Raw genomic sequence first — 71886 nt, 5'->3', positions numbered from 1 at the left:
AGCAAACAAATGAATTGGGCATGCAAAGCAAATTAAAAAAAAAACAAGGAAAAGAACAAATCAAAAATCCCTAATTAAACACCACTAGAAATCCTAAAAATTAAAGAAAGGATGAATAAAATTTAAAGTAAAAATATATATTTAAGTAATAAATAAAACTAGGAGCTAGTTTCACAAAACAACAACAACAAAATAGATAAACTATTGGTTAATTTGATTTAAAAAAAAAAACAAATTACCAGTATCAAAAATGAAAAGGGTGAATGCACCACCAGTGAAAATGAAATTAAAACAATTACTAAGTTATTTTGACCAATTATGTGTCAGTAAAACTAAAAAATGAAATGGATAAATATAGACAAAAATATAAATTGCCCAGATTAACAGAATGGGAAATAGAATATTTAAATAACATTATCTTAGAAAAAGAAATCAAACAGGCCATAAATGAGCTCCCTAAGAAAAAAATCACCAGGATCAGATGGATTTAAAAGTGAATCCCAGCAAACATTTAAGGAACAATTAATCCCAATATCATATAAACGATTTGAAAAAATTAGGTAAAGAAGGAGTCCTACCAAATTCCTTTTGTGACCCAAATATAATTTCAATTCCTAGATGAGGGAGAGCAAAAATAGAAAAAGAAAACTATAGACCAATTTCCCTAATGTATATTGATGCAGAAATTTTAAATAAAATACCAGCAAAGGAATTACAGCAAGATATGACAAAGAACATACACTATGACCAGGTGGGATTTATACCAGGAATGCAGAGTTGGTTCAATGTTAGGAAAATAACAGCATAATTGACCATATCAGTAACAAAACCAACAGAAATTATACAATTATCTCAATAGATACAAGAAAGGCTTTTGAGAAAATATCATGCCTCTTTCTATTAAAAACACCAGAAAGCAAAAGAATCAATGGAGCCTTTTTTAAAATGTGAAGTGGTATCAATCTAAAAACAAAAGCAACCGTTATCTGTAATGGGGATAAATGTAAAGCCTCCCCAGTAAGATCAGAGGTGAAGCAAGGATAGCCATTATAACCACTATTATTCAATATCATGTTAGAAATCCTTGCTATAGCAATAAGACAAGAAAAAGAAATTAAAGAAATAAAAATAGACAATGAGGAAACAGAACTATCACTCTTTGCTCATGATATGATGGTACAGTTAGAGAACCATACAGAATCAACTGAAACACTGGTTGAAACAACTTTAGCAAAGTTGTAGGATATAAAATAAACCCACATTAATAATCAACATTTTTTATATATTACCAATAAAACCCAGCAAGAAGAAATGGAGAAATTCCATTTAAAATAACAACAGACAATATAAAATACTTGGGAGTCTACTGAAACCCAGGAACAATAAGAAACAATTACAAAACACTTTTCACAGAAATAATGATAGATCTAAATAACTGGGGAAATATTATTTGCTCGTAGGTAGGCCAAGCCAATACAATAAAAATGACAATTCTACTTAAGTTAATTTACTTCTTCAGTACCATAGTGTATTATGAAGGCAGAATTTATAATTTCAAAGAGAATCATATATATGCCTGAAAGGTTCGGAACCACAGGATATAAGGAATTCTCTACGTAGAAGGCAGAAGAACTAAAGCACGTATTTAAACTCCACAGTAACAGGCCCACAAACCAGCGTCCCCATTTTGATATTTTGATCAAAAGCTTCCAGGCCCAATAAGTCTGCCTCACAAGAGTAACCAGGAGGCCACAGAGAAGCATGATGGTATAAAGCAAAATCATGTACATGCTTCCCCTACGGTAAGAAGATTACCCACTGGCCTCAAGTCCTTGCTCAGCACTCCTCACTCCACACATGGGTCAGCTCTGCTACCAGCAGCTCCTGCGTCAGCTTTGGCTGTAGGCGTCTCTGGCTCCAACAGAAAGGAAAAAAGGGATCTTCAAGCCGTCTTCTCCCCTCTTATAGAGTTTTTGACATCATCAAGCACCACCTGAATGACCAAGGCCGATTGGTTCTTGAGTTGACCCTTTCCCCTAGGTTAACAGCCAACAGGGCGTGGCTCTGGAGTTAACACCTCCCCTCAGCCAGCCCCATGAATCATCACACAAGAAATTCTCTGCTCCCCGGCATGGGTCTCTGGGCTTCCTGCCCCGGAAGAGGAGCAGCAGGCCCAGCACCCAGCAAGGCCCAATGAGATAAACTGAGCCACCCAAAGAAAATAAAGGCCATTCTGGTCACACTCCACCCCTCACAATGTTTTAGGATGCACAATCCAATCATAATTTAAATTAAATTATATATCCTAGAACATTGTGATCCAATTACGCAGGAAACTAAAACATATCATTCACAATAAAGCAAAACATATCATTCAGTGACATTCCCAAACATTGGTTTATGATTCAAATGTGATCCACCCCTAGGTCCCAGCAAGATAATCTCTTCAATCAATCATCCCCAAAATAATTGTTAATAATTCAAATATCCACCCCTAGATCTTTGTATCCATTATATAGGATCAATAATATCATAACAATAAAACAATATAGCAAGGATAACACAAAATAAGTACACAGAACACTATCATCATTCCCCCCCCTTGAACGATTGGGGCTCAAAATCTTGGGGTAGGGGGTGAAGGTCTCATTTTCCATAGCTTCTTCTTGCTGAAATTGGACATAGAGGTGTCCCTGCCTCAAAGAGTCCCATTCCAGAGGTCAGTTCTTTAGCGAGCTTCCAGGAATTCCAAGAATGCTACGTGCTTAGGCAGCCCCTGGAAAGTGCAGGGTGCTTAAGCCTAAAGGAGACAGAATTAGCAACAAGGTTAGCCAAAACAAAGAACAAAAAGAGTAGGCAATATGGGCTATTATCCTTCAAATAAAATCATCTCCAGTTTGGTTGAGATTTCAGTTATGCCAAGATCCATATCAGAGCCAAACTCAGATGGGAAATGTTTCTTTTCAAACGGAACACAATGAGGAAACTAAGCCAAGAGGATCCCATCCTAGATAGAGACTAAGATTGTCCTCCCAGCCTTTCCCCAGATGTACAAGCTTTCATCCGTTAATCACACAAGGTCACCTTCCCTCTGAGTGGCTTGTGGCAATTACCAGCATCAGCCATACCTGTGGGGTCCGTGAATCTATTATTATAGCCCTATTCACGGTAAAATATATGGTTCAGGGGTATGATTTGGTAATTATCTTTGGTAATTATCTTCCCCTGAATAGACAACTGTTACAGTGTTGTCCTCCCCATGGGCTATGACTTCTGCAGCCTTTGGAATATCATCTGGCTTCCGTTTTACCCATACCTTAGCTCCCAACTTTATTCTATCAATGGAGCAAGCCCCTTTTGCCCCTCTAGTAGTTATTTTGGGAGGAGGGTCAGTTTTCACAAAGGGTATTTTTTCACAGGGGATAATAATCACTTGAACTATCCTATCATTTCTACAAAATTGTACAGGTTTTTCACCCAAATTCTGGAGTGTCACAACAATTTCTTTTTGATAATTCAAATCTATCACTCCAGCCAATATATGTACTCCTTGAGCTGCTAATCCTGGTTTAGGTAATATCCATCCAAAATGATTCTTGGGGATTCTCATACATAGTCCAGTAGGGCTTTTTCTTATCTCTTTCCTATTCAACCTAAAATTCTCTATACAATGTAAATCATATCCTGCCGAACCAGGTGTTCCTGGACATGGTAGGGGGACATCTTCCCTCACAGTCCAAAATTCAATATTTTGGATCTCATGTGTTTGCTGTTCTCTAATCTGCAGATTTGGGGTCATCATTCTGGCTAGAGGTATACTCCCCTCTAAGGGCCTATTATTCAAATTACATAAGGCAATAGACAAATTATCCTTCCAATGTTGATATGAATTATTAGAGCTTAATTTTCTCAGCTGTTCTTTCAGCAACCCATTCATTCTTTCAATTAGCCCAGATGCTTGTGGGTAATATGGAATATGATATATCCATTCTATGTCATTCAACACACAATATCTTTTCACTTCTTTGCCCTTGAAATGTGACCCATTGTCACTTTGAATCTGCATTGGGGTTCCATAGTATAAACTTACAATATCTAGGGTTTTACAGGTGTTTTTCTGAGTTGCGTCCTTATAAGGACAAGCCACTAGTACACCTGAATAGGTGTCAACACACGTACATACATATTTACATCCTTTATCCTGGGGTAGTGGGCCAATATAATCTATCTGCCAAATTTGGGCTGGAACTTTTCCCCTCGCTATTTCTCCAGTTACTATCCTAGGAAGAGTTCATTCTTTTTCTAATTGGCATATACAACACCCCTCTGTTATTTGTTTTAACAATGCATGAGAGACACTGATACCTCGATCCTGTGCCCATCGGTGGGTGGCCTGGACCCCTAAATGACCAGCGGTCTGGTGGACCCATCTTGCTAAGGCTGGCTCATCAGTTGGAGTTGGAGTAGGGACAATACATTCAGTAGCAATCTTTGCTAGTCGATCCGCGTGTGCATTGTACTTACGTTCTGGTGTGGTCAGGGTTGCATGAGCATCAACATGAAAAACTGACAAATCCGTAACCAAAGACATGTCCCATATATTTTCCCATAACTCTTTACCCCAAACTTGTTTGCCACGAATCTCCCAATTCTGATTCCTCCATATAGGCATCCAAGTAGCTAATCCATTAGCTACTGCCCATGAGTCAGTAAATATATGACACTGTCCTCCCTTCTCCGTTCTGATGGCCTGATGCACTGCCATCAGTTCAGCATATTGGCTACTTCCCCCTATCCCAGAACTTTCCAGAGTTCGCCTAGTACAGGGGTTATAGGCTACTGCTTTCCAATGTCTCTTCTGTCCTAAATATTTTGCTGTCCCATCAGTAAACCAAGCATGTTTCTCCTGTTCTACATTTAGTCCATCATACCCATTATTCCATTTCACTAAGGATGGCACCATCCATTGCTTAGATTCAAGGGGTTTTTCATTTCTCTCAGTGCCAATGTTCGCCACAGATTCATGTAAAGCAGAAACTCTACTTTTGCCTGCTCTGGACCTATTCTGAATATACCACTTCCATTTGATTATGCTTGCCTCTTGTGCATGTCCAATTCTGTGAGAAGCTGGGGTACTCATTACCCAAGTCATAATTGGAATTCCAGGCCTTAATATCACTTCATGACCCAGAGTTAGTTGCTCAGTTTCTACTAAAGCCCAATATGCAGCTAACAGCTGCTTCTCAAAAGGTGTATACTGCACTCCAGATGAGGGCAGTTTCCTTGACCAAAAGCCTGAAGGTACACTTCGGCTCTGTTGTTTTTGCCACAGACTATAATTTGCATAGTCATTTTGTACAGTCACTTGTAACTCCACTGGCCCATTTTGCATAGGCCATAAGTCCAGAGCTAATTGTATAGCAGCATTTGCTTCCTCAAAAGCTCTACTTTGTTCAAGGCCCCAATCAAATTCATATTTCTTTCTGGTGACTTTGAAAAGGCAGTTTTCAGAAAAAAATCAAAACTATCAATGGTCACATGAAAAAATTATCTAAATCACATGCAAATTAAAACAACTCTAGAATACCACCTCACACCTATCAGGTTAGCTAACATGACAGAAAAGGAAAATGACAAACGCTGGAGAGTATGTGGAAAAATTGGGATACTAATGTGCTCTTGGTGGAGTTGTGAACTGCTCCAACCATTCTGGAAAACAATTTGGAGCTATGCCTAAAGGATTACAAAATTGTGCGTACCTTTTGACATAGCAATACCACTACCTAAGGCTGTATCCCAAAGAGACCAAAAAAAAAAAAAAGGTAAATGGACTTACGTGTACAAAAATATTTGTAGTAGTTCTTTTTCTGGTAGCAAAGAATTGGAAATTGAGCGGTGCTCATCAATTGGGAATAGTTGAACAAGTTCTGGTATTGTGCTATGAAAGATAATGAGGGTTATGGTTTCAGGAAAACCTGGGAAGTCTTATATGAACTGATGCAAAGTGAAGTGAGCAGAACCAGGAAAACATTGTACACAGTGACAGCAATATTGGGAGGATGATCAACTGTGAAAGACTTATCTACTCTGATCAAGACAATGATCTAAGACAATTTCGAAGCACCCATGGTGAAAAAAATGATATCTTCCTCTGGAAAGAGAGACCTCATGGACTCTGACATTTGTTCCAGTATGAATCGGCTTAATACTGGTGGAGGTGTTCCTGATTCTGAAGCTGTCAAGCTTATTGAAGAGACCACAAGTGAAATAAGCAGTGGATAAAACAAAAACTTTTTGGTTTATCAAGCAAAACAATGCCAATCTCCCTACTTTTCATGAACATACTATTTGTGTCAAATGGAATTTTTCTGCTGTAGCTGTTATAAAAAACAAAACATTGGTAGTGATTATTTCTTGGAAAGGAATTAAGAATAGCAGTATCATTAATAACTTCAAATTCTGAGACACTTTGCCCTGAAAAGCATTTATTATTATGGTAGTTATTTTTATATCATTAATTAATGTTATTGCGGCAATTGTTTTCTATGATTAATTATTAGTATCAATATGGTAATTACTTTTACATTATTAATATTATTGTTATGGTAATTGTTTTTATGTTACTGAAAGGGATGAAAAAGGCAACTCCACCTTGGACCATGTTGAATGCAGAACTGACTTTGCTTTGAAACTGGATTCTTGACCGCTACAACATGTGGCAACACACACTCTCACAAAAACGCAAGGATGCTTATGCCTGCAAATGTTTTGGAATGTAGACATAGTGCAAGATGTTGGAACACCCTCGATAGTTTCCCACTTTGGCTTAACGGAGGTGTCCCTACCCCCCAGCCTATTTCTAAAATCTATAATTGAGCTGTGTGTGTACGGGATGAGTGCTTAGGGCGATCCAACTCCCCTTCCTCTTTTTGAACAAGTGAAATAAATCCGTTTGATTTAAATGACTGCTGTCTGGTTTTTGATATCACAATGGGTGATGCTTTTTCAATAAATATGCACCTGTTATTCTAGTTTAAGATTTGTGTTATAAAAGTGTAATGTTATTAATTTTATGTTATAAAGGTGTAATGTTATTTTATTTGAACAAAATACGAACTAAGAAAGTTATGTACTTATGTAGGGAGGGGTCACGCTCCAGGGTTGCCAGCCTGATTACCCGGAAACTTGGGGGCCGCCCCACCATATGTGTAAGGCATGTTCTGGGGCTACAAAATCAAAAATACCATCATCCTCATGAGATCGAGCACGAAATCCATGCTTGAAGGTTAGCAAAGCGCTTTTACAAAGATTATCTCCTATGAGGCTCACAGACACCTTAGGAGGAAGGTGCTATTATTAACCTCACTTTACACATGAGGAAACTGAGGCAGACCACGGGTCACACGGCTGGCAAGTGTCTAAGGTTGCTATTGAACACAGCGCCTCTTCACACGGACGGAGAGAATAGACTTGAAAGATTTGCTGGCCCAATGCCCTTACTTTATAGACGGTGAAACTGAGGCCCACGACCTCAGCTGGAGCAGGCCCCGCCTCCCTCTTCGCCCGGGAGGTACAGCGGGGCGGGGCGGGCGAGGCTGAGGCAGTTGCTATGGAGACGGCCGTTAAGCGGAAGGGGGTAGAAAAGGAGCCAATGGCGGTTGGCTTGCGAGAAGCGGAGAGTTCTGGGAATTGTAGTCTTCGTTTGGTCTTGGCGCAGGCGCACTGCCCATCCGGACGGGCCCATTTCCGGAGGAGACTGCAGCCGCGAGGAGGCGGCTCCCAGGTGCTCAGCCCGGTGCCCTGGCTCTTCGGCCAGGTATTCTCTGACCCCGCCCCTGACCCCGACCCCGACCCCGAGCCGGCCCGGCGCGCGCCCCTGCCCGCCCCTTCCACCCTAGGTCCGTAACGGTGCAGGTGCGGGCTACAAGCGGCCATGGCTGACAAGAAGCCGCCGCTGCCCGCGCCGCAGGTCCCTCCTCCCATCGTGCTCATCCCCAAGGCCATCGCCCACCCCACGCTGCTCTTCAGCCCCGAGGTCACCCCGCGGCCCACCATCTTCAGCAACGAGCCCCCTACCCGGCCCCTCATCTTCTGCCCTCAGACCCGGCCCTTCAGCCCCGCCCTCGCCAGCTGCGTGCCGCGGGCGCAGCCCGCCCGCTACCTCCGGGCCGAGCTCCCCGCGCAGCCCTGGGACATCCGCCGCGGCTCCGGGCCGCAGACCTGGCCCTCCATCGTCCTGGCCGACGGCCGGCTCCAGCCCCCCATAGTGATCCCGGGCGAGCCCCCGCCCCCGCCGCCTAGCACCGTGCCCGCCGACCCCCCGGCCCAGCCTCCCATGGTGGTGGGCCCCGACCCCGTGGTCTGGCCGACCATCATCGAGGTGGAGGAGCCCCCTCCCAGCCTGCCCGCCATGGTGGGCGCTCCGCGTTCCAAGCCCCCCCTTCAACTGCCCAGCCCCGGGGGCGGCAGCCCGGAGCCCTCTCCTCCCCCTGCCCCCGACGGGGGCCCCTCGGAGGCCCCTCCGAGTCCCCAGGTCCCCACCTGTCCGAGGCCTCGGGCCGTCATCACGGCTAGGGGCCAGCTAAGGGCCCCTCCGCAGCCACCAGCCATCTCTTCTGGGGGCCGCCCGGATCCCCCTCGCCGCCCACCGGCTTTTAACCCCTCCAGGGGTAGCTCCCAGCCCCCTCCTTCAACTAAACCACCAACTTTGATGTCCCTCCTCAAGCGGCCCAGCCGAGAGTCTAAGGCTATAGCTGCCGCGGCAGCCCGGCCCTACTGGATCACTGTTTTGACCCCGCCTCCTGCCCCTGTCCCCAGGGTGGAGCCTGTTAATTACCCCTCCATCATCAAGCCTGATCCCCCTCCTCATGTTCCTTCCATCGTCAAGTCCGAGGTCAACCCTCACCCCCTTTTCCTCAAGGCTGAGCCTCATCCTCCCACCCCATCCACAGCCAGTTCATATCTCCCTTCTCACCCCCCCATCATCAGCTTTGAGCCCTCACTTCGCATCCCCCCCATTATCAGGTTTGAGTCCCCCATCCTCAAGCCTACCCCTTCTGACGCCTTCATTAAGGCTAAGCCTTCCCCTCCTGACTCCTCCATCATCTCTGAGCCTCCTCCTGACTCCTCCATCACCAAGGCTGAGCCTCCTCCTGACTCCTCCATCACCAGGGCTGAGCTTCCTCCTGTCACCTCCATCAGCTCTGAGCCTCCTTCTGACTCCTCCATCACCAGGGCTGAGCCTCCTCCTGACTCCTCTGTCTTCAAGGCTAAGCCTCCTTCTCCTGACTCCTCCATCACCAGGGCTGAGCTTCCTCCTGACTCCTCCATCACCTCTGAGCCTCCTTCTGACTCCTCCATTATAAGCTCTAAGCCTCCTTCTGACTCCTCCATCATCAGCTCTGAACCTCCTTCTGATTCCTCCATCATCAGCTCTGAGCCTCTTTCTGACTCCTCCATCATCAGTTCTGAGCCTCTTCCTGATTCCTCCATCACCAGGGCTGAGCCTCCTCCTGACTCTTCCATTATAAGCTCTAAGCCTCCTTCTGACTCCTCCATTATCAGCTCTGAGCCTCCTCCTGATTCCTCCATCACCAGGGCTGAGCCTCTTCCTGACTCTTCCACCATCAGCTCTGAGCCTCCTCCTGATTTTTCCATCACCAGGGCTGAGCCTCCTCCTGACTCCTCCATCAGTTCTGAGCCTCCTCCTGACTCCTCCATCATGGGCTCTGAGCCTCCTCCTGACTCCTCCATCACAAGTGCTGAGCTTCCTTTTGACCCCTCCATCAGCAGCTCTAAGCCCCCTTAACACCATTAGTTTGAACTCTTTTCTTACCCCTCTCCCTCCCTTCCATCATTCCAAACCCCCTCTTCACCCCATCAGCAGCTTTCAACCCCCTCCTCACCCTCCCCATTGCAGCTCTCAGCCCTCTTCTCACCCTCTACCGTCAGCATCTCTCTTCCTCCTTAGCCTCCCGATCATCTGCATTATTAGCTTTGAACTCCTTTCTTATCCTTTTCCCTCCCTCCTATTAACCTCTGACCCCCCCTCTTACCACCACCCCACTATCAGCTCTGGTCCTCCTTTTCTCCTTCCTACACCATTAACTCTGAGCCCCCTATTTCTCCCCAACCATCATTGCCTCCGAGCTCCCTTCTCACCCCTTCACCATAAGCTCTGAGCCCCCATCCCTCCCCAACCAACATTGGCTCCAAGCCCCTTTTTCACCCCTCCATCATTAGCTTTGAGCTCCCTATTTCTCCCCAGTCATCATTGGCTCTGAGCCCACTTCTCACCCCTCCATCATCAGCTCTCAGCCTCTTTCCCATTCTCCATCATCAGATCTGAGCTCCTTCCTCACCATTAGCTTTGAGCCCCCTCATCATCCTCTTTGTTTCTCCTGTACTAAGCTCTGAGCCTGTGCACCCTAGTCCTCTTCTGTTCTGGGCCCCATCTTCCCCGTCTCCGCTCAGAGCCCCTTCCACACCTCTCACCATCAGTTTATCTGACTTTATTCCCCTCAGTTTTGAGCCAGTCCTCAGGACCCTCAAGACCCCCTTAACTCTGAGCTTTGTTTTATCCTTCTCTCAGCTCCAAATTCAGGTTTTCCAGTCTTCTTACACACAGACTGCCCCTACTCTAGCTCTGAGCTCATCCCCCCTTGTCAGATTAGCCTTTCCAGCCCCAATTCCCACACCCTAATTCTTCCCTTTCAACATTATTCCATTCTCCAAGTCTGTTTTACACCTACCCTTGCCTGGCCCTGCTCCACCTGGGCAGAGACGCAGAAGGTCAGTGTCATCCTGTGCAAAGGAGGTAGAGGAGGCTTTAGGGGTTCATAAACTTGCTTCAGTTTTTTTTATAATTTTCAGTGATTGGTACTCTTTTGTATTTTATGCATTAAAAAACAGATAAAGGATCCCTAGGCTTCCCCAGACTACCACAGTGGTCCAGGATACAAACAACTTTAAATACCCCTACGTTAGGGAGACCTGTTCTGGACACGCCTATATCTGTCTACTCTCTGCCTTGGTTCTGAAATAAAAGACATGATAGTAGTTTCAGTGGGCCTGGTAGGACCAAAGGAAGGCCAAAAGCTGAGCATGTCAGCAAGCTGATGGTAAATAGAGAAGAGATTGAAGAGGGTGGAGAGGGTGACAGTGGCAACAAAGTCCTCAACCTGCCCACTTCCTCCCCACTGGTTCATGCATGCACACATACGTGTGTGTGCGCGCGCGCGTGCGCGTGCGTATGTATAGCAGTTCATTTCAGGCTTTGTCCTCCTTGACTCTCCCCCAGTTCCCTTGGGAATTCAAAGTTGCCGCAGTTTCCCTGGCAAAGGAAAAATGTTTGCCAGAAATCACTAATTGACATCTCAATTCAATTTCTGTCATGGACACAATTATTTTATGTGCTTTTTTACCTTTGAAGGAGATTCAGTTTGAAGTTCAGCAAATAAGTGTATTTTTCGAACTTTTGATTCCCAATTTAGCTCGGGTCCTTGTTCATGCCTCCAGTGTCCAACAGACTCGGCTGTGTCTGTTTAATCTTTCCAGGCTGAGGAAGGAGAATGGGAAAAAAGGCAAGAGTATTCATGTATTTCTGTGGACATAAGTATTTCTGTTGGCTGCAACTTGCAGAGTTTCTGTTCGTTCTCCAGAATGGGATTCACCTAGCCGTAGTCTGGGGTTTTGACAGTTTCTGAAGGGTTCTGGGTTGTGTGCTGGGCGCCTCATCTTGACTCTGATATATACCTTGAAATGTGCAGGTATTGAGCTGGAGTGGACAAGACTCACTTCCTGGCGGTGGCATACATTCAGAATCCCCAGTGAAGGTCCCAGTCAGAGAGATGATATCGTTTAATAAGGTAATGGCTGAGACTTGGGAGGGAAAAGGGAAAGTGGACAGCTGGGGTCAGGGGTGTTCTGGAGGGGTGGGCCACAGGTGCTGGCTTCTAAGGTCTGTGAGTGAGCCTGGGTCCCCAGGATGCGCCCTTATATATTGTATTTTAAAATAATAGTTAATATTCATATTGTGCTTACCGTGTGCAAGGCCAACCCTGAGAGGTAGGTGCTATTATGATCACCATTTTACGGATAAGGAAATGAGGCAGGAGTGAAGTGACTTAGGGTACAACAGCTACTGAGTGTCTAAGGCTGGATTTGAACTCAAATCTCCCTGACTTCAGTACCAGGGCTTTCTCCACTGCGCCATTATCATTACCACTTATATTGGCGTAGCACTTTATAATTAGGATTTTCATGTGTATTATCTTATTTACTATTTGCTAGATAATATGTTAATTATGTGGAAGATGAGAAGATGGGGAAGATTTCAGGAATTTAAATTTAGAAGGGGCTTTGGAGAGGGCATTTTTACAGATGAGGAAACAGGCCCAGAGCACCTTAAGTGGTTTGCTCAAAGTCACAAAAAGAGTGAGTGTGATTTGAACCCAGCTCTTCCACCTCCAAACCCTTTGCTTTTACTCTTGTCTTTCTCATGCTGACTTTGGGCTTGTGGGATGGGAGGCAGAGGAAATGGCCAAGGTAAGGATTTAAATTTGGATTGGTCCCTTTTGCCCTTGGTGTTTGTGCTGTGCAGGGGGTTGGGGGAGGCACAGGGGAGTGGCCCATGTGACCTTGGGCACAATCTCTCTGGGTCTCAGTTTCCCTGTTTGTAAAAAAAAAAATGAGGTGTTTGTGCATGATGGCCTTTATGGTCCCTCTCAACTCTGAACCTGTGATCCATCTAAGTCCATCATGCTCTCCAGGGCCTTGTCAGTGCCATCCATGACCTTCCTGCCCATGTTTTTGTCTTTCTGTCTTTGACCCTTGGCTCAGTCTTCTCCATGTGTTCCCTGCCCTTTTCATCATCATTACTGACTTCAGTACATTAATGAGCCACATTAATGACTCCTTGTCCTCACAGTCTGTCTAGTTCCTCTGTTCTAAACTCTTTCTACTCTACATCACACTTAGACTTCACCATCACCCTAAACCACTCTGCTTTTAAGACCCCAAAATTGGAAATGTCCTTTTCTGAAGACAATCTCTTGTCTTTCCACCTCTCCCCTCCCTAACGCCCTCTATGCTTGTTCTTGCCCCTCATCATGGGCAACTTAACTCTCCAGCTTCCTCTCTCTTCTCCCAGTCTCCCTCTTTTTTCCTCCCAGGATTCCAGTTTAGTTGGTCTTGGCCACACAAATCCTGTCCAGTGCATGACATGGAGAAATGGTTATTTTCTGTTTGCTCTTTGTGAAAAATGGTTCCTCCCTGGAAGGATGGGGAGTGGGGAGGGAGAGACTCCAGGCCTGAGAAGGAAACAAAAGAGAAATTTTAGAATGTTTTAAAATTAAAAAAGAAATGTTTGCTAAGCTGACTGGAATGCTCTGGGCAAGTCATTTATTTGATTTCTTACTGCCCCAGGTAATTCCCTGCAGGGGTTCTTGACCTGGGATCCATGAATTTTTAAAAAATTGTTTGATCACTGTATTTCTATATAATTAGTTTCCATTGTAATCTGAAGTGTCTCATTTTATGAATATAACAGTATCATTCTGAGGAGTCCATAGGTTGGATCAGCCTGCCAAAGAGGTCCAGGACACACAAAGTTTAAGAGACCCTGACCAAAGATGAGAGCTGTTTACACCTGGAATGGCCTGCACTGGTGATAAGGCCTTGGGAAGGTTGAGGAGGGTATTCTTGGTCGTCCTGTGGAGGTCCTTCCTGCCTTTTAGGTTCCATTAGTCCGTACATGGGTAATTCTGTGAGAGCCAACCTCTTCTTACGTGGAGCCCCAAGAATGGTCCCTGGCAAGCGGGACAGGTTCCTAGCGCTCAGAGGGAGCTGGGCCTGGGTCATTTGTGTCTTTCATGACCTTCTGATTCTTGGTACAGTGGCCCTGGAGTGAATACAAATGACTTTGGTGTTTCAGAAATCAGTGACATTCAAGGATGTGGCTGTGGATTTCACTGAGGATGAATGGAGACAGTTGAACCCTACTCAGAGACAGCTGTACAGGGACGTGATGCTAGAGAACTACAGAAACCTCATTTTTCTAGGTAAGCCCTTGTGATTCAGTCTCTCTTTTCTGACTTTTTGACTTCCTGTGTTGTCAACCACCCTGGGATAATCCAAGATGATTAGCTGAGCTTCGGATCACGTGTGTGGAGGGGCACCTGATAGTTTTCTTTTCTTTTAGACACCAGGGGATCCTTCCCTTTGTTCCCCAGTGAAAAGTTGTTTTATAAATAGAATTAGAGATGGGTAAATTCGTGATGCGGCTCTTGACCTTCTCTTGTCATTTGCAAATGTCTGACATTGTCGATTCTTTCTTGGTTCCCAGTGTTTCTGTGAGAAGATTCCATCCTCTTAACCAGGAGAGGGATAAGTGAGCCTTCTGAGCTGTGATCCTATTTGTGACTTGTCCCCCTACAGTTTCTGGAAACACAATACTGAAAACCACAGGCAGTCTTTTTATACTTGTTTGCCTTCCTAACATGACCTCTTTTCCTTAATGAAAAGTCTAGAGCTGAATTCTTAGATGCTTTTGACTGCATCTGCTTCAGTCTCTATGAGTAGGGCTTTCAGTTTTCAAACCTGTTGTGATCTCTTGTTTAGAGGGAGGAGAAGAGCCATGGATGGTGGAGAGAGAAATCCCAGGAAGCATCTGTGCAGGTAAGGAAGTAGAAACCAGGCAGCGTTGAGTAATTGCAAACAAAAACCTGGATGGCCACTTGGGAAATGGGAGTCAGCTGATTGGAGCTTGGCTGATATAAGTTCCTGGCATCTGGCTGTCCTGGATCCCTGGCTCAGAAGAAGAGGTTTCTCTTCTCTCTCCAGCAAATCCTTTCACCTTTGCTTTGGGTCAGTGATTGTGTTTCTCCAGCATCCTTAATAGCTCCTTCACAGGCTGTTTCCCTTGTTTCCAGTGCTTAGGGCAACCTCTTTTATTTACTTACTTACTTACCTATTTATTTATTTATTTATTCATTCATTCATTCATTCATTCATTCATTCATTCATTTATTTATTTATTTACTCATTTATTTATTTATTTATCTATTCATTCATTCATTTATCTATCTATCTATTTATTTGTTTGTTTATCTATCCATTCATTCATTTATCTATTTATTTATCTATCTATTTATTGATTCATTTATTTATTTATTTATCTGTCTATCTATTTTAGTAGGGGCAGTGGGGAAATTCTTACTTGCCTCTGCTGCTCTTCCAAGTGCTATCCAGTTTCTCATCATTTTACTGCCAGATTTATAAACATGTTGCCTACATCTACTGTTTCCACTTCCTCAAATAAGATATCTGTAAAGTGCTTAGCAGACTTCCTGGTACACAGCTGATGCTTAATAAATGCTTGTTCCCTCCTTTAACTCTTCTTTTCCCCATTTTATAAAGGAGGAAACTGAGGCAGACAAAAGTGGTTTGTCTAGTGTCACAGTTTCACCAAAAATGAATTATTTGGCCCATTTTCCCACAGCCCCTCTGGGATTTATGACCTGGGATCCTTAGATCTCAGAGAGATCCGTGGCTAGATTTCTGGGGGTCTGTGAACTTAGTTGGGAAGAAACCCACCCCTCTTTATTTTTACTAACTTCTAGCTGAAATTTACCATTTCCTTCAGTTATTTAAAAATCTAGGCTTCACTGTCAGAGCAGGGTAAAAGTTGAAGAACTCGTGTAAGCTCGTCTGTTCTAGTCGTTCCAGCCCATCCTTCCTGCTCTCTGACTTCTTCCTACCACCCTGCTTTTGCACAGGTGGCCCCAAATTCCTGGTGTAATTGCCTTTTCCTCTTTGCCTCCTGGGATCCCCAGCTGCCTTCAGAACACCTTCAGCACCTCCTTCCACAGAGCTTTGGGGAGCCCTTCCCTAGCCCCAATCACATGGACTTGTCTTTGCCTATATTTTCTGTTTGCTTTTAGATGCAGGGGTTGTTTCCCCAGATGGAATCTTCAGTATTTAATCTAGGCACTTTGTAAGTTCCTACTGAATGAATGATTTTAGCAGCAAGCTCAGTCTCCTCCCCTCTTCCATCCAGTCTCATATTCATGTTGATAACCCCTGTGACTGCGTAATGCCAGCAACCATCGCTAACTTCAGCGTGGCCATTTCTTCAAGCTTTTCAATTCATTTAATTGTCATTTCACTTTCTGGCCACAACTTCATTATGGCCACACATTCATTATGACCTGCAGCCCCTTGACTCATTCCTGTTCTTTATCTTCAGGCTGACTTCATTTTCCTTTGCCTTAGCTACTTTTTTTTTTTTTGGAGGGGGAAGGCAGGACATTTGGGGTTAAGTGACTTGCCCAAGGTCACACAGCTAGTCAGTGTGTCAAGTGTCCGAAGCCAGATTTGATCTCAGGTCCTCCTGACTCCAGGGCTGGTGCTGTACTCACTGCGCCACTTAGCTGCCCCTCCAATTGACTACTTTTAAGGATGACTAGCCACTGCCCTAGAACCTTTCCTCTTCCTTCCTCAGTCCTCCCATCCTCAGTCTTCTAAGTGTTCCAGCTTGTTAAAACTTTGACATTTCTAGTTATTTTCTTTTTGCTTCTGTTCTCAGCCTGCCAAGTATCACTGGGATTTACAAAGTTGAGCTGATTTCACTCACTTGATATATAACTTTATATTGAAACCTTACTTTTACTTACCAGGGGTGGGGAACCTGCTGCCTTGAGGCCACATGTGGCCTTCTAGATCATTGGATGCGGTCTTTTGACTGTCCAGATTTTACAGAACAAATCTTTTTATTAGGGGGATTTGTTCCATGAAGTTTGGATTCAGTCAAAGGGCCACACTTGAGGACCTAGGGGGCCACATGTGGCCTTGAGGCTGAAGTAACCTAACAAACCTTTATGCTTACTTTTGTTGACTTCTTTTCAATCCCATTCCCCACAGTGATTCTAAGCCTTTTCTCTCTTTAAACCTCAGAATACACCCTTCTTTGGAATTAAAGCAGATGACTTTACCTACCTCACAGAGATCTGTGCCTTCTGACACTAACTATCTCAGCTTGCCTCCTTTATTTGTCAGCTTTTGACAGCCTCTTCTATTTTTCCTTATCTTTTGTCTTTGAAAAAAATTAATATACATTTATTTTATTGTAGTTTAGGCAGTGTTAAGTAGCTATTTGCAATCTTTAAAACAATGCAATGAAAAGAGTCTTAATTTTAGACTTTTATTGTGTTGTACTGAGGAACACAATGTTTGCTCTTATTTTCTGATCTGAACACCTAAGGTATAGCTTAAAAGCCCTTAAGGATATCCTTTATCAGATTTGAAGAGTTTCAAGCCCGAAGGCATGAGCTGTGCCAAGGCCAGAGTGGATGGGAGTCTTGGGGAAGAGCAAGAAGGGCTGTTGAACTCCTAGTGTCCTTTTTTTTGCCATTAGTTTACTTCATTAAATAAAGAATAAGCAAAAAAAAAGTTTATCACTGGGTTGTAACATTAATTAGAATACCAAATTTCTTACTAAGTAATTTCTACAAATAAAATCATTTAACATAACTTTAAATGCATTCTTTCAAAGATAATTTAGTATATATTGTTAATATATGCTTATGCTTATAACTTATGCTTAACTTATAACTCATGCTTAAGAATAAAGTATATGAATTTTATGAAACCATTATGGTAAATTGTTTGGTCATGCAGTTTATATAGTGCTAATAGTCAAATGTTAAGAAAAAAATCTCACCATCCTTATTTTTGCAAATATATCCATGTAATCTTCTGCATGATATATGAAGAAACATAGGAAACTTCCCACAAGATCACATATACAGAGTTTTCAGTCCTTCTAAAGCATTTAATTTCTACAGCTAATTTATAATTAGTAGGTATTCTAGTAAAACCAAAATAATCTGTTTACAAACTGTTGTAAACAAAAACTTCCAGCAGACTAAGGACAGTTAAGTAATTAATACAATTATTCAGAAAATTATGGCTGTTCCCTAAGGAGTGCACGTTTGAACCTGTCAATACCAGAGGTAATCCTTTTGTATTCATTTATGCATAATTCTTTATTATTTCTTTGTCCAAACATAACATATGAAAACAGTCTTTCCACGAACAAAAAGTGTGGAAATATTTTAAAAATAAGGAGTCTTTTTTAAAAAAAGTAACTAATTATATTCCTTGAGCTTATTTGGGAAACAGGTTTTTGTTGGTAGAATGCTCTATTGCTTTTGCATGCACTCAAATCGACTGAGTCTGTTGTATATCATCTCGAGAGTTCACAGAAACATAAATCATGCCATTTAGGTAGTAAAAAAAAAATAGCTTGTAAAAAGCTAATTTGCACCATCCTTCTTTCTGTTACCTGCTAGGATATCTGTATTCATCATAGCTGTAGGTTCATAAAGTCCTGGTCTGTTCATCTCTGGTCTGCTCTTATACCTCCAAATACGATATGCCAAGAGTGGTGTCTTGAGACCCAGTGTAACCCAGGGCACTGCACAGAGCAACATGATACAGAAGAAAGTATAGATGAAAGATTCTGGAAGTTCAGGAGGATTGAATATATTTCTTTGCTCTATGGTCTTCAGTTCATCAAATGCTATAATGTTCTGGATGGCAAAGAAAAGATGAGCATGGTGGTGAGCAAGAGAACCAGCATGTGGCAGAAAGCAGCGAATGTGACTGTCGTGTCCTAGGGGTAAAAGGAAAATGGTGGTGGCTGAAGTGACTAAGGGAAAGGCTGCCATCCCTTACCTTCTGTCCTAGAAATCTTTACTCAGGCTCATCACTCACGACTCCATCCCCTCCTACCTTATTTCTGCAGTCATCCTACCTCTTCTCTCTTAAGAACCTTCAATCTTTCTCTTTCCGTTGGTTCCTTCTCATAGGCCTAGAATTATGCCCAGTTCTCTCTAATTCTAAAAAAGCCTGTCCTCAGTGCTTCTACCCTGTCCCTCTACTAAACAATCTCCAAGCACACCAACAGCTTCCTAATTGTTCCTTGGCCTGAGAGGTATCATGCTGCCCCAGTACTCTACCTCTCTTTTCTGGCTCTTTCATTGGTTCCGCTACTTCTTCCTGACTCTTCAAGGTGTGTATTAAATTATGGAATCAGTTGAGTTTCTCCATAGATCTAATTTTTTTTTCAGAAGTGAGACATTTGTTCATTTCCAATTTGGCAATTCTGTCCCCTATGATTTACCAGCAGTGGTTCCTCAGTCACATCTGTCGGTTCTTTCATTCCCTGTGGTGGTATTTCTTTGGACCTGGATACTTGACCTAATTTATGAGGGCTATGTCCCCTCATTTTCTCTTCCTCACCAACTTTGAGCTTCAATTTCCTGTTGATGATATCTTAGAGGCAGTGTCATGTAATAGATCACTAGAGTAGGAGTGAGAAGAACGGGGCTCCATGTCTAGCTTTTCTTTGTCAATGATTCTTGGTCAAATCCTTCCTCTATTTTGGGTCTGTTTCTTTACTTATAAAATGTAATGGTTAAAAACTTTCCTTCATTTATTACTGGTTTGTGAGGAGAAAAATGAGGCAACATGACTATCTCTATGAAACTAGAATTTGAAGTGCTCTGTAAATGTGGGATGTTACTGGTTTTTCGACTCTTTCCAGTTTGAAGAGGATTCTACTTTATGAGAGAGACTCCAAAGTTTTTCTTTCTTTCAGAACAATAAACAGTATATGTAATTTTTTTTCTTCCAGATTGGGAGACTAATCCTGAAGCCAAGGAATTGGCTCCAAAGCTAGGCATGCCCATGGAAGAGCTGTCCCTGCAAACCCTCACCAGGATTAGTCCCCAGGGCCACAGGTTAGGAGATGCCTGGGAATACAATGTCAAGTTTGAGGAACAGCAGGACAACCAAGAGAAAGGTTCTATTCAAGTAACAGTCACTCAGAGAAAAGTTCCTAGTAAGCTGAGGGGCCATGAATGTAATAAATTTGGAAGAACCTTCAATCTTGGGTCAATCCTTATTCCACCACAGAAAATTCCTATGAAAAAGAGTCTGCGTAAATATAATACATATGGAAGAAGCCTCAAACAGTATTCCAGCCTGATGAAATGTAATAGAATCTCCTTAGAATCTTGTAAGGGTAATGAATCAGGCAAAGCCTTCTGTTACTATTCAGACTTTCATCAATATCATAGAGTACATATTGGGAAAAAAGCTTATAAATGTAATGAAAGTGGAAAGGCTTTTAGCCAGAACACACACGTTACTCAGAATCAGAGGATCAGTCCTGGACGAAAGTCCCACAAATGTAATGAACCAGATCAGGTCTTCACCCACAACTCATCCTTCACTAAACATCTGAAAGTCCATATTGGAGACAGACCTTATAAATGCAATGACTGTGGGAAAATCTTTGGCTATATTTCATCCCTTATTAATCATCAGAGAATACATACTGAAGAGAAGCCCTATGCATGTAATTCATGTGGAAAGTCTTTCAGAGACAGGTCATACCTTACTCAACACCAGAGAATTCACACTGGAGAGAAACCCTATAAGTGTAATGAATGTGGAAAAGTTTTTATCCGAGGTACACATCTTACTCGACACCAGAGAATTCACACTGGTGAGAAACCTTATCATTGCAATGAATGTGGAAAAGCCTTCAATCAGAGCACACACCTTATTCAGCATCAGAGAATTCATACTGGGGAGAAACCCTACAAGTGTAACGTATGTGGAAAAGCCTTTAGCCAGAGCACATACGTTATTCAACATCAGAGACGTCATACTGGAGAGTACCCCCATAAGTGTGATGAATGTGGAAAAGCTTTCAGCCAAAGGTCATCACTTATTGAGCATCAGAGAATCCATACTGGAGAGAAACCGTGTGTATGTAATGAATGTGGCCGAGCTTTTAGAAGTTACCCATCTCTTACTAAGCATCAAAGAATTCATACTGGAGAGAAGCCCTATTTATGTAATGAATGTGGGAAAGCCTTCAGCCGCAGTGCGTACCTTACTCAACATCAAAGAATTCATACTGGAGAGAAGCCCTTTAATTGTATTGAATGTGGGAAAAGTTTCATCCGGAGTGCACACCTTATTGAACACAAAAGAATTCATACTGGAGAGAAGCCCTATGAATGCAGTGAATGTGGAAAAGCCTTCAGCAATCGCTCTTCTGTTACCAAACATCAAAAAATTCACACTCAAGGAAAACGCTATGAATGCAGTGAGTGTGGGAACACCTTTATTAGGAAATCATTACTTCTTCAACATCGGAAAATCCATATTGGAGAGTAATCGTAAATATGACTATGGGAAAGCTTTAGCCACAGCAACCATTAACTACATGTATTCATGAGAGAATTCATACTGGTGGAAATCTCTATCAACGAAATTAATATTGGACAGCCTTCAGATGCAGATATCATTTGAGACTTCACACTAGAGAATAATCGTGGGATTCGAAAGATTCATGATCTTGTTGATGTGGGTACTTTTTCTTCCTGATGTAGATGATAACTCTCCCTACGTTAGTAGACAGTTTGTGTGGTGAAGAACCTTGTGTGTATAGTCAGGATTTTGTTCAATCATTTTCAGTCATGTCCAGCTTTCATGACCCCATTTGGGGTTTTCTGGGCAAATAGTCAGGATATATGGGTTCAAATCCAGTTCTGCTATTTTCTGCTTTCATGATCTTCAGCGAATCTCTTTCCCTCTCTGGATTTCAGTTTTCCCACATGACGAGGTCGGACTAGATGAACTCTAAGGTCCCCTGAAGGTCTAAATTCTATGATCCTATGAGTTGGTGGGGCCAAAACCAAACCATTACCTGGTGGCAGCTTTCTGGTGATGAACCTTCTCGTGCTTAAACAGGCTGGTCCTTGGATTGCAGACCCAACTTGGATCACATGCATTGGTCCATACTCAAAGGAATTCCAACTTAGTGGGACCTACTAAAGCTTGTGTTCCACTGGCATACCTGTCTAGTATCACTTCCACATCATGCCGAGTCATCAGAGTAGGATGTTTACAGAGTGATGCAGGTATTATTATCCCCATGTATTGGGGAGAGTGGGTGGAAGTGAAATGGTAATAATACTCTGGGAGAAACTTGACTCAGTTTTTTTTTTACTTGTAAGAATATATTGTGAGTTGTTGTCAGGTCTCCCTCCATAATACCTGAGGCTTCTGTCTCCACACATAGTCCCACTATTCTATTTCAGGCTTATATCACCCCTTGCTTGGACTGTCAATCTGGTCTTCCGAACTCCAGTGTCTTCCTTCTCCCTCTCCATTCGGTTGTCAAATCACATAGTTGCCAAAATCATTTTCCCAGAAGCTCAGTAAGCTTCAGTGTCTCCCTATTAGCCCTGAGACAAAACACAAATTTGCCCTGCTCTTTAAAGTCCTCCACAATATGGTTCAGATCTACCTTTCTAGCTTTATATCAGTGCTTATTACACTCCTCATTTCTTTCCTTTACACAGTGCAGGTTCCCCACCCCTGGTAGCCACATGGGATTATCCGGACTTCTTTCTAAACTTTCATTTCTTTCTCTTCACATTCATACTGGTGTCTCCTACACCTGGAGTGTACTATTTTCCTAGCTTCCTTAAAGATAGCTCAGGTGCCACCTCCCCTGGAAAGCCTTCCTTAATCTTCCCAACTGAAAGTGCCTTCTTCTTTCTTAGAATTCTCCAGAGTACTTTATCCTTGGCTTTACTTATATTCATATCTTATTCTTCACCCCATCCCCATCCCTAGGAGGATATAAACTTGGTGAATATGGTGACTTTCAATTTTTTCCCCTTTACTCTCTAGTACCTCAGTCCCTCATAGTGCCCTGTACATAGGTGCTTAATAAAATCTAGTTGAATTGACTCTTGGACATTTAAAAACTGGCCTTATCCCATTTTGCTTCCCTTGTAATATATGTTGTATCCATTATTATAGTAATTTCATCATCGAGGTACTTCTAACCTGAACCATCTGGGAAAGAGTATTGCCCTTGGAAGGAGAAGTCAGAGCAATGCAGATGTTGCTGTGAACATTCAGATCATTGGTCTTCATTAAGCAGTTCAGGGGTCTGCATGCAGACAGAGAAAACTTGATCTTGAGGATACATCAAGGTAACTCCCAAGTGCCTCTTCTAGCTGAGGTACACTGAAGGGTTCAGGTTTGGGATTTAGGATTTTGGGGGTAGGGATTCATAGCAGTGTGTTAGCATTAGGTGCTGTTCATTACACCAAATGGTGCAACCAATTACTCCGTTTACCTGTGAGAGTGACCCTGGTCAACCCTCTTGATATGCTGCTTGAGGTGGATGACATTAGCTTTTCGGGATCTTCAGTCATAAGCCTGTTCCCTCCATTTTACAGATGAGGAAACAAGTCCAGAGGGGAGGCTGATGCGACATAATTGGCAGATGTAGGACAAGGATCATCCTAGTAATGGATGATAGCTGGTATCAATATGGTGCTTTCAGGTTACACAGAGTTCACTTTTTCTGTCCGTTTTACAGATGACGAAACTAAAACTTAGGGGAAGCACCTTCTCTAAGATGACACAGCTATGAAATATCAGAGGTGAGCCTTGAAAAATTGGTCTTCTACCTTTAATACCAGTGCTCATCTCTTGATTTCTAGTGTAGACCTCTTCTTCAGCATCCTCTCCTACCCCATCACATCTAACCGGTGTTTATTCTTCTAGGATATCTAGGGTGAGATTCTGTGGTTTTGTCTGAGTGTTTATATACAGGCCCACAGAAACAGGCCCATTCTTAACACTACAGTGAAAGAAATGGGGAACCGCCTTCATTCATTTCCTGAGGCCCTACTACGTTCAAGGCATTGTGCATGGTGCTGTGGGCAAGACGAAGAAACGCCACGGTCCCTGTCTTCATTGAACATTCGTTCTAGTAGGAGAGAAGGCACACCATAGCTTGTCCTATGTTACATAATTACTGGAAGAGTCATGAGGGAAGCACAAAATACTATAGGAATTTCTGAAGACGAGGTCACTTTGGGAACTTGGGAAGTCTATGGGGGAGGAGGGAGGATTTTTGTTAGGTCTTGACTCTAAATTCGAATTTGCCAAGAGAGAACAAGGGAGGAAGAAGGGAAGACGTAGTTGAAGGGACAGTGACTAAGAGCAGAGTCAGTGGGAAAGAACATGTTGGGGAGTGGTGGGATAATGAGAAGAGTGGATGGTCCTGAATGCCAGGCTTAAGTGGAGGGACTTTTATAGGACAGTAGTGCAGGAGACCTCTGTTTAGATCGTAGCTTCAGAACTTCTAGCTAGCATTTATAGAGTACCTACTGCAGGCACTGGGCCAAGCATTTTACAAATAGTTCATCTGACGCTTTCAACAGTCCTGGGATGTGCTATTATCACCCCCATTTTACTGCTGAGGAAACTGAGGCAGACAGGTAAAGTGACTTGCCAAGGGTCACAGCGGATAGTTGTCTGAGGCAGGATTCAAATTCAGGGCTCTCTGACTCCAAGACTAGTACTTTTTCCATTGCATCACCTAGATAGGCCTTAGTTTCTCCATTCATAGAATGGAGATAATTAGAGCTAACTCTCTTGCAAAGTTATGGAAAAATACTCTCTGTATCTTAAGGCACTGTAGAAATGTGAGTTATTTTATAGACATGAAGAGAGCTACTACTTCCTGTTAAAATTTGTCATAGAAAAGCAGATACAGTATAGTATAGGGGGCACTCACCAGCTCTGTGACCACAGGAAGATCTTCACCTTTCTGACCCTCAGGCTAATCTCTGACTTATGCATCGACCTTGAAGGAGGGCATCCCCAAACTTGACAAAATCACAGATCCTTGACATATTGAGGATTGTTTCAGTTAACAGGTACTTATTAAACACCTACCGTGTGCCAGGAAATGTGCTAGGCATGGAGGATATAAGTACAATAAATGGAATGATCCCTTGGCAATGGGGAACCACTGAAATGGGAATTAACTTGACTAGAGGTGTACGTTAGGAAGGTAATGGGCTGGAGAGGCAGAGACAAGAAAACCAATTAGGAGACTAATAGAGACAATATGATTAGGAGTTGTGGCGATAGAGACGTGTGGAAGGAGTCGAGGTCTAGGAGGTTTGTCCTGGACCAAAGTCCTCTTGGCTGCCAGACCTCATGCGGCAGCATAGAAATGTATTCTGAGGAATGAGGAAGAGTAGGAGCAGTGGACCTGCGCCAGCATCTCCAACATCTGGCCATCAGAGCAGTGGGAAAAGCAGCCAGTATCATCTGCTCCCAAGGAAAAGCCAGGCGCTGATCTGTTAGAATAGTTTATCTTAACTCTCACTTCTACCTGTTAGAAGTGGACATTAACTTTTAGATTGCAGCAGAGACTTCTCTTCCTGTTTCCTGTTGATAAACTGATCAGAAATATGCAAAGTCACACAGTTACAGACTATGTATCCCTTTCCCCTTTGTCGGCCTGTGTTCCTCAACTTCAGAAGGAAGTGTTTCTGCAGTCTTGTTTCTTTGGTGTTCTATGTTCTACTAGATAATAGCATTAAAAAAAAAAACTCACTATGCAGAGGCTTAGTTAGGACACAATCCTTGCTCTTAAGGAGCTTGCCAGTTAGTAGGGGGATGGAGCAGGTAGAAAGCATGTCACCTGGTAGAGGCATTAGGTTTGAACCGAAGTGCCATGTGAGTTCTGAGTGGAGAGAGTCCTGATGAGTCTTCAGGGAGAGCCTCCTGGAGGAGGAGGAGACATTGGAGTGAAAGGATGGGGATAAAATCAGCTGGTGAGGCAGAAATGATGGGAGCAAAGGCACTTGGGTCTGAGCACAGTGCACCTTGAGAAGGCAAGGCTGGAGCACAGAGTACATGGGAGCTAGGAGATAGGGAGTAATAAGAGGTAAGGCTGAGGAGGGTGGGTATGTGGGCAGGGGACCCTGGTTACCTGTAAAGAAGAAGAGTTGGAACTTGACCTAGCTGATAGGAGCCCCATGGGAAACTTTGGAGCAGAGTTAATTACCTTGTCCCTCTGAAAAGGGAACACCCTAGCTGAGTTCCTGAGGCTTAGAAGGGAAAACTTAGCTAATGATGATGAGTCTGTGGACCCCTCAGGACAGACCCTCTTCAGTCTCTACCTCCCCAGCATGAACTGCTGTGTTACCAGGTGCTTTCTGTTAGGTATAGCAGTGGTTAGAGCTCTAGGCCTGGCGTCAGGAAGACCTGTGTTCAAATTCAGCCCCAGACACTTACTAATTTTGTTACCCTGGGCAAGTTGCTCAACCTCAGCTTGCCTCAGTTTCTTCATCTGTAAAATGGGGATAATAATAGATCCTCTCTAAAGAACTAGAAGGTCTTTAACAAAGTCACAGCAATCAGCTGATGACATGGGTTTATGAGGACTTAGTGTGGGAATCAAATAACCCTGGCCACTGAAGTCAGCAGATGCCAATCCTCAAACCACCTCTCCTGTGTTCTTGAGTCCAGAAGCGCCCTTTCACCCTTTCTCTGGATCTTCCCTTCCAAAGGCCTTGCTTCTTTTCAGAGTCTTGTCAGGTCAGCAGCAGCATCCATGACAAGGGTCCCTGTTAGTTCTCTGACATCCCTTTCCATCTGTAAAGAGCAATAGCTCTGTCTTCTTGGGACCAAGAGTGCTTGGACCAAGCCCTTTGCCTTCCCCAGGGGACTGATGATGGCATAAAAAGTCATTGTACTCCATGAAACTCAGATTTAGGACCTTCTGACTGTAAAACGTGGCTACAGCTGACTTAAAGGACCAGAATGTTTTTTGCCCTCAGCCTGCAGGTCTTTATGTGTAAAGCCTGCTTCACACACAGCTCTGTTCTTGCAACATGCTGGTGGTGTTGGGGAGAAGTCTCCTTTCTCCTCCTTTGCTGCTGTTTGGGGCAGCAGTTCTGGGTAGTTAGAAGGACCTGGCCTCCGTGCTCCAGGGAGAGTAGAGTGTGCTTTTTAGCCCCTTCTGATCTGGAGGGAGACGAGGCAAACAGTAATGAGAGGCTGTGTGTCTGTGTGGAATTGGAGACAAAGACTCAGCTGGGAAGTGCAGAAAGGAGGGTGTGTTTAGTCCCTAGGAAACCTTGGGTGTGAGATCAGAAGCTGTGGGCCTGGTGTACAAAAGGCATCTTAATCATGAAAAGGGCCACTTTGGCTCTGAGGTATGTTTGAGTTCTCAGCGTACTCAGAATGTTCTTCCCATTACAGGCCAGTTGCTAGAGAGCTGGTCCCCTAGGAGGGGCATGAGCACCATCTTCTGGAGCCTGAGGAGAACATCGAAAGTAGAGGACAGTACGTGCATGGGGTTGGCAGTGGAGGGACCGCTGGCTGGAAGGTGAGAGGAGCTTTGATGAGTGGTTTGCGGAGGATAGCAAGAGGGCAGGGGATGAGACACCTGCCTTCTGGAAGCTCAGGAGAGCTGCAGAAAGTATCTGCAGAGGCCCGAGGACAGAGCTGGTGATGAAGCATCCGAAGCTTGCTGTGAGCCAGGAAGAACTGCAGAACAGGCCCAGGCAGCAGCGACCACTCTCCTGCTGAGAGCATCAAGAGGGCAGAGGCTGTGTGTGCAGGAGCAAACTCCTTTTTTTTTCCCATTTTCTTTTATTTTTCAGTTAACAAGTATTTTTTCTTTCCTTCCCTCCCCTCGCCCCATTTGAAAGGAAAACAAAATCCTTGTAACAAATATATGTGTCAGACAAAACAGATTCCCAATATCCATGTTCAAAAATGTCTCATTCTGCATATTGAATCCATCACTTCTCTATCACGAGGTGGGTAGTATAGATCATCCTAATTCCTCTGGAATCATGGTTGGTCATTGCATTAATCAGATATTTGAGTCTTCCAGAATTGTTTGTCTTTACAATATTGTTGTTATAGGAATCGTTTGAGGATCATACTCCTAGCTCTTAGCTGATACAAGGAAGTCCTGTAAGTCATTAAGACTTTGTGGACTCATGGGATAGTGGTAGCTCATTGGTGGGTATTTTTTCTTATGGGCTTGGATATTAGTTCTTTAGGTTTCCAGTAACTTATAAATAAGATTGTTCATGTTATGAGACTTGTAGTTCATTGATAGGTATTCTTTCCTATGGGCTTGGATATGAGTTCTATAGGTTTCCAGTAACTTATAAATAAAATTGTTTAGGTTATGAGACTTGTGAGCCTGTGTGCTTGTAAGGGGATCTGGTGATTACTCTTGAGATGATGTTATACTGAATTTCTGAAATTATCAGGAGGCAGTAAGCAAGAGAATTTAGAGGCCCCTAAAGTATACCCAAGCTCTTTAGATCAGGAGGGTGCCTTTGACAGTTTTTACCACATTATCAGTTTCCTTCCCAGAGACACATGGGTGCACTTCCTCATACTGCTATTTTTTCTTCTCTGTTGCACCAGATATCTCTAAATTGCTAGAAATGCTGTCAGTAATCCTTCCCAAAATATTATCAATCACTTTTCCCATCTCTAAAATGGAACTAATAATTTTGACAGCCAACCAAAGTGACTGATCTGTGTCAATGATCTAGATTCAGTAGGACATTTGGGCTGTGGATCTCAAGGGATAGAAACATCTTTCCAATTCAAACCAGATGAGCTATTCTTTTTTTTTTTTAAATCTGAACCAATTCTGAATAAAAATGAACATTTCTATGTTTAAAGTAGAACCACAAAAGAGGCTTATACATGGAACTGTATATCTCACTTTCCCTTTTAAGTGTATAATAAATTCAATATAGGACTTACAAGCTGTCTTTGTATTTCTTTCTGGCCTTCCTTATGCCCACTTCTGTACATTAAAAAGTGGCTTCAAAGACTTTTTCTTTGACAACCTTATCTCTATTTCCCTTCTTCCCACTTGGCTCCCCTCACCCCCTCCCCAACTTAAAAAGAAAAAAAAGAAGCAGAACAAACCCCTCGTAACATATATGCACAGTTAAGGAAAACAAATTCCAATGTTGACCATTTCTGAAAATCTATGATTCATTCTGTACCTTGAGTCCATCACCTCTCCAGATTAGCTGTTAGGATATAAGGCAAACTTGTCCTGCTGCCCAAGAGTAAGACTTTACATTTATCCCTACTGAATTTAATCTTAGATTCATGCCCGGCGCTCTAGCCAAACCCTTCTCTCCCCTCCCCTCAATCCCAGTAAGTACATTCCACTGAATATTTAGAAGCTGGAGATAAATACTCCATTTGTTAGTCTTCCCAGCTTGAGACATGTCTCCAGTGAGGCAAATGTCTTTCTACGTATGTTTCAACAATCTGGCTAGCAGCTGTTATGGGGGTGAAAGACCAACATAAGCCCAACAACAAGAACGCTGCCAGCGTGCTGCAAAAGCCCAGGTTCTTTTGATCTGCTTTAGTAAGAAAACAACGTTAAGAGGTTAACAAGCTTACTTTAGTCCAGCATACAAATACCATTCACTTAGTTCAGGGGAAAAAGCCAGCACCCTGAACTTCGGAGCAAATACAAACAAATTACAAACATCGACAGACAGACCAAATACAATTCATAGTTACTGACATCTAGGTTCAGCCCCGGGAGCTCATAACGTGGGCTGGCCCAGAGTCACTCGCACCACCACTGCTGTGGGTAAGAGCTCCCAAGAATAGAAAGCCAACCCCTGGTTTTATATCTTTTTCAAGGTCAAGGGTGAGTCACACATGCGAGTCACCCACGTGACCTAGAATTGTCACAAAGAGGTGACTTAAACCCACGTGGTCTAAAAGCCTCTGATGTCCCAAACATGTCACTCAAACTCATGTGTAAACTAGGCACTCCCCTGAGGCAAGGAGGTGTTTCAACAATCCGGCTAGCAGCTTCTGTGGGGGTGCAAGATCCACCCACAGCCAGCACCCGGAAAGCTGCCAACAACACAGGTTCTTTTGATCTGCTTTAATAAGGAAAGCAGGGTTAAAGGGGTTGACAAGTTTACTTTAATCCAGGATACAGACAGCATTCACTTAGTTCAGGGGAAAAAGCCAGTACCCTGAACTTCAGAATAAAATACAAACTAATTACAAATATCAACAGACAGACCCAATACAATTCATAGTTACCAACATCTAGGTTCAGCCCGGGAGCTCAGAACAAGAGCTGGCCCAGAGTCAGGCACCACCACTGCTGCGACAGAGAGCTCCAAAGAACAGACATCCAACCCCTGGTTTTATATCTTTTTCAGGGTCAAGGGTGAGTCACACATGCGTGTCACCCACGTGACCTAGAATCGTCACAAAGAGGCGGACTTAAAACCACGTGGTCTAAAAGCCTCTGCTCTCCCATACATGTAAACTAGGCCCTCCCTGGAGTTAGCCCTACCTTGGGCCCCACCTTAGTTGCCAATCCACACTCACTAAGGCTTTACACCTAACAGGGGTTTGGGCCTGGGGCTTAGCACCTAGTAAGGCTCAATGAATTACTCAAAGGGAACAAAAGCCAAACTATTCAAGGGCACTTGTTGAACTAAGTGCTAAGGAGCCCATTTTTGGTTACCAACACAGGAGGTTGGCAAGGACTCCCAAATCTAATCAAGGAAACAAAGGCCAAACTCTTCAAGGGCACTTGGTTGAACTGAGTGCTAAGAGCCCATTTTGTTTACCAACACAGCATATCCCTCTACTTAGAAAGCCTAAATGGTAGGAAAACAGGCTGGATAGACTGATTGCCTCCTTAGCCTTGAAACATTCATTCCTTGAACCCAGCAAAGGCTTCAGGAAAAAAAGCTTTAGAAAACACTATCTTCTAGGGAGTGAGGATGATGATGAACCAGTGAAGGGGACTGCGGAGAGTTCAGACAGTTGGGAAGAGAACCAGGAAAGAGCAGTGCCATGGATGGCAAGGGAGGAGAGATTTCCTAAAATACCAAAAGAAAAGGTGATAAATGAAAAGCTGGAAAAGAAAGGAAGAATGAGGAATGAGCAAAGGCACTGGAATTTAGTAATTAAGAAATGCCAGTCAGCAAGCATTTGCCATGCAACAATTCTTACCTTTTTAAAGGAAAGCCCAGCATAGACTGACATACACCCTCAATTTGGGGAGATCATGTTTCAAATAATTCAGAGAAGTGATAGGCAGAATCTCCTAGCCTAACATTTTACAGGGAGGTTAGCCAAGAGGATTAGGAAACTCAGCTATGAAATTCTGAAGACAAAAACATAATGAAAATTACTTTCATAAGGAAGAAAATAGCAGGTTTGGTTTTTAGAACATTTCAATGCAACTGCAGAATGGATGGGGGTCCACAGAAGAAGAGGAGGAGGAAGCCAGAAAAAAAATGATTTATTAAACACTAACTCATAATGGTGAATGGAGCAGGGGAATGAGCACCGACCTTGGCCCTCTGACCTTGGCTATACTGGAATTACTTTCTCAGTGTATTGAATTGGGCATCAGGAGACCCGGATTCAAATTCTGGCTCTGATCTCACCTGTGTGATTTTGCTTAAGTCATTTCCTTCTGAGTTTTATTCTCATCTCTCAAATGTCTCTCTGAACTCTAGTCTTATGATCTTTTTTATCTGGGAGCTCCCTCAGGTTAGGATAGGACAGAATAATAACCCTCCCTCTCCATCAGGACTCAGGGCTTCTTCCTAGGCTACAGCCATGAGGACAATCTATTCCCCATCCATCTATCTCTCCGCTACTTATAAAGCATCAAGAATGGCCTCCTCGAACACTGTGTGTAGTAACGGCAGCAACGTGCGATGACTCACGTGGATGGACCTGGCTCTTCTCAGCAATACAACGATCTAAGACCGTTCCAAAAGACTCATGACAGAAAATGCCATCCACATCCAGAGAAAGAACCATGGAGTCTGAATGTAGAAAAAAGCAGACGATTTTCTCTCTCTTTTTCTCATGGTTTTCCCCTTTTTCTGGTTCTTCTTTCACAACAAAATACGTTTAATATGATTGTACATCTCTAGCCTATATCAGATTGCATACCATCTTGGAGGTGGGGAGGGAAGGGAGGGAGAGAGAAAAAATATAGAACTCAAAATATTATAAAAGTGAATGTTGAAAACTCATTACCTGTAATTGGAAAAATAAAATACGATTAAGTGGGGGGAAAAAAGAATTGCCTTCTCTCAGGGTGGCTCCCCAGAGAGTCCAGAAATGCTACTGGTCCTGAACGATGCAATGATTTTAGAATCAAAAGTCTAAGATGAATGGACCAGCAATGCCATATGTGGCCAGCAGATGGTGCCATCATCCCATTGGTGAAGCCAATGGACCCTAATTCTACTTGGTAACGAGCCTGGCCCCGGGGAGCTGTTGGTGGTGGCTGGTACATAGCACAAAGCTCAGCAGAAAGCCAGCACAAAGGGGCTCAGCGGAGACAGCCTGCCCAGTCCTAGCGACCGTCAGCCTGGAGGAACCCTGAAAGAAATTCAACTGAATTCTTCGAACCAAGCAGTCATAGAATCATAGACCTAGAGCTGAAAGGGACTCAAGAAGCCGTGTAGAGCCACCATCCACAATGCTCCTGAGCCGGACCCAAATTAGATTAAACTGAAATTGGAAAATATTTAATGAAATGAATTAAATTCAGTCACACATCAATAACATTAGATTTTAAAACTTAAGTCATTATGCAGATTGCCTTTAATTCCACTGCTTTAGAGGATTTCCCTCATTTTGCAGATGAGCAAACTGAGGCCTAGAAAGTTACATCTTAGGTCAGTCAGAGGGATTTGAACCTAGGTCCTATGACTCCAAAACCTTTCCACTTTCCACTTTCCACTCAATTTGTTGCTGTCTTCAGGTTCCCTAGGCTTATGCTAGAGTGGGCCATAGAGAAACAGGAAAAACAAAAGGGGAAGTCCCCACCTTTGGGGGGGGGGCATTGAGTATTTTGATGACGTTGGTACCAGTGGGTCCATGGCACAGAACCAGGGGAACATCTACAAAAACATGGTAGAGAGAGCATCGAGCTGGGAGGACACTCCTATCTCTATCTGTGCTACCTAGCTAAAATTTTTGTTGTTGTTCGGCTGTTTCAGTCACATCCGACTCATCCTGGCCCCATTTGGAGTTTTCTCAGCAAAGAAACTGGAGTTGTTTGTCATAGCCTTCTCCAAAAAATAGGATAACAATTGTGCCATTGTTTTCTTGGCAGAGATGCTGCAGGGGTTTCCCATTTTCTTCTCCAGCTTATTTGACAGATGAGGAAAGTGAGGCAAACAGGGTTAAGTGACTTGCCCAGGGACATACAACTAGTAAGTGTCTGAGGCCTGATTTGAACTCAGGTCTTCTGACTCCAGACCAGGTGTTCTATCCACTGTACCAGCTAGCATTTATATAGCAAAAATAAACTAAAAATAACCACTCTATCGACTGTGCCCCCTAAAAGTAAGGAATTAAACTAGATGAGCTTCGAGTTTCAAGCTACTGATTTTGGCTCACCGATGTTATCATCCTTGAAACACTATGGAGTCAGTGACTAATCATAGCAGTAACGTTTTGGTTTTTCCTTGAGCGTGTCAATGAAACCTTTCCTAAGGTGTGTGATTGTACTTTTCATATGGCCCACCAGAGGGCAGGAAACATTCATGCTAGAAACAATGGCTTCGCTGCTCGCAGGATGTTAGATTTAGAGATGTGAGGAAGCTCAGAAGCCATCTAGTCCCAAGAAACTGAGGTCAAGGTAGTTGGAATGAGTTGCCTAGGGTCGCACAGGTAGTAAGTAGGAGAGTCAGGATTTAAAACTGAGACTTCCAGCTCTCTTCCCGTTGAACTGTGGTACCTCCCTAGGGAGCTACCATAGGGCCATTAGTGCAAGTCCATTTATGTATGTGCTTCTTAATCCCTCAGAAGATAAGAGAGGCCATACGGACAATGCCCCGGGTTCTGACATGGGGTGCGTGCACCTCAGGAGGTGTAGAAGAAACTGGAGGTTTAACCTGGAGGAAGCTGATGATTGGACTTGAGAACTTTCTTCAAGGATTGGAAGGATGATCCAATGGAATGAAAGATTTTTAACTTGAAGAAGAAAAGACTTAAGGGGTACTGTCTTTTAGAATTTGATAAGCTTTCTAGCATAATATTAGAATATTCGGCTCGATCCCCAGAAGCAGACCAGGAGCAATCAATGGGTGATAGCTGCAAAGACACTTAATGTAAGGACAAACATAAATAATGAGCAAGAAGAGTGGGCTGCCTCAGGAGGTGGCGGGCTTCCCATCGTTGAAGGTCTTTAAACATATACCTATATGTTGTAGAGGGGATTTTTGTTCAAGGTAGGTTGGACTAGATAGTTTCTGAGGTCCCCTCCAACTGGAGATTCTGTGAAATGTCCCCAGAATAGGGAGATGCTTTATACCTTGACTCCCCAGATCCTCACCCACTAGGTCACTTGGATTACGCCATGTCTGGGTCAGATCCAAACTTTGACATTGGCATCCGGTAAAAGAAGTCAGTTATCCATTTTATGGATAAGCACATTTTCCCCATTTCCAGTTAAGCCATTAACAGTATGTAAAAGATGAACATGGGCTTATTTTCCAAATCCTATGTACTAGAAAACTTTCAAGGACCTCTTTGGAGCTCAAAAGGAGTACCTACCACAGTGCTTTGAAGTAAGGCATCCTGAAGGAGAGGCAGGAAGGGGCATGCACCAGACAAGTCAAACTACCACCTCGAATCAGACACCAAGTCGGAATAGTCCAGAAAGGATCCGGAACCCAAGAGCCTTGGGAATGGCAGTGCCCTCAAGATTACTGTCCTGTTCCCATTACAGCCAGCACTGAGAGAAACAATCACTGTAGAGAAGGGACCTACCCCCTCCCAACTAACTAACACCAAGTGCTGACCCACTGCTATTATCTTACTTTTCTTTTGGTATCCCCAGGGCTCGGCTATGTACTTTGTACGCAGTAATCGCTTAGGTGCTTTTCTTTTCTTTTTCTTTTTCCTTGTTTTTCTTTCTTTCCTTCTTTCCTTTCTTTTTTCTTTCTCTCTCCTTTCTTCCTCTCTTTCTCTCCCTCTTTTCTTTTTTCTTTCTCTCTCTTCCTCCCTTTCTTTCTCTCACCTTTCTTCTTCCCTTTCTCTCTTCCTCCTTTCCTTCCTTCCTTCTTTTTTCTCCTTCCTTCCTCCATTTCTATTTCTTCCTCCTTTCTCTCTTCCTCTTACTCTATTCCTTTTCTTTCTCTCTTCCTTCCTTCTTTCCTTTCTTTCTCTCTCTCTTTTTATTTTTTCTCTTTCTTTCTCTCTCTTTCTTTCTTTCTTCCTTTCTCTCTTTCTTTCTTTCTCTCTCTTTCTTCCTTTCTTTCTCTCATTCTCTCACTTCCTTCCTTCCTTCCTTCCTTTCTCTCTCTCTTTTTATTTTTTCTCTTTCTTTCTCTCTCTCTTTCATTCTTTCTTTCTTTCTTTCTCTTTCTTCCTTTCTTTCTCTCTTTCTCTCTCTTCCTTCCTTCCTTTCTTTCTCTCTCTCTTTTTATTTTTTCTCTTTCTTTCTCTCTCTCTTTCATTCTTTCTTCCTTTCTCTCTTTCTTTCTTTCTCTCTCTTTCTTCCTTTCTTTCTCTCTTTCTCTCTCTTCCTTCCTTCCTTCCTTCCTTCCTTCCTTCCTTCCTTTCTTTCTTTCTTTCTTTCTTTCTTTCTTTCTTTCTTTCTTTCTTTCTTTCTTTCTTTCTTTTTCCCCTCCCTCCTCTTAGTGCTTCTCTCTGGGCATCTAAGTGGCTCAATGGATAGAACTCAGGGCCTGGAGTCAAGAAGACCCTGAGTTCAAATCTGGCTTCAGACACTTACTAGCTTAGTCACTTCACCTCTGCCTTAATCCACTGCAGAAGGAGATGGCAAAGTACTTTTGTATCTTTGCCAAGAAAAGCCAATGGGCAGCATGGTCCATGAAGTCATGAAGAGTCAGACACAACTGAATGGATGAACAAGACTACCTGCACCTCTCAATCCTCCACATGGCTATCAGCTACTGTGCTTTCTTCTCAGCTATAATCCTCTAGTTGGGGGAAGTGAAGAGAGGGAAGTGAGAAGGGGAGGAAATACCTCAGAAGAAGCTGTCAGCAGAACATGGATTTCATTATCTTCAAATGCATCTTTCTCAAACAGTCTCTCTGACCTCAGCTTCATGTACATACACATATGGATGTCAGTTTTCCTGAACTTTCTTGTACCCTACCCAGGACAAACTCTCTGCTGTTGATCCCTGTAACAGGAAAGGGCAATAAAACAACTGCAGATGGACCCAGGAGGTGATGGAAAGGGCAGAGCTCAGCATCCCCCAAGTCAGAAGAGGGGCATGGCTTTCTAAGCCTTTCTGGAATCCACTGAATAACTATGGTGCCTGTCATAGTGCTGGCCCTCCTGAACAATAGGTCTATCATAACACATCTCCAGGGTTACCAGACTGCTGATGGGGTTCTTTATGCCTTCTATGTATACCCTTTTCTCCCTGGGATGTGGATGTTGGCAATAGATTGTCTTCTACTTGGCATATGCTTATCTGTATTACTGAATATTTATGGCTCCCTACTAAACACAGGATGCCTACTGCAAGGATGATTATCTTAAAAAGAGATCACTTTAAATTTCCTAATGGCTAAAACTACCCTTGACACTGAATATGACCAGTTCTGATTACTTCTATATGTAACAATGGATTTCTGGGACCTTACATTACTCTGTTATCAGTCAGCAATACTGATGCTCTCTCTGTTCCAGGAATTGTATTAGTGCATTGGAAAATACAAAATCGAGACTACACTGGTGGTCTCTGTCCTCAAAGAGGATACCATCTATGGCTGAGGATTGATCACAGTGGTAGAAACAGAGGATTGTTGGGATTGTCAGCAGAGTATATTACATCTCACCTGGATAGAAAGAAGAAATCAATGAAGAGCCCTGGAAATAGAAGCCTGTCCTCGAACCAGTTCATAGTAGTGATGGGACATTTCGCTTATCAGGACATCTGTTAGATGGCCACAACTAGATTGTGAAGTTTTGGAGAGTAGGGACTGTGCTGTTCCAGTCCTTCCTACTTCCATGGCTATGCAAGGCTTTAGCTAAGTTTCTTAGTGTGTTAAAATTGGATTCAATTTACTCAGCTATTTGGGAGCACACCTTTTGCATAAACTTTGAAGATACTTGCATACTCATTTTCCACCCACTTAAATAAATCTTGCACAAGAGATGGATGTTGATCAAGGGCCATGTCTATGTGATGCCAAACATCTGGATGAGAACTGAAAACTGAAATACCTAAGTATTTCCAAACATTCTATCATCTAGTCAAGCATGTATCATGGAAACAAAATCAGTGAATTAAAAAAAATTCCCTTTCTTTGGTGGTCCTTTATTGAGTATAATTTTATTGCTTTGTAGTCAACAAGCAACATATTTAATATTTCTGTTTTCTGTATTTGTTTGTGAGACCCTAATACATGGTCAGTTTTTGTCAAGGCGACATATACATCGGAAGATGTGTATATTCCTTTCTCTTCCTATTCAATAATCAGAGATTCATCATATATAACTTTATAAAGATTCTATACAGGTTATTAACTTCTTTTTTGTTTACTTTTGTTAGATTTATCCAGGTCCAAAAAGGATACATTGAGGTTCTCCACTATTATAGCAAAACTAGTGAATTTTGGAATGAGTGGCTTTGTGTTATTGTTGAAAGAGGCTTGGACATGGAATCAGAAAGGCCTGGGTTTGAATATTACCTCAAATATTTACTGGTTGTGTGACCATAGGGAACCTCTCTTAGCACAGTCTCTACCAGAGTAAACATTTAACAAACCCTTGTTTCTTTCTTTCTTGTTATGTCTCAATTTTCATAAAATGGAGTTCAGTGACCTCTAAGATCCTTTGCAGCCCTAAATTGATGATCCTTCAAGTATTTGTGGTTTTTTTTCCATATGACAAGGGCTGTCAGGCCAGGTGGAAGTCAGTGTGAGATAGACAACAATTTGAATGTGGACATCAAGAGGCCTGTGCTCAAGGTCATTGTATCGGATGTAGCCCCACTGTGACAGAGCCTTAAGGAGAGAAAAAGGTGCCTTCTCTAGCATTGGATGCCCATCATTTATTCTCCTTGGCTAATAGCACCAGAAGGAAGAACAGGCATGTTTCTTGCTCCCCCCACCATGCCACTTCAAAGCCCACCCTCTACCCCATTCACTCAGTGGTCTCCAGTCCAGAGAAGGTTCACTCCATCCAGATAGATCAATCATCCTTTGTACATTGTAAGGGCAAGTCATCCTCCTGCCTTGAGTAATTCAGTACCTGCTGACTCTTAGTCTTCCTTTCTTCACCCACACCTGGTTTAGCTTTGGGGGCTTCAGTTTCCAATTGATGGCCTCTCTTCCTAGTTCTCCTCAATTCTCTTGATCTGTACATTTTCCTCAACTGCTACAGCTGGTGAATTCTTGGGCAAATAAGATGCTGGGGGGGGGGGTGTCTTAATTTACTCTTTCAGTTCCAGTGGGGACTTTTCTTACTGAAGGTAGATAAGTGGGCTGAAAGAGATCTCCTTCCCACCCCGCCTCCTCTCCCAGACACCAAATTACACACTAGAGAGAAAAGAGGGAGAACATGCTTATTCTGTTATTCAGAATTCATGGTGTGTTTCAGTAAGGAGTGAGCAAATCACTTAACCTTTCTCTGCAGTGAGGGGCTTAGACCCGCTGACTCCAAGATTTCTTCTGGCTATAAACCTATGATCATATGAATATTTGTGTTTTCCCTTTATCATTTGACAGAGAGAACCAAAAATTGGAAGAAAACCCAATCTATCAAAAAATCTGAATTTAAAACATTAGAGGTTGTTCTTTCTCATGATTCATTCCATCGGTCATAATTCTTCTCCACAACTTGACTAGTGTATAAATTAATTCAATGTGAAGTTATATGTGGTAGTTATATGAGATACCATGCCATCTTGGGGAGGGAGGGGGGAGGGAGGGGAGAAAATCTGGAACTCAAAATTATGTAGAACTGTGTGTTGTAAACTAAAAATAAAAATAAAAAAATAAATATCTCAATTGCTTTTATGAAAAAAAAACATTAGAGGTTGGCTATTTTGGGTAAAATTTTCTAGTGCTTTAAGTAACAATAATCTGAGACATTAGCATTTTAAGGTTTACGATGAACCTGACATACAATATTTCATTTAGCTAAATCCCTTAATTCACTCGAAAAAGGATTCCACTTGCACAACTATCAGAGAGCATTCTTATTGAATAAAGTAGGGAGGCACCTGCATTTTCCTGTTTTCATTGATTTAAAAAACGTGGCCCCATGGGCCTAGATTTTAAATCTAAGCTTAGATCTCAAGTCATGTCAGCGTAATGCTAACCATCCGGATGAAAACTTTAAAAAGCGGCAAATCTCTGCATATTTGCAAAGTTCTATTATATATCAAACATGTGCCATCCAGATGAAATGTGAATTTTTTTATCAGATGACTGAGGCTGTGTATATACCCATGGCACCTGAAGTCACATACAGACCCGTGGATATGAGAAGCAACAGCTGTAATGACTAGGGCCCTGGACTAGCAGCAAGACTTGGGTTCAAATCTATCCTCCAAAACATACTAGCATTTGACATTGGGCAAATCACTTAACCTCTTTGTGCCTCAGTCTCCTTCTCTGTAAAATGAGGGTGTTGGATTAGATGGGCTCTAAGAAGTCTTCCAGGGCTGAATCTATGATGCTCTGATCTCATACTCTAGCTTTTAAAGTCCTGGTGGCTCATGGGGAAAGAAAACATACCAAAGAAATAGCCTTTTCTTCACTATTGGGCTAATCCTCCAAAGAGGTCAATGAAAGAAACAAAGGTTGTCTCTATAAAAATATTCACAGCAGCTTTTTTGGGGCGGCACAAAACTGAGGCTAAGATAGGTACCTATTGATGGGGATGGCCATGCAAATTGTGATTTATGACTCTAATGGAATATGACCGAACCATAAGAAATAACGAATATGAAGATTTCAGAGAAATACAGGAGGACATGGATAAAGTAATGCAGAGTGAAGAAAGCAGAACCAAGATAAAAGTAGGATGATGATGATGATGACCATAATGACAATAATAAATAATAATTAAATGATAACACTAAAAAGCAGTTGAATTGTGATGGACAATTTTGGTCCTGGAGACCTGATTAACAATGACAGTGACCCTTAGCATTGGTGTAATAGGCTCTAAGTTTTACAAAGAGTCACATACATTGTCTCATTTGATAAGGAAATTCACCTCCCTTCTCTCAATAGAGAGGTGGGGACCACGGGCAGGAAATGGGATCTAGCGTGTGAGACAGAGATGTTGTGTCACTTACCATGGCTTAAATATTTTTCTTTTTGTCAGTGTTTGTTAAGAGAAGAGGTTCGATGTGTAGGAGTTGGTTAATGGGAAATTGCTATGATAGAAAAATGAAAAAATAATATAAACAAAAGGAAGAAAGAAATGCCCCCCACTTCGGAGCATTATTGAGTGCAATATGATCCCTGGTCCTGATGAGCAGCACACTGTGAAAGAGTAGCCAGATAATAGACAGATACTGTCAGGTCTGTTTATCCCATGGGGGCTCAAACAGCAAGATTTGAAAGGCAGAATACCACTGGATATGCTTTTCCTTGTCAGAAATCCTGAGGAAATCTCCAGTGATTTCTTTCTGAGGGCAAAATGCCTCCTTGAGCGTCTGACAAAAGGCTAGGTTTTTTTCCTTTCCTTCCATCCTTTTAAAAAATTTTTAGTAATATTTTATTTTTCCCCAATTATACATAAAAACAATTTTTAAGTTTTAAGTTCCAAATTCTATCCCTCCCTCCCTTCCCCCTCCATGAGAAGGTAAGCAGTCTGATCAAGGTTCTACATGTGCAATCATGAGAAACACTTCCATGTTAATCACTTGCCTTCCATGCTTTCTAAAACTCATGCCATCTTCCCCCAGAAATGGAGCCGCAAACAATCGATGTTCAAAGCTTTTATTCGTACTAATGATGAGTTTAATTGTAGAAATGAGAATATTCAAACATTTTGAACATCGTGAAAAGGCAAAGAATAGACTATCATTCTAGGTGTGTGCTTAGGAATTACCCAGAATTTAAAATATGAGCCGAAGTCAGGTCATCAGGTTTTATACATTTATAGAACACTATCAGCTTCTACTTTAGTGAAGACCTTAGAAAGAGAATTAGTCCAGCAAGTTGACCCTCAGTTTCCTCATCTGTAAAAGATGATTAGACTTCCGGTGTCTAAGGCCTTTCTCAGTCTAGATCCATTATCCAGAGGAGGAGAATCTGCCTCTGTGGAATTTGGCAGGTATGGATAGAAAGAGAAGGTGACTGTATGGAAAGAGGCCAATTCTCTTAAATTGTTTCACCTAATGGGAGAATTAGGAGTGGAGGATGAAGCTATCTTCTCCGAGGGGGAAGTTGTTAGAGCAGGACATTATTCATGGTGGCCCTTGATCACCTATGCCCATTGTGAAGAAGAGAAAACATTTCCTATTAGAAGGAGGCCTCAGAGTGGCCATGGATACCTGTCTTCATCTCTCTACCAATGACTCGACACTCTTGCATTTTAGTGGGGGTTTTTAATGCATTTAAATCTTGATTCCCCTCAACTAAACTGTGAGTTCCCCATGAGACTACAAGACTTCCTTGTCTCTCCTACAACACCCGACACTGGGCTGGGCACCTAGCAAATGCAGGTACCCCCAAAATGTATTGAGTGAATGAATGAGTGAGTGAGTGAATAAGATTCAGTGTCTCAAATTAGGAAATAAAGCCAAACTCTTGTATAATCTAAGATCAGAGTTGTGAAAGTTGGCATTGTCTCAAGGTAGACTCTTGAGTGGATTCTCTGGTGCTCCCCGAGGTCAAGATTGATCAGCATCGTGATAAAGAAGGAAACCACTGAAAATGGAGTCATTAACATTATCTGCGTAGAGGCCATTCTGCTCTCCATCCCCATACACCTGGAGCCAGACTTCCTCCCCACTCTCTAGGTACAATAGTACAGAGCCTGAGGCCTGGTCGACGTTTTTGTCTTGGAATTGGTCATAGGTGAATATGGCTGCCTTGTCCTTCTTGAAGAGGCTGACCTTCACATCCTTCATATATACTGTGATGTGGTAGGAGAAATAATACAAGCCTGGGAAATTACAGCGGAACTTGCCAGTTGTGACATCGTAGTGATCCTGTGCATTGTAGAAAATCTTGGTGAAGCGGATAGGGACATTGGGGACTGGGGCTCGGGTGGCCAGCCCAACACTGAAGGCTGAGCGGTACCTGTAGGCTGCCTCTCCTGGTTCCCCTTTCTTCCCTGGAAGTCCAGGAAATCCCCTGGGACCTTCAACTCCTGGAGCACCCATTTCACCAGCATCACCCTTGGGACCCAGCAGACCTATTATATAAGAGAACATCGGTAGCCATAGTGATCCAAGCTCATTTCCAAATCTCATCCCAACAGAGCTCCTATCATGTGCAAGACTCATTGACCTCTCTGGCCATCATGGCAGAACTAACTGGTGGAAGAAGATCCTTAAGGGAGAGACAACCTATGTCCTCTTCTCTAGTGTCCCTCATAGTGCCAGGCATATAGTAGATGCTCAGTTAACATTTGTTTATTGATAATTTCTCTAGCTTTATATCCTAGGAAAATTCCCAAAGAGGCATCTTTTATTATAGCCAAATTGGTCTCTTTTCCAATCCATTCTATTGATCCAATTCCATTTCACTCAAGTTCAGGCAATAAGTAGTTGCTGTCTAGCCAGCCCAACCCTTCCATTTCCTGTCTTCGTCACATGTATTCTTATCTCATTTCCTCTGCTTAGAATGTTCTTCCTACACCTCTCATTCATTCATTGCCATCTTCCTACACAAATTACATTTTATTTTCTTATGTGGACATGTTGTGTTCCCTAGTAGAATGCAAGCACCCTGAAGGTGGGGACTGTTTCCTTTCTGTCTTTGTATCCCCAGGGCCTAGCATTGTGTTTTGCATATGGTAAAAACAATAAATGCTTGCTATTAAATTTATTAATCCATTCATTCAATCAACAAACATTTGTTAAATACCTACTGTGTGCAGAACACTTGGTACTAGGGATGCAAAGTTTAGATGGCATAGACTGACATTGTTTTCAGTTTGCCATGGTCAAAAAATTCATCCCCAAGCAGGAAGCCTGTTGATGGGGAGCATCTTGGTGTTTAGCTAGGCTGGCCCTCAGAAAGCAGACACACTGCTCAAAGCCTTTCCAGAATGGGGAGATCTGCATAAGTCATGGCTGGGCGAAGTAAACAACAAACACAATGCCCAGAGCAATAAAAACAGCATTAACAGAATTTAGATCAATGAGCAATCCCAGCTCCAAGGGACAAATCGTACACTCCCAGGATGAGCACTGGGCTGGCTAGACAGCATGCTCATTGTCTGGAGTTGAGTGAAGTGGAATTGGATCAATAGAATGGATTGGGAAAGAGACAGAGTTAGAGGATGCGCATGGTTGAGTACAGCCTGTCCCCATTTCCAGGGGAAAATGCCCAGCAATTGTCAAACTTGGGTCCTCTTCCAGACTCTCCACACTTTTCTATTTCCTCACCAGCAGCCTTTTGACGCTAGAGACACCTCCACCCTTAGGATCCCCTCCTCCGATTGGTGAGTTCCTGTCCAAGCCCACCATTTCATGAAGTGCTCAAAACATCCATGCTCACACCTTGTCCTACCTTTTTTCCCCACTTCCTTTTATGTGATGCCTTTCCTTATTAGAATATAAGCTCTTTGAAGTTCAGGAGTGTCTTTTTTGCTTGTATTTGTATCACTAGTACTCAACACAGGACCTGGCGCCTAAGTGCTTTATCTATCTATCTATCTACTATGGGTCACATAAGAAAGACTGAAATTGTCATAACTTTCCCTTTAAGATTTGTTGTTCAGTTGTGTCTGACTCTTCATAACTCCATTTGAGTTTTTTGGCAAAGATACTAGTTTGCTATTTCCTTCTCCATCTCCTTTTACAGATGAGGAAACTGAGGCAAACAGGGTGAAGTAACTTTCCGAGGGTCACACAGCTAGGAAGTGTCTGAGGTCAGATTTGAACTCAGGAAGACTCATGTTCCTGACTCCAGGCCTGATGCTCTGTGAACTATGGTGCCACCTAGCAGCCTCCCTTCAAGATTACCTGCCATCTACTCTTATGTAACTTAGAAGTGTCTTTCTCATTAGAATGTAAACTATTGGAGGGCACAAGCTGTTTTTGCCATCTAGGTTGCAGCACAATGCCTGGTACTCGGTAAGTGCATAAAATGCTTGTTGCTGAATGGAAGCTCCTTGAAGGGAGGGACTATCATTTTTATCTTTATAGCTTAATAAATGTTGATTGATTGATTCGCAGTCTAAACTGTAACTGTATGATTTGCTACAATGTCCCCAGTGATATTCCACTTAACTTTATGCATGACCCTGACACAATCTCTCTAACCCTCTTCATGGAACTACCCAGAGGGACAGATTGAAACCCAGGAAAAGACATGGCCCTTGAGCTCACCTGCATCTCCTTTCTCCCCCTTCTCACCATTGATACCGTCTCTCCCGTCCCGGCCTGGAGACCCATTGTAGCCAGGGTGGCCTGGGGCACCCCCCATCCAGTTGATGCAAGCTCCCTTGGGTGGTAAAGGTTGTACATCCTCTGTGGAGCTGGCAGGCTCCAAGCAGTGGCACAACGCGGCCAGCAGCAGCAAGCCCAACAGTGGACTGGTCCATGGCGCCATCACGAACCCTGGAATTCACACCCACAACATCGGTGTTAAGAGGAGATGGGTGGCAATTAGGAGATTGAGCTCATCTATGCAAGGAGTGTCTGTAGGTCTCTCTACAGCTGGGACAGCTCAGGAATGAGTCCAGATTCTTCCCACCCACCTGCCCAACCCAGATCTCTGTGTTGCTTAGTAAGCCCTCCCAGCTGACCCTGAATCCTTCTCTCTGATCTCCTACAATTTGGACCAACCAAACCATGCAATGTACCACTGGACCATACACTGCCATTTATTGTTCTCTAATTGTCTCAAGTACCTAAGTCTCATTTTCTAAATGAGACTGAATGAACTGTGAGCTCTTATGCTTTTACCTCCTGTAATGCCCATGACACTTAGGCTTAGGAATGTCTAATTAACTGTATTTGTTAGGAAACCATCATATATAAAAACTTCACTTCTCAAATATATAAGAAAGTGAGTCAAATTTAAGAAATAAGAACCATTCCTCAATTGATAAATGGTCAAAGGATATGAGCAGGCAGTTTTCAGACAAAGTAACTGAAGCTATCTATAGACATATAAAAATGCTCTAAATCACTGTTAATTAGAGAAATGCAAATTAAACAACTCTGAGCTACCGCTACACACCTGTCAGATTGATTAATATGACAGAAAAGGAAAATGACGAATGTTGGAGGGGATATGGGAAAATGTAAACACTAATGTACTGTTGGTGAAGTTGTATACTGATCCAACCACTCTGGAGAGCAATTTGGAGCCATACCCAAGGGGCTATAAAACCATTGACCAAGTCATACTAGGTCTCTATCCCGAAGAGATAAGAAACGAAAAGGAAAAGGGCCTATATATACCAAAAATATTTATAGCAGCATTTTTAGTGGTGGCAAAGAATTGGAAACTGAGAGGATGTCCGTCAATCTGGGAATGATTGATGAGCCAGGTGTTCTCAGAAAAACCTGGAAAGACTTATATGAACTGGTGCAAAGTGAAATGAGCATAAGCAGAACTTTGTACACAGTAACAGCAACATTGTATCATGAGCAACTGTAAGTAACTCAACTATTCTCAGAATATGATGATCCAAGATAATTCTGTAGGACTTAGGATGAAAGGTGCTGTCCATCTCCAGAGAAAGAACTGGTGGAGCCAGGGTGCAGATTGGAGACTTTTTCTTTATTTTCCTTAGGGTTTTTTTTGGTCTGTTTTCTTTCACGGCATGACTTACATGGAAATGTGTTTTGCATCACTACCCATGTATAAACTATGTCAAGTTGCTTGCCTTCTCAGTGAGGGGGTGAGAAGAAGGAGGGAGGGAAAGAATTTTAAACTCAAAATTTGAAAAAAGAATGTTGAAATTGTTTTCACATGTAATTGGGGAAAAATAAAGTATTAAGTTTATAAAAACTATCATGTATCAGAGGATCATGGATCCCTGGGGCACTACACTGGAGACCTCCTCCCATGATGATATTGAACCATTAACAACTACTCCTTGAATCTAGCCATCCAATCAGTTCTGAAGCCATCTGAATGTATTACATTTGCTCTCCATCTCTCCATCTTCTCTGCAAGAATGGGATGAGATTGGGTTGAAAGCTTTGCTAAAATCTAGGTCATACATACCCCATAGCATTCACCTCATCTACTACTTTAGCAATACTGTGAAAAAATGTGATTATTCTAGCATGACCTATTCTTGACAAAATAATGCTGGCTTTTTGTAATCACTGCTTCTCCTTCTGTATATTCAGAGCATGTCTGTAATGGTTCATTCGAGAATTTCCCCCAAAATCAAGGTTGGATTCACTCAGCCATACTTTGCTGACTGTTCTCTTTTCTTTTTTTAGACTTTAGGATGATATCTGCCCTTCTCCTATCTTATGGGACCTCTACTATTTTCCATGACCTTTTGGAGATTACCAACAGTGCTTCAGCAATCACATTTTTCCAGCTCTCAGGTTCTTTCAGGACCTGAGAAGGCAGTTCATTGGTCCCACCAAGGGCAGTCAGCAAGGGCAGGGAAATGCTCATTACCTTCTCCTTCCTTATCTTAGATACTGACCCTCCTTGGTTGTTTTTGTTCTGTCATCTCGGTTGAAGGTAATTCTTCTTTGCAGAAAAACAGAACTGAGCAGCACTGCTTTCTCTCTGTTGTTAGTTACCACCTTCCCATTCACCCCCAATAAAGGGCTTTTCCTTTCTTTGATCCTCCCTTTTTGTCCATTATAGATTAGAGAAACCCAAAACAGGTTTTTTGTTTGTTTTGTTTTTGGTTATTCCCTCACAGGCTTCAGATTGGGTTAGAAGCTAAGACTAAGACCTTTCTCTGCTCCTGGTCTGATTCACACTGCTGCTGCTTCTCCTTCCTGTGAATGTGCTCCTATACTCATTGGCCCTCTCCTTCCCTTGTCCATCCTGGATCTGTGACCTATAATTGTGTAATGAACGATAAAACTACCAGTTCATACCTATTCTCATTGAGATGCCTTGGCATGGGTTTGGGGGTACCTGGGACCCTTTCTTGCCCTGGTGTATAATTTCTCCCCGCACTGGAATGTTCTCTACATGCCCCTCTTCTGTCCAGACCCTGTCCCCTGTGTCCACAGACCTCTCCTGTCTCTTGTGTCCATCTGGGCTGGAAAAATAACTCACTGTGACTTTTTCTTGTATTCCCCATCGAGATTCAGTCTGGTTTGTTTTCTAGATCTGTTTGATGGAGTTTTGGAGGGGAGGTCATTGTATTGCATCTTTGTATCACCATCTTGGCTCTTCCCTTTAAGGATCATTTTAATTACTTTTGAGGAAAAAACTTATCTAATTAATGAGGGATAGAGTCTTAGGATTACTTACTTTTATCAACCTTCCCCTTCAATAAATCTGTGGCACCCTTTCCCAGAAGCATATTCACCCTCAGGTACAGTTCACCCATGTATATAATGCAGGTGGTCAGCATACATATGTAGAGGGATACACATATAGGGAATACATATGGAGGGCAACCCAATGCTGCTCATACAGTAGGCTGCCTCTGTTTTGCAGTAGTTTCATTTTTCTGCTCTGCTAACTCAGCTTTCTGCTAGGTAGGACATCTATCTCTATGGTTTCCCCACAGTTCTCTCTGCTGGAGTGTTTTGCTGCTCCCACCTTCTGGGCCCCGGCTCTAACCTGCATCTGAAATGTTACCTATTCCCCATAATAGGAAGAGCTGACTCTGCTGTCTCTCACTTTTGCTGATAATCCAGAGGCTAAGTTTCAGCTCTTAGAAAGCCAGGTTTCTTGGGGTGGAGCCAACATGGCGACTGGAAAGCAGCGACTTGCTTAAGCTCTCCACCAAATCCCTCCAAAAACCTGTAAAAATGGCTCTGAACAAATTCTAGAGCTGCGGAACCCATGAAATAGCAGAGGGAAACAGGTCTCCAGCCCAGGAGAGCCTGGATGGTCACTGGGAAGGGTCTATCACACGGTGCTGAAAGCAGAGGGCAGCTCAGCGTGGGCCATGCCAGGACAGACCAGACCTGGAGTCAGCCAGCAGAACAGGCCCTAGGGCCATGAATCATTGAGCTGTGGCAGTTACCAGACTTCTCAATGCACAAATGCCAAAGAGCAGGTTAGTGGGAAACTGTGGGATCGAGTTCAGAGCGGTCCGGCTACCAGCCCTGGGGGTGGTGGAGGTAGTGCAGTGGTGGTGGTGGCAGCAGCAGGAAGCTCCTGAGGCTGCTTCCAGAGCTCCAGCATCAGCTGCTTCCAGGGTCCCTGGCTCACACGGTGGGAGGAATCTAGCAGCAGATCAGAGCGGGAGTGCAAGGAGCACTTTGTGGGCACAAAGGCAGATTATCTTGCTGTGCCCTGCTTGGATCTGTACTGTGGTCCTGGTTGGCAGTTCTTGGGGGAGGAGGAGTGCCACGGTGACAGAGCCTGGGGTGACAGTGGAGTAGAAGTAGCTATGAAAACAGCAGCCCTTGGACCCTGAAGCTTGGGACAAAGTATTCTCTACTCTACAAGCAGTCATATCCTAACAAAAAGCTCAAGGGTCAAGTAGTTGGCTGGGAACACGAACAGGCAGCGAAAATAAACTCAGACTCAAATTCAGACTCAAACTCAAACTCTAGATTCCTTTTTTGGTGACAAAGAAGATCAAAACATACAGCCAGAAGAAGTCAACAAAGTCAAAGAGCCTACATCAAAAGCCTCCAAGAAAAATATGAATTGGGCTCAGGCCATGGAAGAGCTCAAAAAGGATTTGGAAAAGCAAGTAAGAGAAGTAGAGGAAAAATTGGGATGAGAAATGAGAGTGATTCAAGAAAACCATGAAAAACAAGTCAATGACTTGCTAAAGGAGACCCAAAAAAAATACTGAAGAAAATAGCACCTTAAAAAATAGACTAACCCAAATGTCAAAAGAGCTCCAAAAAGCCAATGAGGAGAAGAATGCCTTGAAAGCCAGAATTAGCCAAATGGAAAAGGAGGTCCAAAAGACCACTGAAGAAAATACCACCTTAAAAATCAGATTGGAGCAAGTAGAAGCTAGTGACTTTATGAGAAATCAAGATATTATAAAACAGAACCAAAGGAATGAAAAAAATGGAAGACAATGTGAAATATCTCACTGGAAAAACCACTGACCTGGAGATTAGATCCAGGAGAGATAATTTAAAAATTATTGGACTACCTGAAAGCTATGATTAAAAAAAGGGCCTAGACATCATCTTTCAAGAAATTATCAAGGAAAACTGCCCTGATATTCTAGAACCAGAAGGTAAAATAGAAATTGAAAGGATCCACTGATTGCCTCTTGAAAAAGATCCTAAAAGAAAACTCCTAGGAATATTGTTGCCAAATCCAGAGTTTCCAGGTCAAGGAGAAAATACTGCAAGCAGCCAGAAAGAAACAATTTGAGTATTGTGGAAACATAATCAGAATAACACAAGATCTAGCAGCTCCTACATTAAGGGATCGAAGGGCTTGGAATATGATATGCCAGAGGTCAATGGAGCTAGGATTAAAACCAAGAACCACCTACCCAGCAAAACTGAGTGTAATGCTCCAAGGCAAAATATGGATTTTCAATAAAATAGAGGACTTTCAAGCTTTCTCAATGAAAAGACCAGAGCTGAATAGAAAATTTGATCTTCAAATACAAGAATCAAGAGAAGCGTGAAAAGGTAAACAAGAAATAGAATTCATAAGGGACTTACTAAAGTTGAACTGTTTTGTTCTAAAGTTGAACTGTTTTGTTTACATTCCTACATGGAAAGATGATGTGTGTAATTCATGCGAGCTTTCTCAGTATTAGGTTAGTTGAAGGGAATATACATATACATACATACATGCATATATATACATACATATATGTGTGTGTGTGTATATATATATATATATATATATATATATGGAGAGAGAGAGAGAGAGAGAGGACACAGGGAGAGTTGAATATGAAGGGATGATATCTAAAAAAATAAATTTAAGGGACGAGAGAGGAATATACTGTGAGAGGGAAAAAGGGAAAGATAGAATGGGGTAAATTATCTCACATAAAAGTGGCAAGAAAAAGCAGTTCTGTGGGAAGGGAAGAGGGGGCAGGTGAGGGGGAATGAGTGAATCTTGCTCTCATCAGATTCAACTTGAGGAGGGAATAACATACACACTCAGTTGGGTATCTTACTCCACAGGAAAGTAAGGGGAAGGGATAAAAAAGGGGGGTTGATAGAAAGGAGAGCAGAAAGGGGAAGAAGTAATCAAAAGCAAACACTTTTGAAAAGGGACAGGGTCAAGGGAGAAAATTGAATAAAAGGGGACAGGACAGGATGGAAGGAAATATAGTTAGCCTTTTACAACATGAGTATTGTGGAAGTGTTTTACATAATGATACATGCATGATCTATGTTGAATTGCTTGCCTTCCTAGGGAGGGTGGGTGGGAAGGGAAGAGGGGAGAGAATTTGGAACGCAAAGTTTTAAAAGCAGATGCTCAAAAAAAGTTGTTTTTGCGTGCAGCTGCGAAACAGGACATATAGGGAATGGGGCATAGAAATCTATCTTGACCTACAAGAAAGTAAGGGGAAAGGGGATGGGGGCAGGGAGTGGGGTGACAGAAGGGAGGGCTGACTGGGGAATGAGGAAATCAGAATATATGCCATCTTGGAATGGGGGGGAGGGTAGAAATGGGGAGAAAATTTGTAACTCAAAATCTGTGGAAATCAATGTTGAAAACTAAGATATTAAATAAAAATGATAAAATTTTTTAAAAAAGAAAGCCAGGTTCTTAACAGTTAAGGTGTGTATGTTATGTAACACAGCCAGAGGACTAAGGAAAAGCCATTTTCTTGTCATAAGGAGACAAGTCTGTTAGCAGTCTCTTAACCCCATAAGCTAAGCTGCTTTAGAGCACAAACCAACCAGGCAGCTAATTAGAGCTTAGAAATTTAGTCTGTCTTTTGTATTCACGTCCTCCTGCTAGCAGCATCAGTATCTCTGACCTGAGCCTCTAAATGATTTAGTGTTAGAAAGTACCTTTTAATGGATTTCAGAAAACCTTGGAAAGGCTTACATGAACTGATGCTGAGTGAAGTGAGCAGAACCAGGAGAACACTGTACACAGTAACAGCCACATTGTGCTATGGTCATCTGTGATAGACTTAGCTCTTCTGAGCAATGCAATGATCCAAGAGAATTCCAAAAGACTCATAATGGAAAATGCCCTCCACTTCCAGAGAGAGAGAACTATGGAGTCTGAATGCAGAGCAAAACACACTATTTTTTCTCTTTTTGTTGTTTTTTCTTTCTTACTGTTCTTCCTTTTTGTTCTGATTCTTCTTTCACAACATGACTAACGTAGAAATATGTTTAACGTGATTGTACATGTATAGCCTATATCAGATTGCTTGTCGTCTTGGGGAGTGGGGAGGGAAAGGAGAGAGGGAGAAAAAAATTTGGAACTCAAAATCTTACAAAAATGAATGTTGAAAACTATCTTTGCATGTATTTGGAAAAAAAAAATAAATACTATTAAGTGAAAAAAGTCCCTTTTAACTTTAGTTGGTTTCTAAATGCCAACCTACATTTCTCTTCAAACTTTTTGGGTTTTTTTTTTTTTTGGTTAAGGGGAGAGGAATTCTATTTCAACAAACTTCCAAAGGTCTGAAGGTCTGGTTCTTCTAAAGCACCATGGTTTCCCTCGGTTCAAGACCACCTGATTCTCTCCTGTATGTGAATTAATGGTGATCGAGTGTGGGCAAAAAGAAATAGTTGCTGCTGCAAACCTGAGGATTCTCAAGCCCGCTCAGATGCTTTTTCTCACTTCTTGCCCTTTGCACACAAATGTGACTAGAGGTAAACCTCCGAGACGGGGAGGTGCCCAGTCTTCTGAGTCAAAATCCAACATCCTTTCCCCTCTGCCGTTCTATCTGCACAGTCGCCCCTTTATTATTATCAAAGAAGGCATATAATAGGGAGACATATAGAATATTATCACGTATTGAGATACAGAGCTGGAAAAGGCCCTCTATTCCAACCCTTTCATTTTACAGATGAGGAAACTGAGGCATAGAGAGGTTAAAGGACGTGCCCAAAGCCATACAGGTAGTGTATGTGTCTTGTGTGTGTGTGTGCATGTGTGCATGTATGTGTATGTGAGTGTGTGTATGTGTGTATGTATGGGTATGTATGTGTATGTGTGCATATGTATGTGTGTGTATGTATGCGAGTGTGTGAGTTTGTGTATGTGTGTATGTATGCGAGTGTGTGTATGTGTGTGTATGTGAGTGTGTGTATGCGAGTGTGTGTATGTGTACATGTATGTGTATGCGAGTGTGTGTGAGTGTGTGCATGTGTGTATATGTATACGAGTGTGTGTGTGAGTGTGCATGCAGGGTTGAGGGTGGGTCTGAGGTCCTCTGACTCCACATTCAATAGTCTTTCTTTCCACAATGTTTCCTCTCTGGAAGAATCCAGGCCTTCCCCTTATCTCCCCTATTCCACCTTTTTAAAAAATGACATCTTGTTTTCACATTGCCTGAATTCTCCCCAAATCGTTCCCTTATTCTTTACCTTATTTCTTGAACACAGCACACAGCCTTTCTTTCGTGTGTGTGCGCGCGCGCATGTGCTACTAATCACTCCGGAGAACCTTACACCAGGTCCTAAAGCAACATAGCTTGAAAATCGCAAGGCGCCTGGCAATTTAGCATTCCTAGGATTGTGTCCCAGGCTTTTTTATCTCCCCTAGCTTTCCCCTTCTCCTACGTGCCTGGGCTCCTTCTTCCTAACACTGTTCTCAGAGTCACCTCTAGCCCAGGGTTTTTATCTAGTGTTCTTTCTCACTGGATGCTTCTGGAGTTTCCTTAGAAAGCCTCCCTCCTGCCCTGGTGCCATCCAAATGTTCTTTCTCCCCCAGCTTCAGGGCTATTTACAACTAGCCCCTAGGCCCCAGAGTGGTTCAAGAAGAATAATTTAGACCCATCCAGCCAGAGGCGGGATGAATTTTCATCTCAGAGGAACTTCTCGGCTGGAGACATCTAAACTAAACATCCCTTTACTTCAGGTGAGAAGGTCATCTGAAGTCATTTTTCTGTTGCCCCACTCTTCTTTTAAGATGAGAAAGCTGGGGCCCAGAAAAGCTAGGCACCTTGCCCAAGGTCACACAGCAAAGCCAGGACTCGGAATGCCTCCAGACTCCAGCCCGGTGCTCTGTCCCCCGCACCTCAATGCTTTGTGCTTCAGAAACTTCCGGTTTCCGGAAATCAGCCAAAGCATTTCTTAGCTAGGATGCCTGTTTTAACACTTTCTGGAATGGAAACTTGTACAAACAGACATTCTGATCAAATGATCACAGTGAGTGTGGATTTCATTCTCCCTGCAGTGGTTGGCTTTGCCTCATCATTAGATTTATTATTAAAATATTGTATTGAGATATATATATGCATGCATACATAAGTATAAACATGTGTATACATGTATGTATATGTACATGTGTATCTGTATATATGTACAGACACACAAACATACATATACGTGTGTGTACATATATATATATACATATACATACATACACACACACACACGCACATATATATATATATAATTTTTTTTCAAGAGTGGGTATCCCCATCTTCCTCAGGCTGGAAGTTCAGAGGTGACTCCTGGACCCAGCATCTGTTTGTTCTCCTTCATCCTTAGGCTGCTCCCCTCCTTTGGCAGCCTGCTGGCCCTCCCCCGCCCCAGGATTCCGCCATAATGATGCGGGTCTCTATGTGCACACCTGAATGGACTAGCCCACTGCAGTGCAAGCACTCATGCTCAGCCTTCCTGGTGGATGGGATTGCAGGTGTGCACCACTACACCTGTTTGATTTTTGCTTTCACATAAGTTCATGAGCTCATAGATCTGGAGCTGGAAGACACCTCAAAGGCCATCTACTTAACCCTCCCCCCTTATTTTAGAGATGAGTAAACTGAGGCCAAGATGGGTGAAGTCCAAAGTAGGGGTACCTCAATAGGTCCCAAGCAGAAAACTACAGTCTTCCTTTCACTTGACCTACTGCTGGGGTTCTTAATCTGTTTTGGGGGCATGATGGTCTGGTGCAGCCTGTAGGCTACCTCTCAGGATCATTAGTTCATATTAGAGGGAAATGCTAAATTTCAGTTAGAGGTTAATGAAAATAATGACATAATTCTTTTTCCTTTTCAAGTTCACAGACCCGCCCTGAAATCTATCCACATATACTGGGTTAATAACCCTTTCCATGTGGTTTCCCATATTGTCATTATTCAGTTCTAGCAAAAGCTGCAGGCTCCAGAAGCCCAGAAATAATCTTACCACCAGCTTGCTTTTGTGTCCGGCTTCCTGGCTGGTCAGATGTATGGAGGAAAGGAGAGTGGGGCCACTGATCTGAGACCTCCAGGGGTGTAGGACCCTGTCTTTTATACTCTTTTCTCATTGGTCCACACATTTGGAATAAGGATCACCAATCAACTCCCACCAGCATCTGGGTAGCTGCCTCAAACCAAAGCTCTTGAGAATCCTGGTGTAATGCCCTGAGAAACAGATGGTGCTGACTTAGCAAGGTTTAAGCCAACTGAAGCGTCTTTCTTGGGAATTCTCGTTGGGATTTTGGTAGGGCTTCTAGACCTCTAGGTTCAGTTGGCAAGGGTTGCAACCTTACAACAGCGCCATGTGGTTGGGAAGAAAAAAACATCTTTTTAGTGTTTAAGGGTGAATTTTGATTTTAAGTGCTCTTTCCAAAAGAACCACAAAACATTCATTGCCTGTGTGTATGTGTGTGTGAGTGTGTGTATGTGTGTATATGTATGTGAGTGTGTATGTATATATGTGCATGTGTGTATGTGAGTGTGTGTATGTATGCAAGTATGTGTGAGTGTATGTATGTGTACATGTATGTGTATGCGAGTGTGTGTGAGTATGTGTATGTGTGTATATGTATTCGAGTGTGTGTGTGAGTATGCATACAGGGTTGAGGGTGGGTCTGAGGTCCTCTGACTCCACATTGAATAGTTTTTCTTTCTACAATGTTTCCTTTCTGGAAGAATCCAGGCCTTCCCTTATCTCTGAGTGTCTCCTACAGAAACACATCGCCCTACAAACAGGCTTCCATGAGCTTAAAAGGAGTAGATTAAAACCCTTGGATTTTCCAGGTTTAAAGGAACCTGAGAGTGGGGGAAGAAAGATGATATATGCGGACCTGAGCTTTCTTCTTATGCTCCATCAAATCATGATTTCAGTATAATACGATATTTCAGAGAGATTAATAATTCACCAAATCTTTTACTGATCCCCCTTGTGTGCCTAGCTTTCTTCTCATCTATTGTTCGGAACAGACAGGAGGGGACATGATCCCAGGTCTTGAGAAATTTTCAGTCTTTTCTTTGTGATGAAGCAAGTTTCTATCGGGCAGGCAGCTGAGAGGGTGGCTATTGGGAAATTAAATGTTTTTGAAATTAAAAAAGTTATTGTGAACTTGGCAGTCATTCAACAAACAAACATTTCAATATATGAAGAAAAAGCAAGCCATTTAGTTCGTTTTTTAATGAGTACACACACATACACACACACATAATTTAACAAAGTAGTAACCAAATTCTCCTATTTGTTTGTGCTCCCTTCTGTACTCATTTTTGTTTTCTTCTATGCATTTAAAAATATTTTATTGGTGCTTTTTTTGGTGTATCTATTACCACTCGCTATCCTACATCCTCCCACCCCCTGAAGATGGGCTTCTCCAAAAAACCCATGGGCTCTGCCCTTTGACTAGGAACGATGTGGGCTATGTTCGTCTTTCTCTAAGAAGCGTGCTGCTGCGGGAAACCCCTTTCCCTCTCCAGAAGGTATCATCTTCGAAGTCCCAAATTTGGGAGCCCTTGTACTTGGAAACTCTTAAGTTAGGTATCATTTTTGAGGCTCTGTCCAGAAAATTTCTTTCCTTTGGAAAATTTTGAATCATTCTCCCTAGGGAATTTGGACTCTTTCTTCTTCCACACAATAAACACTGTCCATGAACTACTCCCTCAGGCTGAATGGGCAGTCTTTCTCCACCATGTGCATTCTCAGGAAATCTCACACTAAACGCTACTGTTGGTTGATCGGGGAAAGTTCTCTCTCAGGATCTGTGCTTCTGAGCCACATGTAAGCACATGCCTACTTCTGCCTTGAGTTCCTAGAATTTTGGGGTGGTTTTCCCCCCACTGTTACAAAGAGATATTTACTGAGAAGGCATAGCATGAACAGAAGTACAAACATTTTCCCCCAATGCCCAGGTCACCCTCTCTTTTATACTGCCTTGTTCTCTAGAGGCAGGGTGGGCTCAAACTTAATGGAACTTCTACAAAAGTTTGTCTACTAAGTTTGCTTCCAAATTCAGCATAACTGTTGGACGAATGTGGGCTGTGCTGGGAATTTGTCTGTTGGGAAATTCACTTGCTCTCTCAACCTTTCGAGGCTCACAAGGCCATAGCTGTCTCCACTATTCTGAAACCTAAAAATCAGGTAAGAGAAGAGGCCTGCAATCATGGTAAGGTGTAGGCTGGAGTGGTCAGATTGGGGCCTGAGGCTTCTTTCCCCACTTAGAAGTTTACAAGGTGCTTTTCCTCAGTCACAGTTAGAGAGGACAGAAGAAGCACCCTGGCAGGTTAGTGCCTTTTGTAAGCATTCTCAATTCCTATTCAACAGCCAATGGAAAGGCTCCTTTTCTTCACAAAGCAAACGGACCCAAGATGATGCTTGTGCATGCTCACAAGTTTACATAGTGATTCCTCCAGAAGAACATGTTGAGTGAGCCATAGGCTTCTGCTGCCAGGGTAAGACAATTCCAAAGGACATATGATAAAAATGTTATCCACCTCCAGAGAAAGAACTGATGGAGTCTGAAAGAAGATTAAGGCATAATTCTTTTTTACTGTACTTTTCTTGGTTTGGTTTTTTGTCTATGTTTTCTTTTGCAACATGGCTGATATGGAAATAAGTTTTGCACAACTTCATATATATAACCTATATCAAATTGCTTGCCTTCTCAAGGTGGCCGGAGGGGAGGGATGGAGGGAGAGAATTTGGGCTCAAAAATTTTAAAAAATGAATCATAAGACTGTATATGTATAACCTGCATCATATTACTTACCATCTCAGGGAGGGGGGAGGGAAGGGAAGGAAGGACAGAAATTGGAGCCCAAAACATTTTTAAAAAGTGTTAAAAATTGTTTTTACATGTAATCGAGGGAAAATAAAATATTATTTTAAATTGAATGTTTAAAAAGGTGTTTTTACCTGTAACTGAGAAAAAAGAAAAAAGAAAGCTGTATGAGCCTGTGATGCTGAGGTCTCAGCTAGAAGTTTCTCCCTCCTACTCCAGAGATTCATTTGCTGTTCACCATTGTTCCTGTCACTTGCTGGCCAATCCGTCAGTCAACTTTAGGATGGCTGCCCATTAGTGCTGGGCATGATGCGGATTGGCTGGCAGCTGAGCCAGCCAGTAATACTTCTGGAGAGCCACTAGTACTCCTCTGTGCATCTTGGCTCATCACCAGGCTCTAGAAAGGAGATCTTTGGTGCAATAGAAAGAGAATGACCTCTGGAGTCAGATGAGCTGCGTTCAAATCCTGCCAAATCTGTCATTTCACATATCTAGGTTTCAGTTTCCTCAACTGTGAAATGAGTGCGTTGAACTACATGGCCACGAAGGTCCTTTCCAGATCTAAACCTGTGATCGTACGATATTATGAAAGTATTTACAAGTGGGCAGCTAGGTGGTGCCAGAGTCCATAGAACCTTGGTTCTGGAGTCAGGAAGACTCATCTCCCTGAGTTCAAATCTGGTCTCAGACACTTCCTAGCTGTATGACTCTGGGCAAGTCACTTAGCCCTGTTTGCCTCAGTTTCCTCATCTGTAAAATAAGCTGGAGAAGGAAATGGCAAATCACTCTAGTGTCTTTGTCAAGAAAACCCCAACTGGGGTTGGACATGACTGAAACAGCCGAACAACAGCAATTTCTAAGTAGTGGTGGCTTCTACTGATGCTTGAATGGTGTGAGATAAAGGACATGGGAATGCTCGTATTGCTGAATTCTCTCCACAGGCTCATCATGATGTCTAACATTCTTCCACTAAACCTCTTTCCTTCAGTTTAGAAATGCCCACAGATTAAATGCAAATGCCTCTAGGAGAAGTAAAATAAAGAAAGAAAAAGAAAAGGAAAAGCAAACAAACCTCATAAGTAATTTATATTGTATTATGAATGAATTTCACAGTTATTTCCAAGGGGAAAGGTGCCTGAGAGTAGGGTCCTGTAGGAATGACACCCGAGGCAGGTGCATGGGGTAGAAGGAGGAGAAGGCAAGGGTCACCAGCAGAGGCAGGGGTCCCAGCAACAAGAAGAGTATTACTGAATGGGGGGAGGGTTGGTCCTAAAAGCAAACTTCCCCTTTTCCCGCATTTCGAAGCCCACAAGCTGACCATCTTCTCCCAACGGTATGTTAGGGAGGGCCAGAGTTCTGAGAGATCTTTCTGGACCTGGGCAGAATTTTTGTTGGCAAAGATTGTATTTACTGTTCTTGGAGGAATGTGTTTGGACATTCTAGTCTTTCCTGTTTTGCAAGGCAAGATGACTTTAGCCCCTAAATCCACATCAAGGTTGAGCTGGGAGCCCAGATGACAGCCAGTGGCCTTGCAACAGGGTGCTATTCCTCAATGCTGGGGGGAAAGGGTTTGTACCACAAAGTTCATCTTATGGAAACAGCTACGTCCCTAGAGGACAGTTTTAAAGACCGTGATGGGAAAAAAGCTATCTAGGACCAACTCAAGGCTTTTTCTTTTTCCTCTCCTAATTATCTGCTCCAAAGAGGAAATACTAAATCTAGAGGAAAAGAAATAAAAATTGTTATTTCCTTCGAGGTAGCATGTCTGCAATTCAAGTAGCTGTCGTTATGTATCTGGGTTATGATCTGTATGACTGGGGTTCTCTAAACAGGATTGTAGCTAGATTATTTTTTCTGCTCAATTGTGCTTTTATACGAAAAAACTAGAGCTTGTTACTAAGACAACAAAGAAGAAAATTATTGCTAATTGTTAAATAAAAAGGAATTATCTAGAGGCAGTGTGATGTAGTGGGTATAGAGCTACCCTTGAAGTCCTGGGTTCTAGTCTGACACCCACTGGCTGTGTGTCCCTGGATAAGCCATTTGACTGCTCAGGTCCAGCCGATTCTCTAAGACTATAGATAACAGAATCGTTGTTGATCCGTGCTGGTGTTTCCTCATCAAGAAGTCCCTTTGTTGTTGTTGTTAACCATTTTATTCCTGTCCAACTCTTCCTGACCCCATCTGGAGTTTTCTCGGCAGAGATGCTGGAGTGGTTTGCCATTTTCTTCTCTAGCTCAGATGAGATGTGGACGAGGAAACTGAGGCAAACAAGGTGAAATGACTGGCCCAGGGTCACACAACTAATAAGTGTCTGAAACCAGATCTGAACTCAGGGAGATGAGTCTTCCTGACTTGAGGCCTGGCACTCTATCCACTGGGCCTCCTACCTGCCCAAGAATTCCCCACACCAATGAAACTGCAAAAATAAATCACCAGATAAAAGAAGTAATACACACTGTAGAGTAAGAGTTAAAGAAATACAAGCACCTGGGTATAACATATAATGGATCATCAGTGCTCCCTGAGCACAACCCTGTGTTCTGGCACAGTCATGAGCAGAAGGATTGATGTTAGCACACCTGTGCATGCCTGGTGCATGCTGTATGCATGCCTTTGTCAAACATTTTCTCAATAATCCTTGATTGTTATGAATTAGTATTTACCCTAAAAAAATTCATCCTTTTCTTTATACTTCTTGAATTGGAAAACTTCCTAGGATGTATGCATAATGTCTTGGGGGGTTTAAAACAGCTTCGTATTCCTTAAAACACTGTTATTATTTAAAAGTAGTTCTACCCCCAGGCAGCCAAGGACATCCCCTAAAGGACAGCCCTGTTGCTCTGTATGCCTGTAGTGGGTATAACTGGATTGGTCCAGAGACTTCTGGAAGAGAAACAGAAAATGAAAGAGATAGGAAAAGAAGAGGTGAAGTATTGACGGGGCTTCAGGTGTGAATTAGACTAAATGTTGTCCGAGATTCTTTGGAATTCTCTGACAAATAATAACTCATACTTATATAACACTTGAATCAATCAACAAACATTTATTAAACCCTTACTCTATGCCAGCCACTGTTAGGCCCTGGGGCATACAAAAATGAATCAGTCCCTTTCCTCAAGGAGCAGACATTCTATCAGGGAGACAACATATATGAATTTAAGTATATATGAATTTAAGCATTTACATGATGCATACAAGATAAATATAAGGCAACGGGAGAGAAAGCAGCTAAAGGTTTATGCAGGAGAGACAGAGCTCTGATGAGTTGGTCAAGTGAATGGAGAGCTGCTCCCTTGCCTGGAATGAAGCCAGGGGGTTAGGAAGATGTTCGGGCTTGTTTCTTGCATGGCCTCACAAATGATCACTCTTGGCCCTCAGAGGTCTCTCTGGAACCTCCCAACCTGGATCACTATTAAGCAACAGCAGCCCACCAAAGTCTCAGAAGGAGGGGCCAGGAAGCATATAGCAGGAGACTGGTTACAACGCTCTCCCCTGTCTGCCTCCGTGGAACAATCAATCAATCAACAAACATGTATTAGTATCAATAATATCATTTATTCATATCAATAATTAATCATTAATAAACATTTATTAAGTTCCTGCTATATGCCAGGGCTGTACAAACTGTTGGGGATACAAAAAAAAAGAAAGAGGAAAAAGACCAGTGCCAGAAAGTCAAGTTCTAAAATGTCACCATATTGCTGAACTCCCAGCTAATGTCTGCTTAAGACTCATTTTTTTTAATAGTTCTATACAGGTGGTGAGTCCAGAGACTCAGGTATAGACAGGTAAATACAAAACACATGCAAATAAATACGAAGTAATTTCTGGGGTGGGGGAAGGAGAGAGAGTCCTGGCAACCAGGAGTATGAGCAAAGGTCTTTGGTAGGCCAGGGGATGATGCCTGAGCTGAGACTTGAAGGGAGCTGGGGGTGCCATGGCAGAGGTGAGGAAGGACAGCATTCCAGGAGTGGGTGCCAGTTTGGGCAGGGCCACAGAGGGAAGAGTTGGAATGTAGAGTGTGAGAAGGCGGGGGAGTATCGGGCAAGTCTGAAAAGACAGCTTGGAGTCAGATTAGGAAAGGCTTTCCATGCCTGATGGAAGAGTGTGAATTTGACCCCAAAGGCCTAGGGGGCAGCTGAAGGTTCTCCACCATGGGAATGATGTGGCCAGAACTTTAGGAATATCATTTGGGCAGTCAAAAATGAAGATGTGTTTCTGTAACACTTGTGACACGACAGATAGAGAGCTGTCCCTGGAGCCAGGAAGACACATCTTTGACTCTTCAAAATGGTTCCCGACACTTCAGTTGGAAATGTTTCTTACCCTTGGTCTGTCTCTCAGGAGGCAGTGTTGAGTAGCTCTGAGTCAGGAACACCTGGCTTCCAGTGTGATCTCTGACATGCTCTGGCTGTGTGAGCTTGGACAAGTCACTTTTCCAGGTGGGGAGGGGATGGCAGGAGTGGGGAGGGACTGATAGACTGAGTTTCCTCTTTCAGAGCTCCCTACATGATGAAATCATAGTCATAGAACAAAATACCTCTCTATGATCATTGAAAACAATGCCTAAACACCCAGGGGGAGTGACCATTTCATAGATTCTGAGTTGGAAGGCTCCTTAGAGGTCATCTAGCGCAACCTGCCATCTGGCCTCTTTTACAGAATTCTTGACCCAGCCTTTGCTTGAACACTTCTAGTGATGAGAATCTTACTACCCCTTGGGGCTTCCTATCACTCACATTTCAAAGGAATCCTTTTTTAGAACAATTGCGCCTTAATGCATCTGTTTTGTAACTTCTTATTTTCATGTCTTGAGTTTTCTCAGGATGCCACCTTTCCCACTGTTTTTGGAGATCATAAGATCACAGATTTAAAGCTCAAACGGAAGGCCCACAGGGGCCACATAGACTAATACCCTCATCTCACAGATGAGAACACTGAACTTCAGAGAAGTAAAATCACTTGCTCGAGGTCACACAAGGAGTAAGTGGTAGAGAGGTCATAGCTTTAGAGCGGGAAGGGACCTCAGTGACCCTAAATGTGCGCACAGAGAGACTAAGGGACTTGGAATCGTGGAACTAGAAGGGACTAAGAAGCCATCTAGTTTAATCCCTGTGCATTTTACAGATGAGGGAACCGAGGCCCAGGGAACCTAAGCCTGGGTGGGATTTGAACCCAAGTCCTCTGACTGGAGACTCTCCATTGGAGCACACTGCCTCTGCTGGTAGATGGTGGTGGTAGGTCAACTGGGACATATGAAATCATCCCCTGGAGGTGGGGCAGGGCCTGAGGGCAACTCTTGCATGGGGCAGAGGAAGTCTGAGCTGACCCGGTCCCAGCGGATGCTTTTTGGAGCCCCTATTTTGGAAGGATTGCCCCCATACCAAACTCGCAAAATCTCAGCCTCCCAGGGTGGGAAGGGAGCCCCTCCCAAAGAGAGTGGCTTATAAATAAATTTGCAAGTCAATTATATTTTCTTAGCGGGGCCAGGAAATCAGGATGTGGGGTGTTTATTGAAGGGTAGTTTAGAGAGAAGAAAGGAGGAGGCTTAGGTGGGCCTCCCTCTGCAGGCTTCCGCTTTCAGCTCTCTGGCCTCAGACATTTGCATCCTGTGACACTTCCCTTCCTAATCTCGGCTTCCCTCTTAAATAAGCAGCTTTCTAAATGATTTCCTGTAGCTGAGGAGGAAGCCTTCCTAAGGCCTTCAGGTCCGAGGTCTGAATTCAGACAAGAAAGCAGGCAGTGGGGGACTCCCTTGGGTCAGTTGGCTGCAGCACAATCCTGAAGCCCCAGTGTTCTTTGGGGCAGGCCCCTTGCTCTCTTCTCTGGCCCCTCCCTCAGGCACTAATTTCTCCTTAGCTCATTCTGGGTCCTCCTTCTCTTAAACCTGGCAGAGAGAGAATCCTGGTTGAGATGGTATCAGAGAAATACAGAAAGAGCCTCAGAAATGCCCTAATCCAACCCTTTCATTTTACAGATAAGAAAACTAAGGCGAGGGAGGCTACACAAGTAGTTTTGGTCAGACCAGGAACTTGAAATGAGTTTATTGACTCCTGGATCCCAGTTTCAAACAAACGGCCCTTTTCCCCCAGACACGTGTGCTCACCTGACCTCCTCTTTGGGGAGGCCTAACCTGTGTACCCAGCATCTGGTGGGGTGGAAGAGCTCTAGATTTAGAGCCAGAGTTGCTAGGCTCGAACCCCAGGTTGGTTCCTTTTTCCTTTTATGAAGTGGGGCAAGGTATTCAATGCTTCTGGACAAAATGATGGGAAGGGGTTGGATGATTTTGGAGGTCCTTTCCAGCTCCCGATCTATTCTCCGATGACCTTGGGGCTCATCCTGGTCTTATGTCTTCTTAGGGTGGTTGTATATGTTTCTAGCACTGTATAGAACAGAAGGAAATGGGCTGGTGAGTAGAGCTGGCCCTCATATGGGTGGTACCTTGTGTTTCAAGTGTCTAGTCAGTTAATCCCTTGGGGAGGGCTTTTCTAAACCTTCATGGAAGAAATAAAATGACTGGAGGTGCCTGAAGCAACTGCCCTTAGTTGAGCTAAACAAAATAAGAGTCAATAAAACCTTATTTTAGTTTAGTTCTGGACTCCAATGCTGGGAATGTTCTCAGCAATTATGAAAACTTCCTCTCCATCTCTTTCTCTTCCCCTTCTTTTTTCTCTCTCTTCCTATCTTTCTTTCAGTCTGTCTCTCTATTTCTCTCTCCACCCGTCTCTTTTCTCTCTTTCTCTCCATCTGCCTCCCTCACTCGATCTCTCTTTCTCTTTCTTAATCTCCTTTCCTCTCTCTTTTTCTCTCTCTCCATCTTCCCCCCTCTATCCTTTTCTCTGTCTCTTCCTGACTTTCTGTCATTTGTTTATCTGCCTGTCTGTCTCTCTCCTTCCGTTCCCCTCACCCTCTCCTCCTCCACCCCTTTCTTCTTCTCCCCTCTCCTTCCCTACTCCCTTTACATCAGCATTTCAATTGAATTTCACCTCTAAGGGCACACAAATCAACATAGTAATAATGATCACATAACCTTAGTGAAACCAATTTCTTTTAAAGCAAGTGGTAAAACAGACTCAGTTAATGAGGACTGGAAGAGCAGAGTCACCTCTGTAGAGAGAAAACAAGAGGGTAAGAGGGAGGCAGAGTGTGGAAGTGTAGAATTCCCCAGGTTCTGAGCCTGCAGGACCATGGGGACAGTGTTCTGCACCACTCTGTCTGGCTTGTTTTCAGTGCCCATCATATTTTCAGTGTAAAGGTCTGAAACTGCTTGGGTGTGAGTTGTGGGCATGGTGTGAGTTTAGCCTTGACTCAGAGCACACTGGAGATTTTTGTCCTATGCCCCAGGTAGCCATCTCCCATGTGCACTCCAGCTCCTTGGCCAGTGAAGTACCTTCCAGGCAGCGTATCTAGATCATTGTCAGCCGAAAACTCAGTCCAAACTTCTATTTCCCCAAGATCTCCCTCCAAACAGGATGTGGGCATGGATGCCAGTTCTGGCTACCCCCATAAGCCCTTAAATGGTAACCAAGTGTTAACATCCCACTTCTTTGGGGGCATCTGCATTTTAATAGGAGAGGCTAAGAGATGGAAGACAAACTCTCAAGTACAAATGTGAGCTTCAAGGAATATATTGCTGGAAACTAAATTCATTTAACAGTTTCGTAAGCTGGCATAGCTCACAAATCCTAACTGAATGACCACTATGTAAGTTCCTTACTGCATTCTACCTATGGATCCCAGCTGTAGCTCTGCTTTACAAGCCCTGGGTTCATCTGAAGGGCTTCTAACAACAAACAGTCTTTGGTTCATGCTCCCCACCCAGGGTGGGGAATGTCAAATTTTGGCTCATGTGTAGCTCTCCAAGATAGAAGGATAATGTAGGGGAAAGAGCATTGGCTGTGGGGTCAGTGTGGAGAATGGTGGGCTCCACCTTGTAAAGGGAACCAGTGAGTAGCTGAATGGTCAATGTGGGTTCAAATCCTGTCTCTGATAGTACTTGTATGATCTTGGTCATCATTTAGCTCTTCTGAGACTCAGTTTCTTCATCTGTAAAATGAAGGGGGAAGAGGGCTGGATTGGATAGCCTCCAAGGTTCCTTCCGGCTCTAGAACTTTGCTGCTATGATCCATGGTCTCAGCTCCCATGCAAGCATTCAGGCTAACAACCCAACATGAAATTCAAAGAACTCATACCTGAACATAAACTGTCAAGACCTCTCCAAGGAATCCCATACAGTATTCTGGACTTACAGTACTACCTTAGGCTTGAACCTTTCCATAAGAGAAAAGTAGTTGGCATTGATCAATTTTTATTAAACACCTACTATGTGCCAGGCATTGTGCTAAGCATTGGGGATACAAATACAAAATAAATAAATAAATAAAGATAGTCCCTTTCCTCAGGGAGCTTGCAATTTAATGGCAGAAGTCAACACACAAAAGGAAGCTAAAAAGAGAGGATTCATGTTGGGGGAGTCAGAGAAGACCCAAAGGAGGCCAGCTAGGTAGGAAAAGAGGAGAAAACTGTGCTCCTCAAATAGAGGTTTGGAGTTCATGGCTCTACCTTTAATTAGACAGGCAGAGGGTAGTGATAGGGTGTGAGACCCAAGGCTGCTGGGATCTTACAAGATGATGAGCTTCTAAGGGGGAGTGGAGAGGAGGGCACCATGGTGGAGGAGTCAATGAGAGAGATTGCTAGAAAGTCAATTGAGAACTGCTTGCAGTTTCTTCTCCTTCCCCTCCCTCCACTTCCTCTCCAACCACTGAGGTCTTGCTCCAGGGTTGCAGCCACCTCTCTCTCCCACTCACCCCAATAACATAATCTCAAAGCTGTGGCTCAGCCATGGGGGACCTCCTGAGCATCATGTGCCTCTTCATCACCCTCCACATCCAGCCTAATGGTGGTCTGGTCTTCTTCAAAGAAATGAGCAACACTTTGATCAGAACTGGACCATCAAGCCACTCACTGATTCCCCTTACAAGGTGAAGACCAAGCCCACCACTCTTCAAGCAAAATGGTGAAGTGCTTGTCCCATTAGAGCTGAAATCCTAAAAGCCTGGTGGGAACTGAATTGTGTACACAGGAACATGTGACACAGAAGGTGTGGCACCCAACAAAAGTGGGGGGCAACAACTCACCCAGAGGACCATTCCTTTCACTGATATTCGACCTTTGAGACAGTGTGGCAAGACAAGTTTTACAACGGCCCCAAACAGAAGCTTTCCCAATGGGGAAACCCCTTCTCTGTCACTGAGCATTATAAGTACAAGCCCAGTGAGAAACACAGCCTGATGTGGGTGAACCATGAATCATTCTTGTGAACATGAGTCTGTCTGATACTGCTGGACAATCTCTTCAGAAATCTACCTTACAAAAGTTAAGCCCACAACCAACACAAACCTTGATTAAGGCATATCTGGACTGCTGCTCTCTCCCGTTAGGGGCAGGTACCACATGAGGCCCAAACTTTTTGGAGCTATAATCTCCCAGGTTGCAGATCATGATACAAATCCTGACAAAACAACACCTTTCTCCCTTTCATGTTTGTGCACTTGTACCCACGGTACTTGGTTGCCCTGTTGACCACCTCTGGAAATGGCCAAGCACAAATACGAGTTAGATGTTGTGTACTTATGTGGTCTTGTGGATCATATGCTGTTTTTCCCAACTTGAATGACTCCTTCCTTTTTGTTTAACATTGTAAAAAATGTATTTGGACCCTATCTGCCGTGTGGAATTTGATTGTTGTTTCAGACTCTGCAGTGATTTTTCAGAGCAGGCTCTCTGGAAAGCTGTGAACTACAATAAGCAACAGCTGATTGATTTCCTAGGCAGAATTCCTTATTTGTAGGTTGACTTTGTGGAAGTGGGCTTTCGGGGGGTGGATGGGGGAGAGAGAGAGGGAGAGAGAGAGAGAGAGAGAGAGAGGGACCGCGAGAGAGAGAGAGAGAGAGAGAGAGAGGGACCGAGAGAGAGAGAGAGGGACCGCGAGAGAGAGAGAGAGAGAGAGGAGAGAGAGAGAGAGAGAGGGAGAGAGAGAGAGGGACTGAGAGAGAGAGAGAGGGACCGAGAGCACTTTCACTTTCTTTTTCCTCCTATGTAAAGTGAGAGGGGCGAAATGGAAAGCGAGCCCAGGGCAGTGTAGCTCTATAGCTGGCTCCTCTAAGTAACTAAAACCAACTCCAACTAAAGGCGCCGTTAGGCAGTAACTTCGGCATGGGGCCTAAGGGCTTGTCAGAATTCTGCTTTCTGCAAGCCAGTTTCCCTGAATTGTCATGTTGCTGTTGGACCATCTCAGTCATGTCCGACTCTTCATGACCCCACTCTTAGGGTTCTCTTGGCAAAGATACTGGAAGGGTTTGCCATTTCTTTCTCCAGCTCATTTGACAGATAAAGAAACTGAGGCAAATAGGGCGAAGTGACTTGCCCAGGGTCACACAACCAGTAAGTGTCTAAGGCCAGATTTGAACTCATGACGATGAGTCTTCCCGACTCCAAGCCCACTGTTCTATCCACTGCGCTGCCTGGTTGCCCCAATTGTTATATTGTCTCTTTATTTAAGAAGCGCTGGTTACATTGCCTATGTGGTAGAGACCTGAATATTAAAATATCACTACATGTGAACTTGGTAAAACTATGTATGGAATTGTAATCAACTTTTGATATTTCTAATAAAGAAATTGAAAAGAAAAAAGGGAAAAGAAAGTCACTTTGACCCCTTCTTACAGCAAAGCTCACTTTCCCTACAGACCTGTCCAGCTTTCCAGGCTGATAATCCTCCATCAGTGTTGAAGTTTCCTCGACAGGGCAAAGTGCTTGGGGTCTGTAGACAGACAACCTTTTTCTCCTCCAGACCAGCCTCGTCCACAAAACTCCCAGTGCCAGTGAAGGGCCCCACATCCCCATTTGACCCTCTGCATCCTAGTCCTGAACCTTGTGGCTCTCCAGCTCTGGGTCACTTCCTCTGCGTCCAGGCACTCTGTGCTGTGCCAGCACATCTCCTCCTTTTTCTGGAGGAGTTGTTCTCGGAATCTCTTGCCTCACTTGTCAAGTCTTCACTACTCATCACTGCTTCCCCTCCCTCTGCTGGCATCTCTGCCATCTCTGCATGGTTCTCTGGAAGGGCCAGGCGCCACATGGATTCCTTCCAGAAAACCCACAAGTTTCCTCCAGAGACCAAAGACTGACTCTCCAACTGGTTTGTCTCTTGCCTCTGCCCTGTGCTTCTCATACAGCTCCCATGTCTCATTCCCTGTTCCTTCTCCTCCTCTAATCTGGGGCTGAATTCTTCTTGGAGTCTATCTTCTGGAATCAGCGAACTGATTCTTAAAGGTCATCCTGAGGTGAGACACATCATTCTTCATCTCATGGAGGGCTCCATTAGTCCCTCAATGGACCAATGATGGCTCCTGAAGAGATCACCAGCTACATTTTACAATTCGACAGTTCCTCATCTGACCCCTTTTCTGTGATTAGATCAGGGAACAGACCAACTCTCTTAACTCTTCCACACAATGGAACAAAAAACTGGTGGCTGGAAACCACAACTAGTCCAAAGGCCAAGTTCAGGGTGGTGGAGGTGGGCCCTGAGGCAGCTCAAAAAATGGAAGCCAGCCAATGTTTATAGCTAGCCTTGATTAAAGTTTGCAGAATCCTGTACAAATATTGCCTCATTTTACTTTCACAACAACCCTCGGAGGTGGAGGCTGTTAGTCTCACTTTATCGACAAGGAAGCTGAGGAAGATAGAGGTTAAGTGACTTGGCATGAGTCACATAGCTAGTAAATGTCCGAGGCTGGATTTGAACTCTGGTTTTCCAGACTCCAGGTGAAACATTTCTTTTCCCAGTAGCTGTAGAGGCACAGGGGTGGGTGGGTGGAATCTTGAAGTCGACCAATCAATCCATCAACCAACAAGCCTTTATTAAACATCCCAGGCACTGTGTGAGGGGCTGGGGATGCAAAAACAAACATGAAATCATATCTTCCAGGATAGCTCGGGGAGACACCATGTAGGGATATACAAGATATATGCAGGATATACAAAATAGATACGAGGTGATCTGGGAGGGGCTGGAACCTACCGAGGCTCAGCCTTACAGCTATTCTTAAATTGTTGTTCCGTCATGTCGACTCTCTGTGACCCCATTTGGGGTTTTCATGGGAAAGATACTGTAGCAGTTTGCCATTTCCTTTCCAAGCTCGTTTTATAGATGAGGAAACAGAGGCAAACAGGCTTAGGTGACTTGCCCAGGGTCACACAGTTGGTAAGCATCAGAGGCTGGATTTGAACTCAAGGAGATGAGTCTTCCTGACTCTAGGCCCTGTGCTCTGTGCACTCTGGCGCCCCCTAGCTGCTAGATTCTTAAATACCAAGGACTTTTTTTCAGAGGTGGGGATGGAAGACAGAATATGTCATAGAATCAGAAATACAGAGCTGGAAAAGACCTTAGACGTCATTGAAGTCAATCCCTTCATCATACAGATGAGGAATTTGAGGCCCAGAGAGATTAAATAATTTGCCAGAGGTCACATAGTTAGAAAAGGCAGAGCCAAGATTTGAACCCAGGTCCTCCGATTCCGGACCTTCTCTCTTTTCCTTTTGTGGATATCTTTTTGGGGTGTGATGGGGTTGAGGGCTTTGTCCCATTTCGTCAGTTCTTCCCGCATTTTTAAAAATGGGAGTTTGTTGGGATTAGTGGGAGAAGGTTTCTGAAGTGCAGAAAAGCTAGTCTATCACACACATACCTATCAACAAGCTTTTATTTAGCTCTTACTATGTGCCAAGCACTGAGTCAGTCACTGGAGTTCTAAGTATTCGAGAGACCATCTCTCCCTGCCAAGAGTTTACATTCTAATAGAAGACAATATGGAAAGTTGGGTGGGGTAGGTCACAAGCATTTATTAAGTGGCTTTTCTGTGCCAGGTCCCATGCTAACCTCTGGGCATAAGAAGACAAAAATGAAACAGTCTCTGCCCTCAAGGACCTTACATTCCCCCAGGGGAAACAATATTAGCCTAGGACTTTAGAAAAACCTGGAAAGACTGACATGAACCGATGCTGAGTGAAGTGAGCAGAACCAGGAGAACACTGGGCACAGTAACAGCCACATTGTGCTATGGTCATCTGTGATAGACTTAGCTCTTCTGAGCAATACAATGATCTAAAAGAATTCTGAAAAACTCGTGTTGGAAAATGCCATCCACATCCAGAGAAAAAACTTTGGAGACTGAATGCAGATCGAAGCAGACTATTTTCTTTTTTTTTATCTTTTTTTCCTTGTGGTTTTCCCCTTTTGTTTTAATTCTTTCACAACATGACTAATGTGGAAATATGTTTTACGTGATTGTACATGCATAACGTATATCAAATTGCTTGCTATCTTAAGGAGGAAGGAAGGAAGAGAGGGAGGGAGAAAAATTTGGAACTCAAAATTTTCTAAAAATGAATGTTGAAAACTATCTTTACATGTAATTGGAAAAAATTAAAATATTAATACTATTAAAAACAATATTAACCTGCATAAGCCATTACTAAGGGAGTCAGAGGAATAGAGAGGGTCCAAATTTCAGTGGTAGGGGTTGGAGCTAGGGCTAGGTAGTGAGGCTTTCACCTAGAGTGCTGCTGTTGTGAGGTCGGGGTGAACCCTGGGATAGTGGCACCTTCTAAATGTTGACTTCACTGGGGCAATGCCTCAGTTACCTCACTAGGATTGCTGCTCTGCTTCAAGGTCTGCATTGGCTACCCAGAGGCAGGAAATCTGGGGGGCAGTGGAGGGGGGATGCCCCCATGAGTCATTTCTATATTGGTACCTCATGGTGTGACAGAGAGGAAAATCTTCTGGAAATGAGTGAACACGAGAAGGTACAGGCTGAACGCTAAAATGCGATGGCCCTCTGAGCTCAAGAGCAAGGGGCATTCACAACTCAACCACAATTTCCCTTCGTGGCAGTAGCATTTCCTGACTGCTGATTTCCACTCTCTACCCAGCAGGGCCTTAGAAGTTGTACTGCAGAATCATTGAAGGGCATTTATTCACACTCTCGGTTTTATCTTCAGAGGATAATATTCAGTAAATTGGCAAATTCAGTAAAAATTCAGTAAACTTGGTAAATAAAGTCAGTAAAATTCAGCAAAATAGTAACAAAAGCTAACATCTATATATATAGTGCCTACTGTGCACCTGGCACTGCGCTAAGCACTTAATATTATGCCATCATTTGATCCTCACAACCACCCCGGGAGAGGTGTGTATGCTATTGTTATCCTCATTTTTTTTACAAATGAGGAAACTGAGGCAAACAGAGATTAAGCAATAATAATTAATAATAATAGCTAACATTTATGTAATGCTTAAATGTTAAGTGCTTTACAAATATCATCTCATTTGATCCTCACAATAACCCTGGGAGTTAGGGGCTATCATTTTCCCCATTTTTACAGATGAGGAAACTGAGGCGAACAGAAGTTAAGTGACTTGCCCAGGGTCACACACCTAGTCTGTGTAAGCCATTACTAAGGGAGTCAGAGGAATAGAGAGGGTCC

General features: G+C 43.2%; 2 protein-coding genes and 2 pseudogenes across 2 annotated transcripts in view; 2 read left to right on the top strand and 2 right to left on the bottom strand.

Moving 5' to 3' along the window:
* The window catches only part of LOC118857442 (zinc finger protein 2 homolog), a 26170-nt gene extending 3720 nt beyond the window's left edge, over positions 1 to 22450 (top strand). The window contains exons 2-6 of the mRNA XM_036768123.1: positions 7508 to 7816; positions 11769 to 11867; positions 13934 to 14060; positions 14620 to 14676; positions 19697 to 22450. Of these exons, the coding sequence (XP_036624018.1) occupies positions 7508 to 7816; positions 11769 to 11867; positions 13934 to 14060; positions 14620 to 14676; positions 19697 to 21252 (2148 nt within the window). The 3' untranslated portion in view covers positions 21253 to 22450. The remainder of the gene's footprint in view (positions 1 to 7507; positions 7817 to 11768; positions 11868 to 13933; positions 14061 to 14619; positions 14677 to 19696) is intronic.
* On the bottom strand, positions 18220 to 19222 carry LOC118856392 (annotated as a pseudogene).
* Positions 22451 to 40915: 18465 nt separating the features above from the next.
* ADIPOQ (adiponectin, C1Q and collagen domain containing) lies at positions 40916 to 54591 on the bottom strand. The gene is made up of 3 exons (XM_036768849.1): positions 54516 to 54591; positions 44475 to 44705; positions 40916 to 42331 (listed from the first exon to the last, which is right to left on the bottom strand). Exons 2-3 carry the CDS (start codon positions 44695 to 44697, stop codon positions 41805 to 41807), a joined length of 750 nt encoding a protein of 249 aa, XP_036624744.1. The 5' UTR covers positions 44698 to 44705; positions 54516 to 54591; the 3' UTR covers positions 40916 to 41804.
* Positions 54592 to 66183: 11592 nt separating this feature from the next.
* Positions 66184 to 66662, top strand: LOC118855911 (annotated as a pseudogene).
* Positions 66663 to 71886: the final 5224 nt, after the last annotated feature.

This window comes from Trichosurus vulpecula, chromosome 7 (genome assembly GCF_011100635.1).
Source record: "Trichosurus vulpecula isolate mTriVul1 chromosome 7, mTriVul1.pri, whole genome shotgun sequence".
Taxonomy (NCBI): domain Eukaryota; kingdom Metazoa; phylum Chordata; class Mammalia; order Diprotodontia; family Phalangeridae; genus Trichosurus; species Trichosurus vulpecula.
This window is presented reverse-complemented; position numbering and strand designations above follow the sequence as displayed.

Coding starts and splice junctions, on each gene's coding strand:
- ADIPOQ (XM_036768849.1), bottom strand. CDS start 44,697: ATGGCGCCATGGACCAGTCCACTGTTGGGCTTGCTGCTGCTGGCCGCG. Junction 42,332..44,474: donor GGGGGAGAAAGGAGATGCAG/GTGAGCTCAAGG, acceptor CTTATATAATAG/GTCTGCTGGGTCCCAAGGGT.